This window comes from Lygodium microphyllum, chromosome 1 (genome assembly GCF_053477565.2).
Source record: "Lygodium microphyllum isolate KBCC chromosome 1, Lygodium_microphyllum_v1.1.10, whole genome shotgun sequence".
Classification (NCBI taxonomy): Eukaryota; Viridiplantae; Streptophyta; class Polypodiopsida; order Schizaeales; family Lygodiaceae; genus Lygodium; species Lygodium microphyllum.
The window spans coordinates 5,176,263-5,248,351 of NC_141135.1; the positions used below are offsets into that span (position 1 = coordinate 5,176,263).

Genomic DNA, 72,089 nt, shown 5'->3' on the forward strand with positions numbered 1-72,089 from the left:
CCATCACCCACATCAACATACCCCCCTTCCCTACACCCCCTTCCCACCCTACAAACACACCCCTACCTAAACCCACCTTCCCCCCCCACAAACACACACCTGCACACACCCTACCCTCTGCTAACCCACCTTCCCCCCACTAACACACCCTTCCACACAAGCCCCCTTTCCCACCCCAAACAACCCATCCCTCTGTAAGCCCCCAGTCACACCACTAAAACACACACAACAACCTAACCCCCACCTAAGCCTCCCTTCACACTAAACCCACCCTACCCCGCTGTCAGCCCCCTGTTCCCCCGCAGCAGCTCACCCCACCCCCTCCATAAGCCCCCGTCCCACCCGCAGACACCCTCGCGGCATTGACACACGCGTAGGTGTGTACGCGCGCGTGGGAGCTTGAGATTGTTCGCGATTGATCGTGCGCGGGTGCCGAAGTCTGTTCGTCCGTTGCTGCGAAGCAGCTTATTTCTGGGTATTTTCCCAGATTTTTTAATTCACACACCCGCAACCTTTAAAAAAAACAAACAACAAAACCATTGAATTTTTTTTTAAACAACACAAAACACATTAAACAACCCTTAAAATTCTGACACAATTCCAAAAAACATCTAGCCAAATTCCTACTATTTCTGCAACACATTGCCTATTTTTTTTAACCTGTAAATTTCAAAAAAAAAATTCAAACCATTTTTAAATTCAAAATTCTTTTAAACATACTCAAAAAAATGCAAAAAATTCATTAAAAATACTAAAAAATTCCAAATTAATTTCCCAAAAAATCCTAAAAATTCTACTAACATTTTTATTTATTGTGGATTATTTTCTATTATGAGGTTTTGATGACCTTCTGTAACCTTCTATAGGTCTTCTGTAGAGCTTCTGTCTCTGTACTGTAACTGTACTGTGACTATTCTGTATGCTTCTGTATGTGTTCTGTTGGATGAGAGTGTAGCTTGGGAAAGTTTTCTAGCCTTGGAAAGATGTGAATACAAGTGCAAAAGAGCTGAAAGAAGTGAAAGAAGTAGCTGTTGAAGACTCAAGTGAAGACTGGAGTGAAGTGACAGTAGTGAGCTATGAAAAGACACTGTAGTGGCTCTGGTGACTCTTCATATCGGACATACCTCTTGGGAGGGGTATCCACGACCTAAGAAGGGTTATTGTGAGTGATTATGAGAGATTGTAGTGAGGAGATGATATATTATTGATGGAGAGAGAGAGAGAGAGAGTCAGAGATAGCCAATTCTACTAAAACAGAGTGATTGTATATGAGAGATTGAGAGAGAAAACTATGAAGATATTGAAGATGAATACTATGTGATGTATTTCCATTCAAAGATGGTGTATTCCTTTGCTTTCTTTGTTATATTGATGGATTTTATGAAGATATTGAAGATTATGGTTGATTCTATCAAAACCGTGGGAGATCTACATGATGCTGCATGAAGATTTGTTGTGCCTGGTGTTCTTTTCTTCATTGTGATCATATAAAACATAATAAACAAGCTTGTTGATGTTATAAGATAGATTTTCTTGCAAGAGAATTTCCTTTTCCTTGATGTTCCTCTTGGGGCTCCATGTTTTTTCTGACTCTCTCTCTCTCTCTCCATCAATAATACATCATATCCTCACTACAATCTCTCATAATCACTCTCAATAATCCCTCTTAGGTCGTGGATACCCCTCCCAAGAGGTATGTCTGATATGAAGAGTCACATAGAGCCACTACAGTGTCCTTTCATAGCTCACTACTACCACTTCACTCCAGTCTTTACTTGAGTCTTCAGCAGCTACTTCTTTCACTTCTTTCAGCTCTTTTGCACTTGTATTCACCTCTTCCCAAGGCTAGAAAACTTTCCCAAGCTACACTCTCATCCATCAGAACACATACAGAAGCATATAGAACAGTCACAGTACAGTACCAGAACAGCTACAAAGACAGAAGCTCTATAGAAGACCTACAGAAGGTTACAGAAGGTCATCAAAACCTCATAACTCATACTTAAACCATTCCAAACTCTCAAAAACTATTCAATAAGCTTTCAAACAATCTCAATATTCATCAATCATCAATTCATCCCTCCTTACAGAAAACATTCAGAACAAAACAGAACAAAATAGAAGCTATACAGAAGGTATACAGAACCAATCAGAACCTATCAGAACATCACAGAACCTCATATCTCAAAGAGGGCAATTCCAGTTCAACAGGAAAAACAGCTTCTGTACCATACACCAGCTGAAAGGGTGTCTGTCCTATTGCTGCTTTATGGGAGGTTATGTACACCTAGAGGGCCTCTGTAAGTTGATCATCCCAATCACGACGATGTGCGGCAATCGTTCTTGTCAGAATTGAGCAGAGGATGCGATTCGTGACTTCGACTTGGCCGTTGGCTCTGGGGTAATAAGGAGTGGACTTGCGGTGGCGGATCTTATACAACTCTGTCAACTTTTTCATGACTTTATTAATGAAATGAGTGCCTCTGTCACTTACCAGCGCTAAGGGACTGCCAAAACGGGTGATGATATTCTCGTACATGAACAGGGCCATGTTGTTACCATCATCCCGCTTTAGGGCTTTAGCTTCACACCACTTTGTGACATAATCCGTGCATACGAGGATGTATCGGTTCTGCTTCCTTCGGGTAGGAGGATCGATTGGACCTACAAAGTCGATGCCTCACTTCTCGAAAGGCTTCAAAGGAAGGATAGGTTGCAGTGGCATGGCACTTGTCTTGGTAGGTTTCCCCATTCGCTGACAAGCATCACATCTTTTACAGTAATCATAGGTATCCTTATGAAGGGTAGGCCACCAGTATCCTGCTAGCAGAGCCTTCCTGGCTGTAGCTTCTCCTGCAAAGTGGCCTCCACATGGCTCGTCATGGCAAGCCTTCAAAACAATCCCAATGTCATCTCGTGCAACACACCTTCTAAGCACTTCATCTTTGCCTTTCTTGTACAGTGCGCCACCTAGTAGGGTGTAGGGGGATGATTCTAACATAAGCTTCTTCCTCTCTCGACTAGAAATGCCAAGAGGATACTGTTGGGTTGCCATCAGATTGGCAATGTCTACATACCAGGGGGTTACAGTTTCTACCAGGAAGAGGGAAGCATCAGGGAGGTCTGGATCATCCTGCTCCTCGTTTGCAGTCTGTGGGATACGCGACAGATGATCAGCGAGAACATGGGAGCGACCAAGTTTGGTAGTTACCTCAAAGTTGAACTCCTGGAATAGAAGGAGCCATCTCATCATTCGTTCTTTCACATCTTCTTTGTTCATTAGGAAGGACAGGGCCTCGTGATCCACATAAAATTTGAAGTGGGTGGATAGCAGGTAGTGGCAGAACTTCTCTAGGGCAAACTCCATTGCCAAGCACTCCAGCTTTGTCACTGTATAGTTCCGTTCTCTATCCGTGACTTTTCGGCTTGCATAATAGATGGGTTGATCCAGCTTCGAGGAGCCCTTCTGGCAGAGAACTGCGCCTAAGCCTTCAATGGATGCATCAGTGTGTACATGGAACTCCTTCGTCCAATCAGGAGGCTGCAGAATGGGTGCCTCAATCAGACACTGCTTTAGAGTATTGAAGGCTTTGTCACATTCTTCCGTCCAAACAAACTCTGTATCTTTCCTTAAAAGCTTGTGCAAGGAGGTTGCCTGTGTTGCAAAATGGGCTATGAACCTTCTGTAGTAACCTACATGGCCTAGGAATCCCCTCAGCTGTTTGAGGTTGGTGGGTGCTATCAGAGCTGCGATCTTTTCGATTTTTGCAGGGTCTGTTGATATCCCTTGTGCAGAGACAATGTGGCCCAACAGAACTCCAGAAGAGACCCCAAAGATGCATTTGTCGGGGTTGAGGGAAATCCCATACTCCCGGCATCGGTCAAAGCATTGTTCCAAATGTCCCCAGTGTTCACGGATCAAACTATAGACACAGAAGTCATCCAAATATACCTCAATAAACTCGTGCATATGATTTTGGAATGCGGCCATCATGACTCGTTGGAAAGTAGCAGGGGCATTACAGAGCCCAAACAGCATCACTCGGTAAGCGTAGGTCCCCCATTCTGTGGTGAAGGTAGTTTTGGACTGGTCTTCTTCTGCGATTTGGACATGGTTGTAGCCCGCTGAATCCATCCAGAAGGGAATAAAGCTCATGTCTTGCCACTGTGTCCAACAGTTTGTCTGTGAAAGGGATAGGGAAGTGATCCTTCTTCGTCTTGGAATTGAGCTTTCGGAAATCCACACATATACGAAGCTTGCCATTCTTCTTGGGTACAACCACGATGGGTGAAACCCATTCACTATTTGCCACTGGATAGATGAACTCGGCTTCCAGAAGCTTCAGCAGCTCTGCTTTCACCAATGTGGAATAATTCGGGTTCATTCGCCTCTGTCGTTGCCGTATTGGCTTGGCATCAAGCTCCAAATCAATATGATGTTGACATATTGTGGGATCAATCCCCTTTAGGTCTTTGTAGGACCATGCAAACACGTCCAAATTCTCTTTCAACAAGCTGTACAAGGTTGACAACTCCTCTTTTGGGAGGCTGCTACCCACCTTCAAGTGGCGTTCAGTGCCATCTGCATCCACAAAATTTAACTGCCTTTCACCTTCTACTTCACGGATAAAGGTCCCGCGGACTGCTTTTGGATATAGATCCGACTCCTTCAAGGGGGTGGTGTCCTCTTCTGATGTTCCACTAGAACCAACTTCTTCCTTTGGTGGAAACTTAGGTTGCTCCTTGAGATGTTGAAATGGGATTAGAGCCATTTCAGGTTTGGTTTCACGATTAGTTACCTCTTGGCGTGAAGACTCATCTTCTGATGACACATTCAGGATCGTCACATAACAGGGACCCTCTGACGCCTGTTGGAATCGTGGGACCGGTGCTTGTTGGCACGGTGCATCATCATCATCTTTCTTTGGCAAGAATAGTTGAAGACAACAAGAGCCACTACTGAAAGACGGCTTGTTCTTCTTAACTCATTTCTTATAAAGATTTTGCATATGAGAAGATCCATTTACCAGACCAAATGGTACCATTGCCATTCTGTCCCACAGCATGAGCTCGTCTGCTTCTGATGCTTCTGAAACTTCTTCTTCATATGTATCCTCTTTAGGTGGGATAGATTCTTCCATCTTGCTTTCATAACCTTCTTCTTCCAAATCATGTCCCTCCTCTTCTTTCTATGTCTCTGTCTCTGTCTCTGTCTCTATAGGAGCTCTGTAAGAGAAGAATAGGTTCTCTGTTTCATCTTCTGCCTCTGTTTCTCGCTCTGCTCTAGCCATGTAACAAGGAGAGCAGTACATCCATGCTTCTATCTCACTGTCAGAAGTGATTTCAGATATCGTTCCTGGTTCAGGCAAGAAGTATTCTGCCTTTGATAATGGCTTTGCATCTTCTGGGAGTTGGCTTACAATATCCACTGTTTAGGAACGTGCCACTGTTTTCTTGGGAAGGATCTGTTTCACAGCATCTTCATCCGCTGATGTTCCATCTGTAGCCTCATTAGGGGAGTCAGAAGATAATTCCAAGGAGGTGGATCCATGCCGTTTTTGAGAACCATATAGTTTCAGCACCACTTTGTTAGGTCCTCTACCCAAGGTCAAGGTTCCTTGGAACCAATCCATCCTTGCTCTGGCTTCAAAAAGCCATGGTCTGCCTAGTAATAGAGGGTAGGATGTACCATAAGAGTTTGGCTTCACCACCAGATAGGTTAGCCAATAATCTTTTCCAGCCACTGTAGTCTTCACATATGGGAGAATGCCCAAAGGCTTCATTCTGCTCTGATCCGCCAGTCTGATGAGCCATTGGGTTGGTTGCACACCTTGTAGGCCTAGATCCTTCATTATCACATCCGTCATAATGTTCACTGATGACCCACCATCAATTAGTGCATTTGCAATGAAGCAGCCTTCAATCCACATGCCAGTCTCTGGGGTACCCGGATCTAGGAAGGTGTTAGCTACGTCCACTTCTTTGACAGGCTCTGGAGCTTTGTTGGACTTTGTTGCTGTTAAGGGAGCAATCCTTAATCCACATCTTCTTGTCAGTATACTTTTGAACCTTTTTCGGCAAGTGGGAGACAATACCAATAATTGTCGAAACGTGAGATTTGGTTTAAAGGTATCTAGATCTCTGACCAGATCATATTCCTTAATAGGATCCACTGGCTTCTCTAACCGGTTAGGGAATGGGGCAACAACCATTTTCATTTTCCTTTATTCTTCCAACAGAGGCATCATGGGAACTTCTTCTGCCACTTGTGGCACCTCCTCCTCTTCTAACTCCTGGACCTCTCGTCCTGTCTCTAGAACTGTCTCTGTGACTCTCTGTGGCACTGTAGTACTCTGTACGGCACTGTCAGGCTCTGTTCTGTTCTGTTCTTCTGGTGGAAGATGCAACTTCACTGTTCTGGCAAGAGGATTATTTTCTTTCTGGATAGGTGGTTCCTTCTTCTTTGCACGCGTAATGGCAGCAACTTCCAATTCTACTAAATTGGAGGTAGGCTCTTGGGCCTTGGCTGTCAGTAGCACTGTTTTTCACTGGGGCTGGGCTTGGGCAGTCTTTTGCAGTGTGGCCTTCTCCTTTGCATCGACTACATAAGGGCTTGTAATCCACTGACCTTCTAGGATTTGGACAATTTGGTGAGATGTGTCCCTTTTCTCCACATCTGTAACACTCCACTTCTGATCTCTGACCACCACCAGAGTGTCTTCCTTTGTAACTTTGGGATGGAAATCTTCCGGGTCCGAAATTAGGACCAAACTCTCTAGGCTTGGGTCCAATATCCTGTGTTGTCATTTTGGATTCCAGCAAGTTGAATCTTGCGTCCTCCTCCTATCATGCATCTCCTTCAGAGAGCAAATATCCTCTGTATGGTTCTTCCACAAACAGTAGGAACAGAAGGCTCCAGGAATGTTTGGTTTTTGTGTACATTCAGTGGCTAAATGACCTGCTTGATGACACTTACCACACCAAGTATTTGACCGCATCACATCTCTTCCTGCTCCTGCAACATTGGATATGCTAGCGGTATTCACTTTCAGCGTCTGTAGCTGCTCTGTAATCACATCCATCAACTCCTTTTTGATATTTGCAATTGAGTTGGATAAATAATCCTTCAAGCTTTCTCCTCCTGAGGTACTGGCAGTAGAGTTTTGAGGAGTCTTTGTAATCACTGCATAAACAGGTTGGGCTGGTGCAGAAGGGTCTCTGTTCTGATTCTGATTCTGAGCTCCTGTTTGAACTGTTGGCTATTGGCTCCACTTAGTAGGATTCCACTATTTGCTGATTTGGCATTGGGGAAATTGGTTGGGACCATTGGTGTTGTGGTTGAACCATCATTTGAGGCATTGATTGTGGCCACTGTGGATTTGGTGCACTGTACTGTGATACTGGGGGCATCTGTTGGTAGGGGTAGGGGACTGTCCCTGGAACTGCATTTGGTGAGTACATCATTCCTGGCATCAGAGGAGGTAGGACTCCTCTTCCTGGATTCATTGCCAATCTAGCTTCCACTTCATCGTACAATCTTGCTCCTTCTGTTGCTTGTAGTGGCTGGTCTTTGCAGCTCCACAAACTTACGGACTTTTAGTTGTAATCCTCTGAGAAACACCCCCTTCTCAATGCCATCATCTAGATTATGGTTAGTCCATCTCTTCAAGATGGATTCCATTCGTGAGACATACGCTTCTACTCTTTCTCCAGAGGACTGACTTAGGTTCATAAATTCCTCTCGCATCCGCTCTACAAAACCTTCACGCCTGAATTTAGTAAGGAAGGCCAATTTCAGGTCATCCCATCTGCCAAAAGATCCTGCTGCTTGTCTCTCATACCACTGAAATGCCGGGCCCTTGAAAGTGGCGGGGAATATTGCTAGCCAATGCTCGAGGGTTCTGGCATTGTTAGCCACACATGCTACCATAAACTCTACTACATGAAGATCAGGGTCTTCATTGTACTCTCCCTTAAAAACTGGCAATGGAACTACATTCGCTGGCCTGTCATCAATATTTCCAGAATGGATCTGGCTTGGAAGTGGACCTCCAGCAGGAGGAGGAAGGGCATGATGTGCCATTGGGACTTCTGTAAAGAGTTCCGCAAGGGCGTCAAAGGTGGCTTCTGCTGTGAGCTTGTTCTCGGGTCTGATTTTTGCTTTCTCTCTTCTCACGTACCTCTGGACTCATTCTAACGCTTGCTTCTTTATTGTGTCATTCATTAGGGGGTTGGCTCCACTATGTTGTTAGTGCTCCACAGAGGGTTAACAGAAGGCTTCAATCTCTGGAGGACTCTCTTGCCAACATTTCTTCTACTTCTTCCTTTTGAACGTCTCTGAATTCTACTTTCATGCCACTGCATACAGGAAGGTCCCGCGGACTGCTTCTGGATATAGATTCGACTTCTTCAAGGGGGTGGTGTCCTCTTCTGATGTTCCACTAGAACCAACTTCTTCCTTTGGTGGAGACTTAGGTTGCTCCTTGAGATGTTGAAATGGGATTAGAGCCGTTTCGAGTTTGGTTTCACGATTAGTTACCTCTTGGCATGAAGACTCATCTTCTGATGACACATCCAGGAATGTCACATAACACGGACCCTCTGATGCCTGTTGGAATCGTGGGACTGGTGCTTGTTGGCACGGTGCATCATCATCATCTTTCTTTGGCAAGAATAGTTGAAGACAACAAGAGCCACTGCTGAAAGACGGCTTGTTCTTCTTAACTCATTTCTTATAAAGATTTTACATATGAGAAGATCCATTTACCAGACCAAATGGTACCATTGCCATTCTGTCCCACAGCATGAGCTTGTCTGCTTCTGATGCTTCTGAAACTTCTTCTTCATATGTATCCTCTTTAGGTGGGATAGATTCTTCCATCTCGCTTTCATAACCTTCTTCTTCCATATCATCTCCCTCCTCTTCTTTCTCTGTCTCTGTCTCTGTCTCTGTCTCTGTCTCTATAGGAGCTCTGTAAGAGAAGAATAGGTTCTCTGTTTCATCTTCTGCCTCTGTTTCTCGCTCTGCTCTAGCCATGTAACAAGGAGAGCAGTACATCCATGCTTCTATCTCACTGTTAGAAGTGATTTCGGAAATCGTTCGTGGTTCAGGCAGGAAGTATTCTCCCTTTGATAATGGCTTTGCATCTTCTGGGAGTTGACTTACAATATCCACTGTTAAGGAACGTGCCACTGTTTTCTTGGGAATGATCTGTTTCACAGCATCTTCGTCCGCTGATGTTCCATCTGTAGCCTCATTAGGGGAGTCAGAAGATAATTCCAAGGAGGTGGATCCATGCCGTTTTTGAGAACCATATAGTTTCAGCACCACTTTGTTAGGTCCTCTACCCAAGGTCAAGGTTCCTTGGAACCAATCCGTCCTTGCTCTAGCTTCAAAAAGCCATGGTCTGCCCATTAACAAAGGGTAGGATGTACCATAAGAGTTTGGCTTCACCACCAGATAGGTTAGCCAATAATCTTTTCCAGCCACTGTAGTCTTCACATATGGGAGAATGCCCAAAGGCTTCATTCTGCTCTGATCCGCCAGTCTGATGAGCCATTGGGTTGGTTGCACACCTTGTAGGCCTAGATCCTTCTATATCACATCCGTCATAATGTTCACTGATGACCCACCATCAATCAGTGCATTTGCAATGAAACAGCCTTCAATCCACATGCTAGTCTCTGGGGTACCCGGATCTAGAAAGGCGTTAGCTACGTCCACTTCTTTGACAGGCTCTGGAGCTTTGTTGGACTTTGTTGCTGTTGAGGGAGCAATCCTTAATCCACGTCTTCTTGTCAGTATACTTTTGAACCTTTTTCGGCAAATTGGGAGACAATACCAATAATTGTCGAAACGTGAGATTTGGTTTAAAGGTATCTAGATCTCTGACCACATCGTATTCCTTAATAGGATCCACTGGCTTCTCTAACGAGTTAGGGAATGGGACAACACCCATTTTCATTTTCCTTTATTCTTCCAACAGAGGCATCGTGGGAATTTCTTCTGCCACTTGTGTCTGGTCCTGTCTCTGGAACTGTCTCTGTGACTCTCTGTGGCACTGTAGTGCTCTGTACGGCACTGTCAAGCTCTGTTCTGTTCTGTTCTTCTGGTGGAAGATTGAACTTCACTGTTATGGCAAGAGGATTATTTTCTTTTTGGATAGGTGGTTCCTTCTTCTTTGCACATGTGATGGCAGCAACTTCCAATTCTACTAAATTGGAGGTAGGCTCTTGGGCCTTGGCCGGACTGTCAGTAGCACTGTTTTTCACTGGGGCTGGGCTTGGGCAGTCTTTTGCAGTGTGGCCTTCTCCTTTGCATCGACTACATAAGGGCTTGTAATCCACTAACCTTCTGGGATTTGGACAATTTGGTGAGATATGTCCCTTTTCTCCACATCTGTAACACTCCACTTTTGATCTCTGACCACCACCAGACTGTCTTCCTCTGTAACTTTGGGATGGAAATCTTCTGGGTCCGAAATTAGGACCAAACTCTCTAGGCTTGGGTCCAATATCCTGTGTTGTCATTTTGGATTCCAACAACAAGTTGAATCTTGCGTCTTCTTCCTTCCTTCTCCTATCATGCATCTCCTTTTTCAGAGAGCAAATATCCTCTGTATGGTTCTTCCGCAAACAGTAGGAACATAAGGCTCCAGGAATGTTTGGTTTTCGTGTATATTCAGTGGCTAAATGGCCTGCTTGATGACACTTACCACACCAAGTATTTGACCGCATCACATCTCTTCCTGCTCCACAACGTTGGATATGCTAATGGTATTCACTTTCAGCGTCTGTAGCTGCTCTGTAATCACATCCATCAACTCCTTTTTGATATTTGCAACTGAGTTGGATAACTAATCCTTCAAGCTTTCTCCTCCTGAGGTATTGGCAGTAGAGTTTTGAGGAGTCTCTATAATAACTGCATAAACAAGTTGGGCTGGTGCAGAAGGGTCTCTGTTCTGATTCTGATTTAGAGCTCCTGTTTGTACTGTTGGCTGTTGGCTCCAGTTAGTAAGGTTCCACTATTTGCTGATTTGGCATTGGGAAAATTGGTTGGGACCATTGGTGTTGTGGTTGAACCATCATTTGAGGCATTGATTGTGGCCACTGTGGATTTGGTGCACTGTACTGTGATACTGGGGGCATCTGTTGGTAGGGGTAGGGGACTGTCCTTGGAATTGCATTTGGTGAGTATATCATTCCTGGCATCAGAGGAGGTAGGACTCCTCTTCCTGGATTCATCGCCAATCTAGCTTCCACTTCATCGTACAGACTTGCACCTTCTGTTGCATCTTGCAACGTGGCTGGTCTTTGCAGCTTCACAAACTTACAAACTTCTGGTTGTAATCCTCTGAGAAACACCCCCTTCTGAATGCCATCATCTAGATTATGGTTAGTCCATCTCTTCAAGATGGATTCCATTCGTGAGACATAAGCTTCTACTCTTTCTCCAGAGGACTGACTTAGGTTCATAAATTTCTCTCGCATCCGCTCTTCAAAACCTTCACGCCTGAATTTAGTGAGGAAGGCCAACTTCAAGTCATCCCATGTGCCAAAAGTTCCTACTGCTTGTCTCTCATACCACTGAAATGCCGCGCCCTTGAAAGTAGCGGGGAATATTGCTAGCCAATGCTTGGGGGTTCTGGCATTGTTAGCCACACATGCTACCATAAACTCTACTACATGAAGATCAGGGTCTTCATTGTACTCTCCCTTAAAAACTGGCAATGGAACTACACTCGCTGGCTTATCATCAATATTTCCAGGACGAATCTGGCTTGAAAGTGGACCTCCAAGAGGAGGAGGAAGGGCATGATGTGCCATTGGAACTTCTGTAAAGAGTTCCGCAAGGGTGTCAAAGGCGGCTTCTGCTGCGAGCTCGTTCTCGGCTCTGATTTTTGCTTTCTCTCTTCTCACGTATCTTTGGACTCGTTCTAACGCTTGCCTCTTTATTGCGTCATTCATCAGGGGGTTGGCTCCACTATGTTGTTAGTGCTCCACAGAGAGTTAACAGAAGGCTTCAATCTCTGGAGGACTCTCTTGCCAACATTTCTTCTACTTCTTCCTTTTCAACGTCTCTGAATTCTGCTTTCATGCCACTGCACAGAGGAAGGTATTTGGTTCTAAAGGTGTCAAAATGCATATGTCTGAGCATTCTGGTGGTGCCATCATCATAGTAATGCCAGATTGTGATGGTTTCAACAGTGTATGTTGTGAAAAACACTCTGTCTACAAACTTCCAGTGGGTTGCTAATTGAACAAACAGAAGATTATCAGTGCACCAAGCATCCCATGTATCTTGTTGTTGAGCATCCACGAACAAATTCCAACTCTTTTCCTTCTTGTCTTTGTGAACCTCTACAGACCAAGACTCCTTAAGCTTCTTCACAATCTCCCACTTGATGATGTCTGGAAACTTCTCAATGAATGCCAAATCTTCCATGTATGGTCATTCTCTCTGTTTCTGCTCTTCAGTTAGTCCCCAAACAGTTTGCCACCAAGATGCAAGTTTTTGTTGCTTCAACAGGAAGAGGAAACTGTCCACCACATAGAGCATGCATCATGATGGTGATGTGTTTCCGCCATTGTGGGATGAACTTCTTCTGGAAAGTGGCTTTGATTATGAGAAATTCCAACTCTTCAATGGAAGAAGGAACTTTACAAACATCCATTGAATTCTTCTCTTCTTGGCAATGCCATTTCCTTCATTTTCAACCTCTTCTGGTGCTTGTTGATGGCAAGTTTCCCCGGCTGCGCACCAAAAACATGGAGCCCCAAGAGGAACACCAAGGAAAAGGGAATTCTCTTGCAAGAAAATCTATCTTGTAACATCAACAAGCTTGTTTATTATGTTTTATATGATCACAATGAAGAAAAGAACACCAGGCACAAATAATCTTCATGCAGCATCATGTAGATCTCCCATGGTTTTGATAGAATCCACCATATTCTTCAATATCTTCATAAAATCCATCAATATAACAAAGAAAGCAAAGGAATACACCATATTTGAATGGAAATACATCACATAGTATTCATCTTCAATATCTTCATAGTTTTCTCTCTCAATCTCTCATATACAATCACTCTGTTTTAGTAGAATTGGCTATCTCTGACTCTGTCTCTCTCTCTCCATCAATAATACATCATCTCCTCACTACAATCTCTCATAATCACTCTCAATAATCCCTCTTAGGTCGTGGATACCCCTCCCAAGAGGTATGTTTGATATGAAGAGTCACCAGAGCCACTACAGTGTCATTTCATAGCTCACTACTATCACTTCACTCCAGTCTTTACTTGAGTCTTCCGCAGCTACTTCTTTCACTTCTTTTAGCTCTTTTGAACTTGTATTCACCTCTTCCCAAGGCTAGAAAACTTTTCCAACCTACACTCTCATCCATCAGAACACATACAGAAGCATACAGAACAGTCACAGTACAATACCAGAACAGCTACAGAGATAGAAGCTCTACAGAAGACCTACAGAAGGTTACAGAAGGTCATCAAAACCTCATAACTCATACTTAAACCATTCTAAACCCTCAAAAACTATTCAATGAGCTTTCAAACAATCTCAATATTCATCAATCATCAATCAATCCCTCCTTACAGAAAACATTCAGAACAAAATAGAAGCTATACAGAACCAATTAGAACATCACAGAACCTCATATCTCTACTGAAAATCATCATGAACTTCCAAAACTATTCCAACCTATCCGAAACACTCTCAAACCACTTCCAAACCAATCAATCATCTCATACAATCAACCATTCAGCTCTTAAAAACAATAAAAATCAGCCAAAAAACAAGTCATTTCAACTCTCAACACACCGCCACCGCCGCCGCCGTTCGCGAAGAAGAGGAGGAGGTGTATGGAGGGCGAAGAGGAGCCACAAGCCCTTCTTCGGGTCTTTACGGTGAGTGCATTCTCTCTCTCTTTTACTTGTTTTTTGTATAATTTGTGTATATTGAGAGAGGGAGAGGAAATGAGAGAGAGAGGGAGAGGGAGGAAATGGGTGAGGGAGGGGGAGGAAATGAGAGAGGGAGAGGCAGGGAGAGAGAGAGAAAGAGAGGGAGAGGGAGAGGAAATGGGAGAGGGAGAGGGAGGGAGAGGGAGGGAGAAGAAATGAGAGAGGGAGAGGAAGAGAGCGAAAGGAAATGATAGAGGGAGAGGAGAGAGTAAAAAATGAGAGTATGAGAGGAGAGAGAAAAAGAGAGAAAAGATGTTAAACATAACAGGGAAAGAGAGAAAGAGAGGGTGAGGGTGAGGGAGGGAGAGGAAATGAGAGAGGGAGAGAGAGAGAGAAAAGGAAATGAGAGAGGGAGAGGAGAGGGAAAAAGAGAGAAAAATCATTAAACCTAATAGGGAAAGAGAGAAAGAGAGGGTGAGGGTGAGGGAGGGAGAGGAAATGAGAGAGGGAGAGAAAGAGAGAAAAGGAAATAAGACCTTACAATAAGCTCATCCTAGGCTCATAGGGGTTAGGCTGATCCTCAACAAACCTAAGGGATATATAGCTAGAGAACCCTAGTACACTTGCACCTCCTAGCATAATGTTCTTCCTACAAAGAGACCTCTCATACATGGGGCTTGTCCTAGCCTCCACCACGCAAGTATACAACGAAGGCAATCAACCTATCAGTTAGAAAAACATTCATTTTTCATAATGTAAATCCAAAAATAATTTTGGATATTCCATAAAAATCAATCTCTTCTTAAAAAGACAAATACAAAAAACTAAAACAACATCATTCATATCCTTCGCAAAACTAAAACAACATCACAACAAGATCTCTTAGGAAACTCATCTTCAACTATCAATTTTAATTAAAAAATATAATATAAAATCACTTACAAGGAAGGATACTCTTTTATCGTTAACCCTCTTTCTTCCTTAGAATAGTGTTAGGAACAAATTTTTGCTCTAATAAGCATATATTTGAGCATAATAACTATTTTAAGGGTTATTCCATGACTAGTAGTAGTATATATGCAACCATCAAGCTAGAGATCATGCTTGGTATCTGTGGAGATCCCAATCTCATGCCCTCATAGAGATTTTAGTGTGCAATAGTGTGGAGAGAAGGTGGGTGAGTTGTAAATGGTAAAGGAGAATTCTATTGATGACGGAGAGAAGATGAGGTGAATCACCAATTCTTAGTGAGCAACCTACCCATAGTATGGCATCCATGACCGATTGAAATCAGTAAGACTTTGAAATCCTACCTCAAGTATTATAACTATTGTTTTGCGGTGGATTTTCTTGCCATAATTCAATGTCAATTTGTGCTTGTGTTTTCCACTATGTGTTGACTATGGGTGTCAAATGCTCTAGTCAGATCTCTCTCTCTTTCTCCTCTCTCTTCTCTCAACCCTTCTCTCTCCCTCAATCTTCCCTCTTTCTCTCTTCCTATACTCTCCCTAAATCCTTCTCTCTCCCCCTATCTCTTTTCTCTCTCTATCTCTTTCTATTTCTACCTCTCTCACTTCTCTCCTCTTCTTCTCTAACTTTACTCTCTCCCTAACTCTTGTCTCTCTCTTCATCTCTATATAAGTAGTCGTAGTCATAGTCGTGGTTGTGGTCATGGTCATAGTCATAGTCGTGGTTGTAGTCGTAGTCGTTCTCGTGGTCATGGTCATGGTCGTGGTTGTGGTCGTGGTCGTGGTCATGGTAGTCATAGTCGTGGTCGTGATCGTGGTCATGGTGGTCATCATAGTCGTAGTCGTGGTCGTGGTCGTGGTTGTGGTCATAGTCGTGGTCGTGGTTGTGGTCTCATCGTAGTCATAGCCATGATCGTTAAAGAAAATGAGAGAGGGGGAGGAAGAGAAAAAAGAAGGAACGAGAGAGAGGAAGAGGAAATACATACAACATAATAAAGAAAGAGAAAAAGAGAGAGAGATGGAAGGAGAGAAGAACAATTTAAGAAATAAAAAAAGAATGATAACAAAAACAGATTGTTTGTCGTAACGTAGACAAAATGGAAAATGATGAAGGTCTTGTTGTTCAAGATCGCGAGGCATATCTTAATCAGCGTGTCCCATGTCCTTACTCTCAATGCAAGCTGGCAATTAGATGAAAATGTCGATTGTCTATAGAACACATACGACGATTCAGCAAGTTTCAATCTGAGATCATTTATCAGACGATTGCGGATTTTCAGCAAACGGTAAGAAAAGTTAATATCAATCATGCATTGTACTCGCAAGCTAATTGAATACCATATACAAGAAGACTGGGTGTGGTTGGAAAATTTTGTATCTAGGGAGGTGATGTCTCGTCCCAAGGAGAAGTGCACCCTTTGCAGCCAATTAGAAGAGTTCGTGGGCGTGCGATGGATGGAGTGCATGAGCCAATCCACCACTTGCAAGGCACTACCCAATCTATACCATCAATGCTAGAGGAGACAGGTAGCCTTCCAAACCTACCTACAATCTTGGAGCCTGAGATCGAGGCAATGATCAATGCATTGATTCCCATGGATGTCGAGACTTCTGATCCACTTAGAGAGGAAGTATCCATACCATTATATGATGGGCGTTGAGTATCTCGCCTGAAGACACTACTTGCACTCTTAAGTGTGCAAGCAAAATACGGGTGGAGTGATGCGAGTGTGACCGAGTTGTCCAAGTACCTTGTACATATACTTCGTTGATTATTTTTCGGTAATATTATTAAAAACATTTGTGCTTTTTCAAGGTGTTTTATGATTTTTTTCAGGTTATTGAAATATCATATATTACCACCTGCAAATACCATGCTTGAGTCTCGTGATGATGCACGACATGTTTTATGAAAGCTTGGCATGGACTACAATAGCATCCATGCATGTATCAATGATTGCATACTGTTTCCACGAGAATATGAGACTATGGAGACATGTCCAAAGTGTGGTGCTCACAGGTATCGACAGGACTTGCAAGGGCAAACCATCCCTCAACAATTTCTCAGACACTTTTCGCTTATCCCCCACATAAAGCACATGTTTCATACGTCTGGCATAGCGAGCTTGACAACGTGGTATGCACAGAATAGGTCCAAAAATGGAGTTTAACGAATATCAGCGGATTCACGCGCATGGAGCCACATTGACTCTACCTTCTCAGGCTTTGCCCGAGAGCCAAGGAATCTTCAGCTCAGTCTTGCAATGGATGGCGTGAACCCATTCGGTCTGCGCTCAACTTCTCACAGTGTGTGGCCTATAGTCCTTGTCAACTACAATATCCCTCCATGGCTTTCTACGAAGAAATGACATCTCATCCTTAGCTTACTCATCCTCGGCTGCTACAAAGTCAAAAATATGGACGTATATCTTCGTCCATTAGTCGATGAGCTTAAGATTTTGTGGGAGGAGGGGGTCACTGTGCAAGATATGAGCAAGCGCAATGGTCGACGGTTCGCCAATATTCGAGCCATTCTCATGTGGACGATGCATGACTTTCTGGGATTCGGAGAGTGCTCACATAAATAGGCTTCCGTTCGCGTTGGTAATATCTATATTTTATCTCGTTCAAGCTTGTATTCACTAGGTCGTGGTGTTGAAACAGGTCTGGTTACCTCAGGCTATTATGCATGTCCATTGTGCGGGCCACAGGTAGACTCTCGAAGGTCACAAACCATGAATAAGATGGTATATCAAGGACACACCACTTTCTTGCCAGAGGGTCATAAACTCAAGGAAGGTTTTCTTGGAGGACCTCCAATACGTATGAATGCTGCAAGCTGGCATGAGCTGAAAATGGTCCACGTGGAGTCACATCCAAACGGAATGTGACGGTTCTCAGTTTTCTACGAGTTGCCATATTGGACCCACTTACAGGTCAACCACTTGTTGGATCCCATGTATATTTTCAACAATGTGGGAAACTTGCTATGGGACCACATCACAGGAAAGAGAGACACTACAGGGGCACGAATGGATTTGAAGGAGGTAGGCAAGATGGAGGTGCTTTGGCTGCAGTCGAGTGCTGATGGTTGCATGCAGCTACCTCGCGCTCCTTGGTTTTTGTCCACTAAAGAAGAGCGCATTGTAAAGCAATTAGTCAAGCCTATCCACACTCCGACGAGTATAATGCGTTCTCTCAGGTCTATATTTTCTAAAGACAACCAATTATTAGGGCTAAAATCCCATGACTGGCATAAGATATGTCAGGTTTGTACTACAAATGGATTGTAATTGGCATGCGCATTTTGCTATTTGGAGTATAGCCATTGTTCATAATGCTTTCTCATTTGTGGAAATTTGTACTACCAATCACGATTGCATGATGCCTTACTCCAGAAATACGCGGGGCCATTTACAAGTTGTCAACTTTGGTGCAATGGATCTCACAGAAGGAGTCTTGAAATAATTTCCATATGGTGCGGGAGACTCAATTGATCTAGACTCAGAAGCTGGGATTTGACCCTTTCCATCGATCGGTTGGGCCAAAGCATTTACTAGCTTAAAGGCCTAAGAAAGAATTACTAACTGGTATTTGCGTAAATTTTCCCATTGCTTTTACGAAACCCCCTTCCTGTATGGTCGAACCATTAAGACGTCCTCTATTGAAACCATGAGGCGGGGAGCAGTGGAGACGGTCTATCTCTTTGAGAAATACATGCGTATCAGCATGCTCACGATACAAATCCACCTTCTTGTGCATCTTGTAGATGAAGTGGAGATTACTGGACCTGTCCATAAGCAATGGATATTCTTCTTGGAGTGCTTCATGAAAACCCTAAAACACTTTGTGCGACAACGAGCTCGGCCAGAAGGTAGCATGGCTGAAGGTTGGTTGGTATCTGAGGCGCTAGTACATATTTCACAATGGCTATTAACGGTGGATCCAGACAACAAAATGCTATGGTCACTGAAGGACGATGATAGACTGACCAGAGATGTGGTGGTTGGAAATGGGGTAGAAAAAAGAATGGATGCTGCAATGGAGGAGAAGGTGAATCGCTTTTGTATGTTGCACCATGCCTCTATGGAGACGTGGCTCGCCAAGTACTAGATCGCTAGGTAAGATCGAGAGAAAGTACAATCTGAATTTCGACGTAGTACATGCCATCGACCGATTTGATATCCCGAGGGCATGGAGGAGATGCCGCGGTTCATGTCAATGCGATGGTTTCATGGAGCTTTGACCGCACCGTCTCGCGAAGAGGCAGAGGTCTCAATGGAGGAGTGGGAATTCTCGAGGGGATGTAGTCCAAAGGTGATGAGGTGTTTAGGATTTGTTGTATATATATTTTATATGCGACAACTAATTTGAGTGTTTCAATGTACAGTACAAAATATATAGTGCAGCGGTGGTCGTGTGGACGGCATTTTCGCGTGGAGCGTATTGACAAAATGCGCTCTACAATGGATTGTGGTATCATGGCAAGGTTTGAGCAGGAGAGTCGGCGATGAGAAATGGATCCAAACACGGTTATAGATGAGATGAAGTATTTTGGGAACTTGCAAAGTATTGTTACAGTGGATTACCGTAGCTTCTCCATGATACTATTCGATGTGCAGTGGTTCAAAGTGGTACTTGAAGGAGCTGGAGCAACAGTTCGACGAGATTCATCTGGATTTCTCGAAATAGATTCCAAAAAAAAATGGATGGATTTGCGTGACACCTTTGTGTTGCCGGCCCATTGTGAATAGTTGCATGAACTCATTTGTTTGCTAATTGTATTACGACATGGTACATGTCACAATAGTTTAATCTCTCTTGTATGTGGTATTGGAACATGTAATCTTCTATCCAATCCCCCGACAACCTCGATGGTGGTATGTTATACCTTCAGCTCCCTGAAGTGTGAGAGTATATGATCAAAGCGATGTTCCGAGCATAGATGAGGACAATATGTAAAAAGAGGGGTCGATATTGCAAGGGGGGGAGGCCACCAAAATCTTGGAGCATGTAGAGGAGCCAACATCGGCTAACAATAATGGAAATACAGGAGTCTAAGAATTCTTTGAGAATAAGATGGACTCATTCTTTTGTGGTGACATGTCTATTGACCTTTCAGTGTATCTGGAGTTGTGTTAGGAGATTGACATGGGACCATAGGATACTTCATACTTGGAGCATTCAGTTACTCAATTCGTTGACTAATCGCTTATAAGGGTACATAAGATATGCATTTTAAGTGAGATCATTTTTTTAGGATTTATATTACCGTACTTTGTATGATTTAAATTGATTATGCTAACATCATTTTTTGTCTGTGCAGGTGACATTTTCAGGATGAGTCAAGGGATGAGCGATGAGGAGTTGTAGGATATCTTCACACGCATGTCTCCAGATCAGATCACGAGATTCAGAGACATGGCAAACCAGGAGTTGTCTCAGACATCGTCAAGCCACTCTACTAGATCTACTTCGGCTCGATCAGATGCTTCAGCTTTGAGTAGACGAGGTCGACGCTCTAGACTTGGGCCAGAGGGAGGGAGTGCTTCAGGGTTAGGGGGATGCTGTAGAGATACAGAGGCAGTGAGCCCGCGGTTGGCACGGGATACAGGTGCGACTCCTCCCTCTCGTCGCAGCTCTAGGGAGCGTGGCTTAGATGGATGCTGTGGAGGTACAGACACGGTGTCTCCATCTTGTCGTTCTGCTGGAGTTGCGTCAAATCTAGGATTTGTCACACCTGTGGGGATGTCTACTTCAGTTACTCCGGCTTTTGCTCAGTCGTCTGCAGGTGGCACCCCTATGGGTGCCACTCCGATAGATATTACCCTAGTTGGTACACCGGATGTATAGGGGTCTCCTGGATATGCCTAGGAGAGTGGACGTAGGTGGGAGATGACCCATCTTAGGCATACCCCAGGGGGATATGCCTATCTTATCGATGATAGGTCAGGAGCCATCATCATGAATGATGAGGGGAGGAGGGTGATGGCTCACATGAGAGAGTTGTGACAACAAGTTTTTCGGCACAATATCTTAGATCATTGGAAAAACATACCGGAGGGGAGCAAGGACTATATAGTAGCATCCTTGTATGAGGAGTTTCTGGTTCCAGCCTCAGCAGATAGATTTTCTACAGGCTCGATGATGGACTGCATATGTGCATATATGTCACATAGATGATCGGACGCACGCAAGGCACTCAAGAGTGGGGCTGGAAAGCCCGAGTGGCTAGACGCAGACGACTGGCACGTTAACTGAGGGAGGAGGCTACAGATTCTCCAAGACGTTGGAGTCACCACCGCAAGGCGATGAGAGCACGACTAGAGGCCAGAGTGGTCCATCATCTTGGGAGTAGCGGCCACAGGACATATCTGGAGGACTTTGTAAGTTTTTTTTAAATTTTGCTTGCTTATTTTTTTGCAATATCATTTGTACTGACAATCATGTTTCTAACAGCTAGTATTTTGTTTTCTTTGCAGCACTCCATTGCAAATCGGGATCCGACCGGCCTTGAGACTCGATATGCAGAGAGGCACGGTCTCACTGCATTGATCGACCGATTGTATAGATGCGGCGGCCTTGTAAGTCACTCATCTTTCTTGTCCGTAGTTACCATGTTTAATTAGAATACATTATTGTATGTTGGATTGATGTGTTGTTGTTTCTTTTTTTGTAGAGTCCGTTCGATGCTCTTTTGCAGCGAGACGAGCTTTCGGATGGCGAGAATAGGTAGCTCGCCCTTGGATCCCTGGAGCTCACACACCTTTCTTTTTTGGTCGCTTGATCTATGTAGACATTTTCTATGTAGTAGTGATATCTTGTCATGATTGTACCAGTCACTTTCTTTATGCAATCATGTAATTATTTCATATATCAGTGTTATGATTTCATTATACTTTGTTTTTGTTTACACGAGCATTGTACACAGTGAAGAAACTATATTGTATGGCCCAAATAAAGCACACAGTGCTACTGCCCTACCACAAAATTTTTTCCCCTGTTACCGTCGCTATTGGCGTCGCAAATTTACTGCACATGTCGTTGTTGGCATCGTTATTAGCGTCGCAAAGTGTCAGTATTAGCGTCATTATTTGCATCGACGCTGATACCGACTGTTCTATGGTGTCGCCAATAACGATGCTTTTTACGACGACGGGGGTAATTTTTTTTTAATACATTTTCGTCGCTTTTAACGTCAGTATAAGGCCTATATCTTGTAGTGAATAGGAGAAGGAATGAGTAATGATGAGAGAGAAATACCAGAAAGATAGGAAATAAGAGAGAGAATCCATAAAAGTTGAGTACAAGCAGGTGAGATGCGAGACAATAACCATATTATGGTAATAAAAGATATAAAAAATTACATGTCTCACATCTTTTATACCTATGTTAGTGTGACAAGGTATTATTAGTAATTCTCTCACTACATTATCCATCAAATAAAGAGAGCTCGATTCTAACTCAATCTCTTATTTGGAGACAAAAATGTAGATGAATGTAAATTAGATGTGTTAAATCCTCCAAAATAAGAAGTTTTGATCCATATCGACTTTGTGCTTCCTAAACAATGAAGTAAAATCATAGACATTTTTTTAAAAAATAACATAATAATAATATCACAACATCAAGTAAATTTAAGAGTCCCCACTTCAACTAGTTAGATTTACACATCAATCTTGAGACCATGCTAGAATGTTTATCCTTTTAAGCATCTTACTCTCTATAACTTAGATATATGTGTCACCTTTAAAACTACTTTATTTTAGAAGCTATCAGCTACTGTCACTTTTTCTCATCCACTCTCTCTTATCCACAAGCAACAAATAGAAGAAGAACAATAACAAGTAATAAGCTTAAGGTCCTTCTTTGTGATGAGCATACCACTCTTGCTTTCTCTCAACTCTCAATGGGTCCACATTCTCCCATTTTCTCCCCTTGCTCTCCTTACTGTTATCATATCTCCTCAACCATGGCCCCATGACCAATGAGTCAAAGTGAGAATAGGTAAAATAGATCAATGAGATTAGGAAAAAATGGAAGATTCTCTTTCTTGCGCACACGCGTGCACACACACACACACACACACACACACAACTTCTGATATAAGCCATGGAGTTGGGAGAAGAAGAAGAAGATAATAATAAGATCTATGAAGTTTGCACACACAAGAATGAGATCTTCTTTGTTTTTATATACTACATTTGGATTGGCACCCTTACCCCTCTCGTCCCTCTTGCGTGTCCACTTTCAATGTTCAATGCTTACCAAATGGATTTGTAGTTTGCCCTTGGACTAGAATGTGATATATTTTAGTGCACAGAAACTTGCAAGACATTAGATTTGACATGTATACTTTTGCCATTTGCATGTGACTTATTCAAATAGTTGAATTTTACACTATTCATTGTTTGGGTAACATAAGTATTTTAATTTGCAAAACATTGGGCGATAGTCATGAAGCTTTTACAAATGGAAAGATATATTATTTATAATAATGCTAGACCTTTAGATATCTTCAAAAATTATTTAATAAACTTTTGGATCTTGCTTTAGTGTCTTGTTGCTATTTCCAACTTCTCAACTTTAGTTAAACTTTTTGCGGCCATCTTCTACGCAACAAACTGCTATTAAATCTTTTAATCTTTGTTTTAGTTTTTCCTTTTTTGGATTGCCCTACTTAATATGTTATGCTTCATTTTACTCCAAGTGTAGAAATATGTTAACAATAATTTAACAACACTTGAGAAATCCAACAATCTCTATCTAAAGGTATAGTCCATATCCTACAAGGAGAAATTTTCTCTTATTTATTACAAGGTACCTACAACATTGACCATGCACTTATCCAATATAATTTACTTAGTTTGACATTAGTGCACATGAAGTAAGATTATGGTACACAACTGGAAAATTCAAGAAATTTCATTTATGGTTATCATAGTAAGACATTTATTTCAAATGCCTATAAGATCCAATTATTTGGTAGTGAATATCTTTCGGCCTCTTAACATAATATTTTCTTTAAAGTTTTCAAAATGAAGCATCACTTTTTCCTTTGTTTGATAATATTTCTGCTAATTTTACTACCTTTTTTCTCTTTTAGAATCTCTCTTTCTTTATGAGCACCTCAAGAGTATCATTGTTTCATTGGATCAAGAACTTGCCTTTTGGCTTATGTTAAAGCCAAACAAGTATTTCTACCTTAGAAGCATAAATAGTTGATCCATTTTTAACCTTGGAAGATATTGTTACAATATGTCTAACAATTATAATTTCCAGGACCTGGGTTATCTGAGTAATAGTCTTTGAATCGAGGAGCAGAAGAAAATCGAAGAGCATTGCAAGAAGTCTTCCTTGAGTCTATTTGGGGCTCACCCTGAAATTTCTCATGTTGCATCATTAGAAGCCATTCATTCATTACTATGAAGATGCATCATTTTTTACCTGTAAATAAAGAAAAAGCTTTAAGTAGATCAAAGAAGCTATAGTTTGGATACCATAGAAGGAAAGCTTTTATGTTGAGCGCCAGGACCAGGAGATGCTTCTCCATAGTGGGATTTATCATGTTGGTGTGATATAAAAACCTAGTTTATATAATACAATTGAGATGGATTAGCAAGAACTACTTGATTGATGTAATCTTTACTTGTCAATATTGTTTACTACTTATTACCATGGTGTAGAAAATAGCTTTCAATCTAATTTGTCGCCATTAGGAATTCTAAGATTTCTTAGCAAGTTATCTAGACTTGAATTTTAGTAAAATGTTTGACCATGAGAAAAGTTATTGTTTTCTTACTAGAAAAAGTGTATTATTCTTATAGCTCATAAATGTGAATTAAAAACCTTTAAACACAATTTCTTTCTTTTTTTTGTTTGAATAGGGGTTAGGCACAAATAATCAAACAATTATTAATTGGTTTCTTTTTGTGCTTATATATGCACCTTACCTTTATGTATGTTATGGAGGCATGGCCAAAATGATTGTTACTTACTTTAAATAGTACATTGCTCTTAGAGATCATAAATGTGAGTTAAAAATTTGATGATTCTTTGTTGAGTGCCTTTGAACATGCCTCTAAAGATATGGAAAAAAATGTATTATTTGGCACCACTCTCTTTCTTTCACTATTCAAAAAAATTTATTAGTATTTGGCCATGAAGTACCCTCTTTCTCTCATTACATATTTCTTGAAGTTAATCCAAATTCTAGCCTCTTAATCATCCACTTGTCATCCAACTATCTAGGTGCCCTATTTTACCAAGCTCCAAATGGGAGAAGGGATGTTGTTCATTGGATATAATAGGATTAATAACTTTGATATCTAGAGGGTTCATCAAGTAAACCAAATAGTTGGTAGAAGGCCTATGTGGGTTTCTCCCTTTGATGTTTCAAAAGGCACTTGGGTAAATTTGATGGTACTATTTATGTGTAGTCATTTCTTTCTAGGTTCTAACAAAATGAGTGGATTTCATGTGCATGGCACAAAAAGGAGAATTACTTTTGCATTTGGCATCCATGGAATACCTAAATGGATCTTTGTGTCAAGTATAAATAGTAAATGAAGGGGAGTAAAGACTTGATGCACACAAAAAAGGACTTATGTAGTGAAAGTGTATCAATGGAATATTGGACTTATGTAGTGAAAGTGTATCAATAGAATATTGTATTACTATTATGGTCCCTTTTATCACCTTCCAATTCCATGTTCTACCCTATCCCTAGAGTTACTTGAGCAACAACACTTCCTAATATGCTTTTTCTTTAAAAAATCTAGGAATAAAATAGATTTTTCTCCTCATCTCTTGGAAGGATTTCTAAGTCCCTAATCAAAATGTAGTTTTCCCAGTAAGTTTAAGATTGCACATGTTGGACACAAAGTGCAATACTTTTAAGGATATACTTGAGTATAACAAGTAATCATGATAAGCATGATAAGGATATATATATTTGGATGAGGAATTCGAGAAACAGTTAGGGAAATCTCTATGCTAAGAGGAAATAGTAAGTGGAGGGGAGTAAAGACTTGATGCACGAAAAAAAGAAGTTATATCAAGGTGTATCAATGGATCATAGAGTATAGTACTAGAGTTATGGTCCCATCCTATCATCTTCTAATTTCATGTTCTCCCCTATCTGTAAGATTACTTGAACAACATACCATCCTCATATGTTTTTTCTTGATGCAATGTATAAATAGAATTGAAATTTCTCCTCATCTCTTAGATAAATTTTTGTACTCCCAAATAAAAGGGATTTTTGGTCCAATGAGGTTAAAATTGCATGTATTTTTGGTTACAAAGTGGAATAGTTTAAAAAATATACTCTAACAAAACAAGGGGTCATGATAGGCATGATCATAGATGATAAATTTACATAAGAAACTTATCATTTGAAGCTATGGTCTAGTTCCCTAGTTTTTATTCTCCTATTTATTATAGTTTGTTGAAAATTATTATAAAAAATACCCATAGATAAACACTCGATTATAAGTGAAAATAGTATGCACTCTAGCGTAAAAAACTTAATTTCATGACATTCTTGGATTGACAAGGGATTGAATGGCTCTCTTATAAAGCTTTGTGGCATGGGCTTCAAAAAAATGTGAGGAGCAATTGTTTTCCAGGAAAGTATATGGGTTTTGCTATAGTGGATTTTATTATAGCCCAAGTTTCAAATATGGAGACATTCCTTATTTTTTTGAAGGAGAAATTGTTTTTCAAGTAGGTACACGGGTTTGGTATAGTGGATTTTATTATATCCCAAGTTTCAAATATGGAGACATTGCTTATTGTGTTCTTTCTATATAGTTCTTTGCAAACATCACATGCAAAAATTGCAAGTGAAGTTATCTTTCATTCTTTTGGAGTTCTTCTTACTTTAGGAAAGTTTGATCAAGCCTTTCATTTCTTTTGGATTTGTTACTTTAGGGAAGTTTGACCAAACCTCCATGGCTCTCTTAGGAATCGAGCATACACCTAAAAAACTAGGAACATATGACTACATACTTTGAACATGTGCCATTGGGGATTTGATCATGCTTATGAGCCATTAAATTTCTATTGCATTGTGAATGGGAGCATATAAGTGATTGAATTCATTTTGTTGCAAATGGAAGCATATGTAGGATATCAAGAACTTCTTTTAATGGTCATGAGGGTTTGTTTAGAGCTACAAAAATTGATGGGTATGCCTTTTTGGGTGGTGGAGATATTGATCGATACTCGACCTAAGCATCTGATGTCCAAGCTTTCAGATCAATGTTGTGTAGGATGTTTGTTTGGAATCACAAAAATTGATGGGTATTATCTTTTGGGTATTGGACATGTTGAATGATACTAGATCTAAGTCTCTCATTTAAAAGTTTTGAGATTGATGATGTGTATGCTTATAAGCCATTAAATTTCTATTATGTTGTGAATGGAAGCATATAAGTGATTGAATTCATTTTGTTGCAAATGGAAGCATATGTAGGATATCCATAACTTCTTTTAATGGTCATGAGGATTTGTTTAAAGCCACAAAAATTGATGAGTATGGATTTTTTGGTGGTGGAGATATTGATTGATACTCAACTTAAGCATATGATGTCCAAGCTTTCAGATCAATGTTGTGTAGGATGTTTGTTTAGAACCACAAAAATTGATGGGTATTATCTTTTGGGTGGCAGACATGTTGAATGATACTAGATCTAAGTCTCTCATTTAAAGCTTTGAGATTGATGTTGTGTAGAAAGTTCAAAGGAGTGAGATATTATTGTTCCACACATTTTCTATGTATTGGTGAATACATACCTCATATATAGACTTGAAAGGAATTGTTTTGACTAATTTATCCTAAGGTCATGCCCATATTGCAATAGTTCCATCTTATGGAGCGTGCATTCTTCTTATGGTAAAATACAAAAATAGGATGATGTTTCTACTTTAACATATTAGAGGATCTGATGTTTTGTAGCCTACCTTTGCTCTCTGATCACGATTGCAATTGGGAAAAGAGAATGCTGGCAAATTCTTTTTCTTGGATTCAAGCTGCTTGCCAAGAGACCCCAAAATCTCATATTTCCCTACTCCAGGAGAAATGGTGTTGTTGCTCATGAAGGGATACTGTAAGAGTAAATACATAAAATCATATCAAATTATTTAAGGCAAAAAAGGAAAAGCCAATTATTCTATCTCAAAGTAATGATATACAATGCACACTATCAAATAATTACAAGAATAGCCCATCATAATTGCTTTCATGCATTGACAATCGGGGAACAATCCCTCAAAACTACATGATTGTACATTTATTAATTTCATTATCATTTTTACGATGCAGTAATAAATAAAGGGTACACTAGATTCAAGGTACACTAGACTAGACTTGCAAGCATCACTTCATACTTCTCTAACAATCGAAGAATTGCTTGTAAGAACTTCATACATTTTGACAACTTGCCTTAAATCTCTTTTCATTACCAAAGTGTGTCCTAGGAGCTGACTTGAAAGGTGCAACAACTTGGGTTCCTACTGAGGATGTCTCATCACACACTGTAGGACCTGGTGATTCGACACCATATTTATTCTGCATGCGTATATGTTCTTTAAGCTTGAAAGTTGTACATTGAAACTAAAACTAATCTCAAACTTAGTTATATGTTTTGTTAACTCTTAAGTAATCAAGTGATTAGCTCTCATGTAAAAAATTAAGATTACAATTAATCTCATAATCATAATAGAAAGTTTGAGTGCATTAAAAAATAAAGCTAATGTTGCCTACCTTATCAAATTCTGCACTCATGTAAATTTTATTTTGTTGATCTCTGGTGGATCGACCAAAGTCTGTGATCCAAGGTGATTTTTGATAGGACAATACCTAAATCAAAGACAACATCACTAATCTAAGTTCATAGGGCACTAGTTGTGACCTTAGTCTCTAATAACCTAGCTTATTATTGTGTTTTGATGCTATAGACACAAGAATACATTTTGTCTAAGTACAGACGTGTTGTGCACATGGGACACAAGTTTCATGCAACAACTTCTTTTTAGATGTGGAATGCCCACATAAGCTTTTTTCACTTAATGAATGCAAAAATAATCTCCCTTGTATACTTATAGATAGAAGCAGACTAATCATAATATCAACTAATTAATATCACACACACACATGGAGAGAGAGAGATCACCTGGGGACCAAATGTAGAGGCCGTACCATAGGATCCTGGACCAGGATTTCCACCCCCATACCTAAGCTACATAGGTTATAACATTCACGGTTACATGATCTCTTTCTCTCTTTAAGTCTATGTATGAAATGTTACATTGCAATCTTTCACAACGACACGATGAATGGTTTTGAATGGTGCTACAATTTTGATGTTTATGGCTAGTTTTGTGTCCTTAGAAGTTAGAGGCTGAATGAATCTTGCTACTAAATACGAGTAATGAGAAGATTACCATTGAAAACCTACGGGAAACGCCAAAAGCAAATTCGGCTGGAGATTGATTGATTGATGCTACTTGTTTGCCAATGGATGAATCCTTCGTATTGTAGATTGGGCCTGAAAGGGCATTGAAACTTATGACAATGTTATGTTCTTTTCATTTCATGTGACGGGCATAACAATGGGTGGGGTTTTACACACACTCCATAGCCACTAGCGGTTAAGGAGGAGAAGGAACGTCAGGGCCAAACGGATGAACCAAACCAAATTTCGATGAAGGATCGTATAAGGGGGATCACTAGTAGCAGAGTCACGTTAAACTGATCAGTTACACACCAGGGCCTTCCATTCCGCTTCTGCATTTGTTGAGCTCTTGGTTGAAGTATTGCTGCGCGAAAAGCAGAAGCGAATGCATGGAATTTCACATAGGTTAATAGGATATAAAACCTGATAACAGTACATCGTTTTGGCTTCCACGTATAACGAAGCCGCACAATCTTCTGTACCAGAGGCTGGCGTGCCTCCGATAATCGTCGTCATAGCCTAATTAAACAATCGTATGAAAGGATCAATGGAGTTTGGATGATCGACGAGACCTTCTCGACTGCTGCTCGATCTGCAGTCCCGAATCGCAGGCGCGGCCCGGAGGTTCTTTGAGAGAGGATCTGTTGTGGATACACACACGGTTAAATCAATTCGCATGAAGATTTGTTTGGCCACAGAATTGAATTGTTGGAATCTCGGCCTGTCATGCATGGTCTCGATCGAATCGCCGTCTTGCGTATATATTCTCTCTCTCTCTCTCTCTCTCTCTCTCTCTCTCTCTCTCTCTCTCTCTCTCTCTCAATCGAATTGCCTCACCTGCTTTCCGAACATAGAAGGGAGCTGCGTTCTGGTGTTTGAAGGAGGCGGCCTCAGAGGAAGGAGAGCCCTCGTGCTGGTTTTCTGCAGGTAGCTAGGCACGGAGCGAGGCTTGGGGCTGACAATTTCCCGACGTGGCTGCTTCGCCTTCTCATCGTCGAGGTCGCCATCACTCGTGAGCATTCCCATTTTGTTACTATTGTTGTGAATCAGTATTAGCGCAGTGGAGCCCGCCTGCCTTTGACGTGTCGTGCTGAACCTCAGCACCAACCGCAACAGCTAATTCCTGCTGCTGCTGCCTCTCGCCCACCTCCTTCCCCTGCAGGAATAAACGAATAAATAAATATAAACCCTAGCACAGTATTTAATTGTAGAATAACACAAGAAATGATGATAGACCCGCAGTAACTTACTGATCAAGCAACCGCCCATGCGGAGGAGCCGCCTGCATGATCTGCACGCCGACCGCCGCCGCCACCCCCATTACGCGATGCGCCCTATTCTTCCTTCCCGATGTCGAATCGAATGCGTTAATAATCGAAAGCCGTGTTTGCCATTTTTATCTGTTGCTTCCCCTTAATTATTTTGTTTTGGCAAAATGGCCCTCCTCTCAAAGGATGTGTCTCCTTGCGGACCCACGTCAGCATGCCTTGACCACGTGTCTAGACTTGCCCAGCGGAGCCCGTCGTTGTCAACCCCTTAGAAAATGATCCACGTTACGGTTACTAGAGACTAGTCTTTAAATGCATGCGTCGAAATATTTAGCTGGTCGACAGACAATACGCAAATTTTCCAACCAATGTCCTCGACCTATGACACCTCTAGTGAGGGGGGTACCGGCTTACTAAGTGAAAATACGCAAAGTGCAAATGAACAAACAAGAGCTACTCGGTAAAGTGGCCCAATCATAACCCATGGAGAATGAGTGGGTCCTTAAGACCAAATCCAAGAATTTAGAATCTCACCCGTCGATTAAAAATATCCAACTAAGTCTGCTTATCATAGACCAAGGCTTGGAAGTTGAAAGTACAATAGACAAAGGAGTACAAGGCCACAATAGGTTCTTGAGACTAACCAAAAAATTGGATTCTATTACCTATGCTCAAGGGTACTAGGTAGGTAATAGATGGATTTGGTTACCAAAAAATTCAAGAGTGTCCATTGTAGGCACAACCAAAATAATGATGCCAAAAATGGTTGCGATGTCCCCACTATGACCACTGTGGCCTACCCTCTAGCTAATGCACATTGACAAACTCAAGCAAAAAATGAATCTTTTGATATTCTCAATTTTGTGCTTCCCCTTGGTAGGACCAAGGTCAACATGTTCCTAGCCTTGCACTAAGTTCAAATGACGCGAAGTTAAACAACTCAAGGATGCCTTCACCACGATCAGCTAGGCCAAAGAAGCAAAAGCCCCAACCACCACCAACTATTACCACTCAAGATCAAACTCAAGATCAAAGGAATATGAAATGAAAACTCAAATCACCAAGGACTACAACTTCCTCAATGAACCCAACCAAGTCCAACAAGAAGAATGTTACATAGCCAATTCAGTGTGCTAGCATAGCTATCTTCTAATCATTCTCATCTACGACTGGCTCTCAAATGCAACCTCCTTCCTCGAGTAAGTTACTCATGAGTATATGTGTGCATCACGTGGGTTCAAAAAAAGGTATTTTGCAATACCATTTTTATATATGTTTTACATACACAAATGTGTAATATAAAAAGGTTATTTACAGATTGAATAGAAAAGAGTTTTGTTTTATTTAGGAAAAAATCATAGATAAGGATATTTATAAATAAGCCATGAACATACATGATGTAGAGGATATATATATAGTAACTTCCCCAAGACTCCTTCTAAGGAGTGGCCATCAACTAGCACCAATGATGAGGCCCCCATGACCATGACCAATCCTAAGCAACAAGAATGACCATCTCGAGCAAATTCTCCCCTAAGGTCAACTAGTACTATCCACCATGTATGCCATACTAAACATGCACCACCACTCGGATTGTTCCCATCTTATAATAGACCATCAACAATAGACTTGCTATGCAAATACAAATGAAAGGATTGCTAATAGCATTGAATGCCTCGACAACACTTTCACCCTATATGCTCGCAGCTAGGCCTCCTAAATGAGAAGACTTCTACAACCATAAAACTATTCCTTGTTCATGGGAGGAATATGATTTAAAAAAAAACCTTATTGTCTTCCCACTTGGTTCATATACAAAAGCTATTTGCAATTCCTTCTATTCGTGGTGCCACATGTGGTGTTGGAAGAAAATGTGGACGTAGGCCACAAAGGTGTGGGGTCTCTAAAAGGCAAGTAAGGAAAGATGAGGGAGAGAAGAAGTTCTAATGAAACACAAGAAGGAAATCTAAGAAAACTCCAAAATACAATCTCTATTAGTTCCTATGAACTCAAAACACAAATCTCATATGAAACACTTGTAGTTGTTAGCCCTCAACTTAGCTCTAATCAAACACACATCAAAACATCAAGCATATTTTTTGATAATGAAATAAAATCCAGATAGATGTAAAGCTTTGTTCCCATAAATCTTTGATCCACTCTAGCAATAAGATCATGTTAGGGATCCTTATCCCCTTAGCTACTCATTTTCATGAAGCTATAGCTTTTGAGCATAGATTGACAATCATAGAAGTGCATAGACCATATATATATCATGGCAAGAGAAAAATAAGATGAGAAAAGAGTGGATGTTTCTAAGTAGTAGTAGGGTGAAATGAGGGTGAAATCTTCTTGATATATCGCCTCACTAATCGGATGATAATCCTCCCTTAGGTAGTATTAGTCTCTCTTTCCTCTAAATAAACCACCTAAGCTTGAAATAGGATTCAGGCTTCTCAATTCATGGCACTTTTTCTCTTAGCTTCCAATGCATCTACTACTAGAAAATAGTTCATAACTTATGTTCTTTTCCAACATCATCCACTATCATCTACAGTTGACTATCTACCGCTAGCATAATCTAAGATATATGTAGTTGCCAGCCACTTCCTTGTTCAAACTGCAACTTTGATGCATATCATTCATGAATAAGCTATCCTACAAGTGCAATCATTGATGTTAGCATATGATATTAAACTCTCTTTTTCTGCATGTCAGATTCATATTAGCAATTGATGATGGCCCACTCAAACCATTAGTAAAAAACATCCAATCTTCCATTATTGCGTCCAATCACTCAATGATCATTCTCATCAATTGGCATTGGCCAACTCACAATAGGAAAAAAAAAAACACTTTTATTAATCAGTAGATTAAAGAAAGGGCCAACTAGAGTTTGCCACATATGCAAGAATATGATATTCTTGTCTCCTTTGCTTTGGAGATAGTAGAGACAATTTCTTGGATTTTTCCTCCTTTTTAGCCAAAGTCTCTAAAATTTGACATATTTTAATAGTTCCAAAGCTCATAAAGCTAATAATAGTTGACAGAATTTGACGTAAAAATGAAATGCAGTTAATGTTGTTGTTTTCGTAACTTTTGAGACACATTTGAATATTCTTCTTGGTGCCCAGTGTATTTTCATTGTCCTTATTGACATTCATTTTGAGTTCATTGACCTTTCATCTCTGAGTCACCTTCTTTACATATTAGCTACGCTTTCTTTTTTTCATGGCTTTCACAAGGTGTCCTTCTCATTTGATAAAAACTTGCACCATTTTTAACAAAAATGTTGATGGAAAATGGGACCCGAAAATATCTAGTATGAACAATTGGGTTAGCATGTTGCTATCTTGTAAGGGCTCTCAAAAGGTGAAGAAAATGAAATGAGAGGATATCAAGTATCATTGGAAGGGATATATCACTACTACAATGACCCCCTATAGCGAGGCATAAAGCGGTGGATTGTTGTCACATGAGTGATGTAAAAAGCCGTCGCTTTTCTCGTCACTGCCGTACATTGTTTATGCGATGCATATAGTGATATTAGCTCCGGTAAGTTACTCATGAATATATGTGTGCATCATGTGAGTTCAAAATAAGGTATTTTTAAAATACCATTTTCGTACATTTTTTACATATAGAAAGGTGTAATATAAAAGGGCCATCTATAGATTGAATAGAAAAGGGTTATGTTTTATTCGAAAAAAATTCACAAATAAGGATATTTATAAATAGGCATTGAACGCAGGTGATGTAGAGGATATACATATAGTAACTTCCCTGAGGATATTAGTGATGAAAAAGCATCGCATAAGCAGCTTAAAAATTTTAACATGGCTTTAGTCGCTTAAGCGAGGTAAAATTTGTTTGCCGTCGCTTAAGCGACGAATGAATACTTAAAAGAAAAATTGTCACTTAAATGATGATACCGCGCAGACAAAACCGAGCTATCCGTTTTCATATGATCTATTTCTCCCCAACCATTTTCTACTATACCCCCCTCTCTCCCTCTCTTTCTTTGTCTTGCATATCTCTCTCAATCCCTCTTGTGCTTACACACACACACACACACTCTGTGTGTGTGTGTGTGTGTGTGTGTGTGTGTGTGTGTGTGTGTGTTTTGGCAATTCCTTGCACTCACTTTGGACATTGTGTACTTCGGTCTGGTCTATGCATATGTGATTCTTTTCAAGATTTTCGGGCTGATCACAATTGATCATGAATATGGATTATGGTAAAAAACTCTCTCTATTTTCTTGATAATTTATAAAATAAAAGTATTAAATCGAATGAAAAATGAGTTTTTGTGTTTGTTTTATTGATAATTTAAAAAATACCATAATTGAATAAGATAAAAAGTAGATTTTTATGATCACAAGTCTTAATACGTGTATATGTATATAAAGAGAGAGAGGGGGATGTTGTTGCATCTAGTATTTCTTCAAGCATTTTTATGAAGGAGAGTGTGGTGCTTAGTGAAGAAGAAGTAATAACATGTTAAGAATAGTGCAGAACCATGAGGTTTTTTCCAAAGTATTGGGTATTTGTGTAATCCTTCTTGGGTGCATATGAGATTAGAACTAGTTGTTTGGTATGGAGTGGGTTCCTTGTAGCTTGATGTTTATATGATTTAGTATACTATCTAGTTTTCTTTCCCCATTGGTTGCATAAGTGGCTCTCTTTTGGAATCTTAAAAGAAAAGAAGTAAATTCATGTGAAGCATCTAGGGTCTTCTTAACTCTTTGCAAGTGGTGAAGGAAAACATAAGAGGGGAGTCAAAGTGCTTGAAAGTTCTTGGAACTCTTAATTGGGTGGATCATTTCCTATGTTGATATTTGGGAGGGTCTTAAGTCAGGATATTGATAAGCTTAGGTTAGGACATCATCCCTAAGTTGACTAAAGGTACCCTTTGATTGTGAGTTCGCATGGTTGGGTGTTGAGGTAAAATGGCCATGCATGATGAGACATATTGAGACCCTAACTTATAGTCGATTTTGACCTACACAACCCTCTCTCACCCATCCATCTTGCCTCTAACCTAGAGATTTCTAACATGTAATGGTTTCCCCAATGTAATGGTGTGCGTGCTCGTTGAGGGTGCTTGCTCATTAGTACATGTGCAATTAAAGGTTATAAAAAACATTAATCTTTTGAATAGTATTCTATGTTCTAATCATGAGGCATAACCTTTTTATCTCCTAGATACCCATCTTTTTGGTAGCCCATAATATCTCCTAGACACCCATCTTCTCAACGGGCTATACAACAATCAAAATTATAATAAGCAGACTCAATTACTGACTTAATGCTCTACCTTGATACTTGGGTATGAGGTACTTTCGAACGAGTTGACGCATAGCATTGAATCTAGTATGTTGGTGGAAAACATGGAAGCCACGTACTTGTTGATGTTACAACCTAACACGGAAAACCACAAAGTTGTTAATGTAGGAAATATACTTGTTAACTTACCAACAAATAAATAACTATTGGATATATACTAGTCTCAACAATAAACAAATTCAAATATATACTTATTAACTTACCAACAAACTAAATAACTATTTCATAATTATAAACAAATTCAAATACAGAACCAACAAAGGTCAATGTATACCATCAAGAAGTATCTACAAATGTGTATATACAAAGCTTGCATGTCTAAGTATAGTAATATCATTCCTCCCTTATACAAAATAGACAAACAGATGTCAATGCATATCATTAATAAATATGTACAAATGTGTGCATACAATATAGGTCATGTCAAATGTAAGCTATTTATTGCACATACCCTCTACTGAGGAAAGCTGATCCGTAGGCGTCTCTCCCTGCAAAAGTGCTGCCATGTCTCCATGCACATATCGGCCTTCCTTTTTTTGTCTCTACCATACAGTAATTGATCCTTCAATAAATGTCTCATATTTTTGTGATTCGTGATAAGCAAATTCAGACAGGTGAGAGGGTATACCACCACCTCCTACTATCGATGATGACTGGGGTGGATAGAGTTCCAATGCTGCACATGAGCCTACATATGATGCTTTTTACTATGAGGAGCATGTGATATGTTGGTGTGATTGTTGTTGAGGCATGTATCAAAGGCCACAACGAGAGTGCCATTCACATCAGATGTAGTACGGTATTTATGATCGAGCGCCAACACTTGAGGAGCGACATGAACCTATGGTACGTGTTTGATCTTTCTTAGTTTCATTATTAGTTTTTGTAATGAGCATTGAATTATATATGTGATGTAAACTATGTTATATATGTAGGGACCCTTGCTTGACGAGGGGGACGACTACAATATTGGTGGGGCACATGTTCCTCGCACACGACATGAACCGTCCATTGGGGTCATTTGTAGTTTGAGGTTTCTCCACGACCTCTTGCCCTTGGTCTAGATGTTGAGATGGCTAGAGATAATCCATTGCCTACTTGTTTGCGTACTCTAGTACAGATGTATGATTGTAGAGATTACGAAGGATTGCAAAGGGGATCACTTCCATCAGATAGAGAGGTTTTTAGCTTCTGGGCAATTGGTACATGATTGTTCCATCCACTATCAATGGAGCAAGACGAGGCCCATTTATTGCACATGATTTACGTGTGCCCCCTCAATGAGAGGTCACTCTTATGTCTTTTGGTGGACCTATATATGGGTGGGGACCATGGCATAAACTTGCTCGCTACATTCAAAGCATGAGTACTTATGGGTTGTGTCTCAATGTAGCCTCTTTTTCTGAGAGAGACATCCACATGCAGAGGGGCAAAGACTCTATATTGATGGGATACCTTACTCTCAAGGAAACATAGCAGGTTTGATTAATAGTAGCCGAGACACATTTGTAGAGATTGAAAATAGTCATGAACCAGGACATATGGGTAGAGATGTACCAAGATATATAGTTGTGAATGCTATTACATCATTGCATGCTTGCGATGAATTGTTAGTTAACTATGGTTGGCATAGGCCTCCATGAGCACCCTTTATAGATGAGGATTAGGAACTCTAGTGTATACAGATTATATACTTTTCTAGAACCTTGTACTACAATTTTGGACTTCTGTACTAAAATCTCGTAATGTTATAATATTTTTGGGTGATCTTTGAAAGCTTTTATATATGTACAATAAAGAATGGTTATAATTATTCTTAAATTTGCAACCATTGAATTGTGTGTGCTTGCATGTGTGTCTCTCTCTCCTTTTATGGTCAAAGCATATCATTGATGCATGTCTTCTTTGCCTTCAAATATGTAGCATCCAGATCACGACATTGATGATGTCATAAATCAACCTTCACATGGCACATCATGTATGTTAGTAGAGTGCATGAGGATCCTACGTAGGAGTGATCCTAACATGTATGCAAGACTAGAACAATATTCCAAGGAGTTTGATCCATGTGATGGCATCTTTGACGATGACAATGACATGACTAATTTTGTTGATGATTGGTATCAAAATGAGGGTGTGAGTGATATTCTTGACAACGATAAATATATTCGAGAAGAAGCTCTAAAGCATATCTATACAGGAAGCCAAATGACACATCTAAGTGCAAGATTACTTATTCTCAATCTTCAAAATCGATTTGGATGGAGTAATGTATCTGTTACAGTGCTATTGAAGTATGTGACATACTTTTTTAAGCAAATTCCAGTTCATCGTTGTGTGATTATGCTTTTTATTATTTTCTATGCTTGATAGCTTATGTAATTGACTTACATGCTACTCTATGAGAAGTTCCTACCTTCAAGCAACGCCCTTCTTGCATCACATGATGTAGTTAAATAGTCTTGGACTTTACTATAAATCTATGCATGCATGCCCCAACGACTTCATGTATAGAGGTCAATACAAGGATGATGTGACATGCCCACAATGTTGAATGTCTCATTAAAAAGAAGGTGAAGGTAAGGTTCCTAGAAAGGTATTAAGGCATTTTCGCTTGGCTCCACATATAGAACATATGTTTCAGATTCCGAAATTAGCTAAGCTTATGTCTTGGGGAGCGGAGCGTAAGAGCAAGTATCACGTGCAAGTTCAAGAGACACAAATCTTGTCGACATTGAACTTGGCTACATGGGAACCATAGTAGGAATTTATGAAGTATCATATCATATCTTCAAGTAGGTAAATAAAAACACTCTCTTGAATTGCGTAATCATGACATATAGAATTCTTGAATTTATACACAATTCTAAAGGTTCAATTCATGCTTTTTAATAGCTAGTTTTGAAGGTGGATTGGTTTCAAGCAAAGTACAAAGTTAGTAATGCCACAATGAGACAAGAGCCCTCCGGATTTCGGTCCATCGATTCCTCCAAGTTGATACGGGCTTCAAAGGATCCATATATTTTTCCATCTCATGTTGAACATGCGTTCTTCTATAAGAATGCAGATGCTCATCCATGGTGGCAAGTTGTGCATGTCTAGCCTAGAGGTCGATGGTTATTTGTGATAGTGCTGACATAGTGGTTGATGGTTGATGGTTATTTGATAGTGCTGACATAGAGGTTGATGGTTATTTGATAGTGCTGACATAGAGGTCGATGGTTATTTGATAGTGTTGACATAGTGGTTGATGGTCGATGGTTATTTGATAGTGCTGACATAGTGGTTGATGATCGAGATGAATCGATTTCTCCTTTCGATCAAAATGCATCAACATAGGACAATCATAGAGCTCTTCTTTCTGATCATGATGAACTTGTTGACATTGAGAATGACAACGATGCGCACTCTGACACTACAGGCACCAAAGAGGAGGAAATAATGGATGTCAAGATTGCAGCGGGAATGAGCATCAATATAGGTTTAACAATAGAGGAGATTGAAGAAGTTAACAAGGATAATGAAGATGAGATTCTATTGAGGATCAATCTCAGAGATAACGACGAGGATTACTAGCATTAGCCAAAAAACCTACGAATCAACCAGTTTCGAGGGATACTTATTATTTCTAACACTTGGTAATGTATCCAACTCTTAATATTTCATTATGTGGTGTTTTTTTTTTCATTGTATTCTTACGAACAAGGGAGGGCGGGCAGGGAGTCTCGTAGTGATAGCTGCATATGGCTAGTGTCGGGGTTCAATTCCCCCTAGACTCTCTCATATGGGATAAGCCTAATTCCCGTATCCGTTCCTTTCTCTTTTTGTCATGTACTATAGACATGATTGCCCACATAGAGCACTTGATGGTGGCTAGGGAGATATGGCTGGAGTTGGACCAAATGTACAATTGGATGATCCTCATGAAGAGGGTTTTGTTGGAGGTTTAGATGCGGACTTTAAGTTTGAACAAGTCATCTTCAATACGAGAGCACCTCAACAAGTTGAGGTAGCTCTAGATGTAAGTGCAGAATGTGGGGCAGGTGATCACTTCTGAAGACATGGTGGTAACATTGTTATCCCAGTTACCGCCATAGTTCGATGCATTCTATTCCGCCTTGATTGCTTCAGGATGGACATCACATGATTCCTTCAACGAATGGTGTTGCCCATTTGCAACCTACGTGTGGGTAGGTTCTCATTGGAGATAGCTCTTTGGTGCCTATTGAGGGATGGGGTGACATGGCACCGGGAGGCCATACCTCACTGCTTCAGCCTCTCCATGCTAGATAGGTCCATGCGGGACATCTTAGGATGACCACACTCCATGAGTAGTTCCACACTGCACTTGAAGTGCATCTAGATTGTATCTAGTATGTATACCATTTTGTACCTACCTACTCACTTAGTTTACCATAGCACTAGATAGTCACTTTACTAGACTTGGAAAACTTTCCAGACATTCTATATGTAACTATTTGGTCTCATAGGAAAACTTTGCCTTTTGTAGACATTAAAATAACTTTATTTCTCTTACACACATACACACATTCACATCAAAGCTTCTCACCGTGCACGGTTGTGTCAATGGCCCATAAGATTAGACATCGCCCCACAAAGCCACTTATGGCTCCATCTCGTCCCATACTCAGTCTCTAGTATGCTGATGACATATTTATTGTCATCCTCGTGTTGATCACTGCATTTAAAAACAAGGACCATTAGTAGTTTTAAATAAACACAATTTATCATTTTTATGTTAAATAATACTCACCCCCATGGAATGTGGATGCGTGGCATATAGGGGTAGCATAGCTCTCCTAGTCAACATCGAAAGGGAATGCTTGCTCCTAAAAAGTCAATGGAACCATTAAGTGCAATGTAGTAGGTAACACCTAGGGTGCTAGTACAAGGGCCTAGCGGGACTCTAGCTAGGGATAGTGGTGGCTGAGATTACTGGGCTCCATCGTCGCCTGTCAAGTGATCATGCGGTGTGCTACTCTATTGATGCTTGCATGCAATAGAGAAATAAGTTAGTGAATTCCTAATTATTGAAAAACACACTTGATGTGTTTTCATCGTAAAGGATATACCTATGTGTCTCTTGAGTAATAGGAGGTGCATCAAGAGGTACGGGTTGGTTTGATGGTTACTCGGGGAACTTACTATATGTATATCATCTTCATTACGTGCGTTCAGTGTCTATTTATAAATATTCTTATCTGTGAATTTTTCCCAAATAAAACATAACCCTTTTCTATCCAATCTGTAAATAACCCCTTTATATTACACCCTTCTGTATGTAGAAAATGTATAAAAATGGTATTTTAAAAATACCTTATTTTGAACTCATGTGATGCACACATATATTCATGAGTAACTTACCCGAGGATGGTTATGGCAAAGGTATAGGAAACCTAATGTATACATAGACATCAAGGAGTCATTAAGATTTTTAGATTACTATTTTTATTGTTTGAGATGTTTTCTATTTTATCATTTGAGATGCTTACCGATATGCTCTGGCGATACCTCTAGCTGAAGAGGTGCCTCCTCCCATAGGTGGCTGAGACGACATGCCCTCCCTAGGCCACACGGGCTGCAATGTCCTCCTTGCTAACTCAATCATAGTATACAATTCTCCATTAGATAACTCCTCGTAGTCTACCATGGCTGTGTATAGATTATCACTGACAGTCCACCAGCTCGTAGCATGGTCTTTATGGTCACCGACCTCACTCTACGACCATGATCACTCATAGTGCCTGCATATTAAAACAACCATTAATAAAAAATAAAATATATTGCTCTCTTCCATTAAAATTAATAAAATACTATGCGATAGCATGCTGGATACTATAAGGCAACACTTATATTGAGTGCTTATTGCTCATTTGATATGTTTATGTGATACTGATTTGAGGCTAACATATTGATAAGTGTTTGGTCCTTGCTTGGAGTTTCTTTCTAAGCTATACTGCTCACTTATTTATCCACACAAGTATATCCCTATGGCTACTTGATACTTCTTCGGCACTTGGATGCTACATTGGTATTTAACGTTTAAAACACTTAATTGTATTTTTATTGTATACAGTTCAAAGAGCAAAGGCTGCTATTTGTATGATCCTCATACTTGAAATATTTATGTCAATGGAGATGCCATTTTTGCTAAAAATGCATCTTGTTCTTAGGAACAGTTTGAGATGCCAGCCACCTATAAGTGTAGTGATATCTTTGAGGGTCTTTTACCACTTTTATTGGGATTCGAGCCTATTGTAAATGCAAAAATAGATGTATTAGAGCAAGTTGTTGCTGCTCCACCTGCCCCAAATTAGCCCTTGGTAGATCATGTTTTTCCTCTGGTAGTGGACTAAGTCATTGAGCAAGAAAGGGATGTTATAAATGCAGCAAAACAGTCCTAAGATGGTTGTTATTGACTAGCAAGTAGGCTATTGGCACTAAATGAGATTTTAAACTCAAGCGCAAGGCTGGTGGTTCAATTGATAGGCACTATCCACTTGATCTTGAAAACTCTACTTCCTGATCTTGAAAATTCTACCTTTCTCATCACTATGCACTTGATCTTGAAAACTCTATCTTTCTCATCATTATGCTTGCAAAAGAAACTGAATTGATATATTGAGAAACCTTCCCTTTTTGCATTAAAATAGCTCCAATAGCATTTATCCCCATTGCAAGATTCACATAAAATCATTTCTTCCAATTTGGAGTTTGAAAATTATCCAAGTTTCCCAATGCCTCTTTTACCCAGGGAAACACCTCACACTCCATCCACATAAATGCCGAGGTTTGAAATCAATTTCAGATGTTGATGCCTCTTCCTCATCCATTTAATCTAAAACAAAAATTTAGCTTTTATTTTCTTCCTTCCTCTTCCCTTTCATCACTACAAGGGTACACACATATAGCGACGCTAAGTGGCGACATTTTTTTTTCGAGGTCGCTATTTACGTCGCTAATCCTCAAAATATTTTAAGTCAAAAAATGCATCGGTATTAGTGTCGTTATTAATAGCGACGCTAATAGCAATGACTTACTTTGGTAACATTTCGCGGAAACCCGAATGTTTCTTTCAAACATGCGTGCGAACTGCAGAAGCAAGGCGAAGGCGGAGAGAAAGAGAAAGGGAGGTGAGCAGGGGAGGTGAGCAAGGAAGCAAGCCGTGAGCCGCACGCGAGGAGAGGAACGTCGCCCGCATGAAGAGGTCGTGGAAGAAGAAGAGAGCACGACGGTATGCCCTGTTTTGGTTTCTTTACAATCTTTGTTTTGCTTTGCAATGTAGGTTAGAAAGTGTTGGTTTCTCTTCAATCTTTGTGTTGCTTTGTGTTGCTTTGCAATGTAGGTTAGGAAGTGTTGAAAGAGAGAGAAATGGAAGCGAGTGTTTTCAATTTTTTTCTTGTGTTGGTTTTTATTCTTTGCAATGTAGGTTAGAAAGTGTTGGTTTTTCTTCAATCTTTTGTTGCTTTAATTTGCAATGTAGGTTAGGAAGTGTTCAAAGAGAGAAATGGAAGAGAGTGTTTTTATATTTTTTCTTGTGTTGGTTCTCTTCAATCTTTGCAATGTATATAGGGTAGGAAGTGTTGAAGGAAAGAGAAATGGAAAGAGCCGACCTCAAAGATAGATAAGTTTAGAGCCGAACTCAAAGAGATAGGTACGAAAATTTCAAAAAAAAAGACATGAAATATATATAGTGGAGTGGTCCCAATATACAATATAAAATCGTTATTAAATTATCATTCCATTACATCGCAGTCAAGATGTCTAGCACTCACGACCAACATGGTGGGGATCGTGAGGCTTGGCTCAATCAACGTGTCCCCTGTCCATGCACGCAATGCAAATTAGCCATTCGTCGAAAACGTCGTTTGTCCATAGAGCATGTGCAACGGTATGGAAAGTTTTGAGTTGAGATAATCAACCAAGCAGTCTTGAATTACGAGATTGCGGTAAGTTCTCTCTCATTACTATATGACATGTAATTGATTTAAGTATAACAGTTTGGGGTTATCTTAGAAGTTAGCTCCTTAATGTCCTTTACAAGGTCAGGGCCATGACGATACATTGTAGTCCGCAGATCTCTTACGTCCAGTAAGACAGGTTTGTCCACGCTCTATACAAATGCCGTCCGAGATAACTAACTGTCTCATAGAAGGTGATAACTCTCAACCCCCTTCTATGGGTGAGAATGCTGGAGACATGGACGATCCTCCTGCTTTTTTGGAGCCCGAGTTAGAGGACGTGATCGAATCATTGCTTCCAACGGACTCGGAATCCAAAGATCCTTTAATTGCGGAGGCTGCCATTCCATTGTATGATGGGAGTTGGGTATCCTGTTTGAAGACACTTCTTGCATTGTTGAGCATATAAACAAAGTATGGATGGAGCGACGCGAGTGTGACAGAGCTATTTAGGTATATTATGATGTGTATGATTCTTTATTGAAAGCCATTAAAATATGCTATGTGGTACTCTAATAACGTGCTTCATTGCAATTTGTAGAACATTGAAATCTTACATTTTTCCTACCCAAAACATGATGCGTGAGTCTCGTGATGATGCAAGACAAGTGCTGCGAAAGCTAGGCATGGATTATAATTGCATTCATTCTTGCCCCAATGATTGTGTTCTCTTCCGGGGAGAGTTTGAATTTTTGGCCACATGTCCCAAGTGCGGTGCAGACAGGTATCGAAATGACTTGCAAGGACAGACTGTTCCGCAGAAGGTTTTGAGGCACTTTCCGCTGATACTGCGTGTTCATCACATTTTTTGGACCAAGAGTTTTGCAAAGCTGACTACATGGCATGTGGAAAATCGATCCATTGATGGTGTACAACGTACACCAGCTGACTCAGAAGCATGGCATCACATTGACGAGACTTTCCCTGACTTTGCAAAGGAGGCAAGGAATCTACGATTCGGTCTTGCCATGGATGGGGTAAATCCTTTTGGTTTACGTTCCACCTCCTATAGTGTATGGCCTGTGGTCCTTCTTAACTACAATATACCGCCATGTCTTTCCACCAAGAAAGGACACCTTTTGCTTAGCTTGCTTGTGCCTAGACGATACAAAGTCAAGAATATGGATGTTTACCTCTCTCCACTGATTGATGAGCTAAAGGAGTTGTGGGAGAGAATTGTAGTGGAGGACATGAGCAAACATATTGGTAGGCGATCTGCAACTATAAGGGCAATTCTTATGTGGACCATGCATGACTTTCCTGGTTATGGAGAATGCTATGGTAAAGTGTGTTTTCTTATTTTCCTAGTTTTCTTTGAGCGATGTTGGTGTTATGACATGCCTCATTATACATGTGTGTTCTAGAGGGCTAGTCATATCAGATTACCATGCATGTCCTCTGTGTGGACCAAGGTTGGATTCTCGTATGTCAAAATCTATGAAAAAGATGGTATTTAAGGGACATCGGGATTTTTTGCCAGAGGGTCATGTCATGAGAGAAGGATTTCTTGGTCGCCCTCCTGCGAGAATGAATGCACTGAGCTGGTTTGATCGCAAGATGGTGGACCAAGACTCGCTTCCCAGTGGAATGCGACGCTTCTCAATTTTCTATGAGCTGACTTATTGGAAAAAACTAAAAATTAACCACCTTTTAGATCCCATGCACATTTTTAAGAATGTTGATAGCTTGCTATGGGACCACCTCACTGGGCAGTGAGACACACTAGGAGCGAGGATGGATTTGAAAGCAGTGGGAAAGATGGAACCATATTGGCCTGTAAGTGGTGTCGACGGTTGAGTGCAATTGCCGCGCGCTCCTTGGGTTTTGTCTGGCAATGAAGTGCGACGAATAAAGAAAAACCTCAATCCTTTCGCACGTCGACTGGCCTAATGCGTTCTCTCAAGACAACATTCACAAAGGATGACCCACTAACAGGACTCAAATCCCATGATTGGCATAAGATGTGTCAGGTATGTACGGTATGAGACTGCGTATGGCATGATTCTGCATATTAGATTTCAGAATCTCCTTTTGTATTATCTATTTTTTAATTATTTTAAAATTAAGTCTTAGTTTTATTGTCTTGCAATTCATTATCTAATATTATTATTTTTCCTTATATGTGCAGGTTTAGGATTTGGGCATGGATGGCAGGATGAGTCGCGATTTTACAGATGACGACATTGATGCGATGCTAGCACGTTTCTCACCAGAGCAGCTAGCACGGGCCAGAGATAGAGCCAATGCACAGCTTTCCCGTTCCACCTCAGCATGATCGGCAGACTCTAGACAGTCCGATGCTTCAGTCTCTAGTAGACGCAGTCGCAGGTCTCGCTTTGCTTCAGAGTCACGTAGTCGAGGAGGAGGTAGCTCCTGTTGTGGGGATATAGATGCAGTCTCTCCCACTCGCACTATCACCACGGAGTCGACACCGTCTTTCACTGGCAGTGGCGGGCAGACGTCTACTGCTTCCACTCCTTCACGCACCCCACCGATCACTCCTAGGGCCGACAAGAAGTACACGAAACCCACTCCTCTAGGTATGTATTTTCGCATTCTTTTTTGCAGTAGCACTTATCAATTCAAGTTGTGTTTGACACATTTGTATTAATGTCATGAAATTACCCGTTTGCAAAATCTTGCAAGTCACTCGTATCTCATAGATAAGGCCACTGGCCACTTATACATGAATGATGAGGGAAAAGCTATCATATCTAGGATGCATGAGTTGTGCCAACAAGTATTTCAGCACAACATTACAGACAAGTGGAAGGGGATCCCAGATCCCAGCAAGGAGTACATAATCGATACATTGTATTGAGAGTTCCCTCAGCAAAAATAATTAATTCACGAAGATGTTAATACTCGTGTGGAGAAAATGGTATCACTTACGTTCACACTTGCATCGACGCCCGGAAAGGATAGGCGTCCCCATCGACCTTCCACCTAAGACAATTCTTAGGAACATGCCCCACATCGACGGAGAATCATTTAAGGTGCTCATCCCACCAATGTACACACAAAGGAGAACCATTTAAGCCATCCCTTTGCGTAGGTGCCACCTGGCAACATACCCTCGGGGTGGGATAGCAATTGTCCTCAATTGCTATTGGCTGGATGTGGAGACAATAAATTGGAAAAAGGTCACAAATCACAAGCCTGCATCCATTGAGCTTCCTCAATAGGGTGATTGTGGAATTTGACAAGATAACGAGGATAAGTATTTCCAGTTCTAGTGGTCATATAGTCAACATCAACAATTGTTTCAGGGATTAGGATTTCATGGTCATCTACAATCGAGGGTGGTGAGTCATAAACAGGGTGAACAGGAAGAGAACCTTTGAAGGGACGTAAAAGACTAATGTGAAAAGTGTTGTGGATTTTCCAATGATGAGCTAACTCTAATTTATAAGCATTACGATTAATACAATAGAGAATTTTAAAAGGTCCATAAAAATGAGGAGCTAATTTTACATTTGGGTTCTTTTCTACACTATGGAGTCTACGTTTTGCAACACGTAACCAAACATAATCTCCTTCTTTATAAATCATGGCTTGCCTCTTTTTATTCGCTTGTTTCACATATGATTGTTGGGCCTTTGCTATCATTTGTTTAACTTGCTCATAAATACTTGAATGATTTTGAATCCAATCGTCAATAGAAGGTATTTTCTGTGTTAGACAAAATGTGGGAGTTGGCAATTTGTGACCATTAAAATTTTCAAAAGGTGCATTTTGTGTAGCAGTGTGAGTGGTATTATTGTAAGTAAACTGCAGAAGATGCAAATGATTATTCCATGTGGTTGGAGAAGAAATTGTGTAAGCACAGATTAAATCCAAAATTGTGCTATTTGTGGCCTCTGTTTCACTGCTAGTCTCTTGATGAAATGCAGAGCTAAAATCAATCTTAGTTCCTAAGTTAGAAAACAATGTAATCAAAAAATTATTACAGAATCGAGGATCTCGATCGGACACAATAATTTTCGAAAATCCATGGTGCAGAAAAATATGCTTGAGAAATAAGTTAGCGGCTTGTGTAGCACTTAAGGTCTTTTTTACAAGCAATGAAGTAAGCATGTTTACTAAATCTATCAACTATGGTCCATATCATATTATTATGTGAAGAAGTTTGTGGTAAACCTGTAATGAAGTCCATAGAAATCTGCTCCCAAGGTGAATTAGGGATAGGTAATGGAAGTAATAAACCATATGACTTACCATGATGTCTTTTTAATGCGTTGACATACAATGCATTCAGAAACAAAATTAGAGACATCACGTTGCATATTTGGCCAAAAAAAATCTTTGTGTAAATTTCTAAGTGTGGAGATAATACCATGATGTCCCATATAAGGAGGCTCATGTACTTCTTGCATAATTAAATGACAAAAAGGATTAGTAATACATAACCTTTTTTCATAAAATGGAATACCATCGGAAATAGAAAAGTTATTAGTAGGGATCCATTGATTGTTAGATAAATTTACCCAAACATCATGAAAATCGAGATGTTTGGGTAAATTGATTGTTAGATAAATTTACCCAAACAGAAAAGTTATTAGTAGGGATCCATTGATTGTTAGATAAATTTACCCAAACATCATGAAAATTGAGATCTTGAAGATGTTTGGGTAAATTGATTGTTAGATAAATTTACCCAAACGAAGAAGTAGAAATGACAAAAATGTTGTTTAATGATGGCCTACGGCTACATGCATCAGCTACTACATTTTTCTTACTTGGTTGATATTGAATGAATGGATGAAAGGATTGAATAAAGAATGCCCACTGTATGTGTCTATCAGATATTTGTGGTTGTGACAATAAATGTTTAATACTCTGCTGGTCGGTTTTAATCCTAAACACGAACCCATTAAATAGTGCTTCCATATGCGCAATGCATGAACTACAGCTAATGATTCTTTGTCATATGTAATATATTTAACTTCAGAAGGTTTTAGTTTACAACTAGAGTATGCTATAGGGTGATTGTCTTGCATCAATACTGCACTGATGCCAGAACCACTTGCATCTAACCACAAGAAAGAATGGTCGATTGAAATCAGGTAACTGCAAAACTGGTGCGTGTGTGAGTGCATGCTTAAGTATTTCAAGCGATCGTTGTTGACTGTCGCCCCAATGATAAACAAGACCTTTCTTTAACAAAAGAGTTAACGGTAAAGCAATCAATGAAAAGTTTCTAACAAATTTTTGATAAAAGCTAGCTAGTCCTAAAAATGAACAAACTTCATGTACATTTTTAGGTTCACCATATCTAGGCAAATTTGAAGGTAGATTGGGAGGTTTAGAATTGGAAATTGATTGACCATGATTATTAAGAACATTTCACATCCATGGCCATTGGTTAAAACGATTCTTTCCATATTGAGAATTGAAGTTACAGAAAGAATTAAAACGAAAGTTGTTACCCATGTTGTTACCATTGGATGTTGGAAATTGCATTTGGTCTTTAGACTGCTTCTTTTATGCGTCGTGAGCTAGGGATATGGCTTTGTCTAGATTATTGGGCTTGAACATGTTGACTTTGGCTTGGATGGATGGAATTAAGCCAGACATATACTTTCTCTTGAAGGTAGACTCGATCACTAGCTCCACCATTTGGAGCTGCAAGAGAGTACTCCAAAATCTTTATGTGTATTGAGGGATAGACTCCGTTCTCGTTGCATGAATAGGTCCCATTGTTGTTGCATGCAGAGCTCGAATTGTGCAAGGAGAAAATTTTCAAGAACCTTCTTCCGAAAGTCATTCCATGTGAGAGGATGATCAATGCTTTTACGCGTGACATCCCACCATAATGCAGCTTTCTCAATAAAATAATGAGATGCACATTTAATTTTATAACTTTCTGAGTATTTCTCATTGTCAAAATAAGCTTTGAACTGACTTAACCATGACAAAATTTTGCGACCATCTTTAAGACCATCAAAAGAATTAAATTTGAATGTATGCTTGCTTATCTTGGACTCCTTTCAACTAGCGTGGACATCCAAAGTAGCGTTGATGGCGCGAACTAGGTTGTCATCATTGGTAGAAATTTGAGTGGCACGATGCTTGAGGGACTTCAGTTCTTGTTCTTGTTGTACGTGGTGGTGACGCTCTTCTTCAAGTTTCATGGATATTAAATCCTTATGCAGCTCCAAGGTTAGCTCAGAAAGTGGTGATGCATAGTCAAAATCGGTAGTGTCGGATGGCCCTTCATGTGACATGATTGCTTGATGGAGAAATCCAGAGATTTAGGATGCCTTGCAAATGAAAAGACACCTTGCTTGTCGTTGAAGAATTTTGGCATGTGAGACCAAAATTTTAAGCGACCTTTGGACAAGAAATTATGGATCGAAGTAGGCAAGAAAGGCAGGAATTTTTAATGGGAATTTTGTGAAATTTATGAAGCTGGAAAGAACTGCGCGAGAACTACCTCTATAGAAGAGATAGTCAGCTATGACTTGTGAAGATTTGCAGAGTCTATGTATGACACGGAGTAAGAGAAGATGAAGTTGATTATGTAAGTGATAAAAGAGATAATGTAACTTGCTTAATAAGACTTTAAGCCTTTAAAAAAAACTTGACAATAAAAGGACAAAAGGATGTCATGAATGTTGCCGTGACGGCAAAAAATTCGCGATGAGACAGACCGTAGAGCCCGTTTGCAGCAGAGGGCTCGCCTTCACGCCAGAGGGTAGGCGAGTGGAAGCCCAAGAGGTAGGATGGGCTTTGATACCACTATTGCGAGCAACAGATGCGTGGTTTGCGCATAGTGAATGGAAGAAGCTCTCTCTTTCTCTCTTTTACTCATAAAATTGCATATGACTCATGAGAAAATAAAATAGACTAAAAGAGAGGGTAAAGTAAAATGAATTACCAACACAAGATTGGGTACAATCTCCCCTCGACAAGAAGTGGGCAGCTCCCTTCATGCCGTATTGATAATAATATTATAAAATCTTATTTGCCCAAGATTTAGGCCCTTTACAATCACTCTTTGTATAAAGAGTTTGAGTGTGCTGGAAAAGAGATAGAGTATTCTGAATTAATGGATGCTAGCAGTTGTGCATCCCACAACTCTCTAGAACCATTAAAATTTTATTGGACATATCTTCTAAAAATCTATTTTACTAATAAATATTTACATAGAGGCTATGTGCACGCTTTATAAGAAATAGCGGTGCGTCTAATACAATAATCCAATAATTGCCAAATAAATTCTTGAGGAAATAATCTTTAAAATGCTTGCGTGTGGCGCACCTTTCCAATTCACCTTGCTCTACACATCATCTGCCAAAAATTCAAAAAATCATGTTAGAATAATAACCAACTGAATAATTGCAGCTAGCCACATAAATCAATTAATTTGAAATTCCATACAATAATTAATTCACGAAGACGTTAATACTCATGTGGATAAAATGGTATCACCCACGTTCACACATGCATCGATGCTCGGAAAGGATATGCGTCCCCATCGACCTTCCGCCTAAGACAATTCTTAGGAACGTGCCCCGCATTGACGGAGAACCATTTAAGGCGCTCATCCCACCAACGTAGGTACGCACAAAGGAGAACCATTTAAGGTTCTCATCCCTTTGCATAGGTGCCACCTGGCAACATGCCAAGTCTTGTATCCTTGAATTGGGAGATTCTTGTAGAAGTAACGGTAAAGAGCTTTAAACTTGGAATTTTTGAAGATATTCAAAAGGCCATGACTCTTGGAAGGATATCTAGAAGAATGTCATGGTTTCAATACAAAGGTTTGAATATAAGGCTAGTCAACTTTCTGATCTTCATTGTCTCCTTCCTTTGAACTTTTCTCCTTCTTTGGCAAGGTTCATCTTCATCAATTTTATTCATCATCACTAGTTTCCTTATTGCAAGTTGTTTTTTTTGTTGTTGAAATAATTTGAATTCAGAGGTATTTTGTTCTCTTAAGGCTTCAAAGTAGATGGATCAAATTTCAAAGGAGAAAGCTTTGGCATATCTTTCTTTTTGGAGGCAACAAAAGTCCTTTTGATGGTTGAGTTAGATGTGCCCTTATCTTTGTTTGTAGATGCAACAAAAGTTTTTTTGGTAGTTGCCTTGGCACTAGTGCCCTTACAACTTGTACCTTTCACTAGTCTCTTGGCTTTGCCCTTGGAAGATTTAGGAGCAAGAGGAGAGTCAAGGTCCACCAGTGTGATTGCCATGTCCAAAATTACCTCAATATATCTCTCGCTTATCCAACACATATATGACTTAAGGTAATATTTGCAACAAAAGAGAGTACGCAACAAATCAATTAAGAATACAACTGAATTTTAACTTGAAAGAAAAAGAAAAAAGACTTACATTCACCCCATCTATATTCAACAACTTTGAATCTATAGACTTGCAAACATTTGAGATAACTCTTTATCCACAATTTTGTACATCACTTTGTGTAGTGGGACCTCTTGAAGGAAAAACTTGAAAGGTTTCTCAGATTTAGCAATATCTTCAAAACATGCATCCAAGTGGATACTAACAAGTCTAACAGTATTAAAAATAAAACATTTTTAGGAAATAGTAAAGACCACTTGCAACAAATCTAGAAAACAAGAGAAGAATATTGATACGACATTTTTGAAAGAGAATTGATAATGATGACCACTTGAGCAAGAATATCAAAGTAGATTAGAATCCAATGACTCTTGTTAATAAAAAATTAGTCAGCAACAAGTATCACAAAAATCACCAAAAGTAACTATGTATAAGTGATCTACCTTTCAACATACAAAAAAAAGATACATCTATATGTGATACTATTAAAATGTTTTAAAAATCATGCAATATTTGAACTAGACTTTGAAAAAATATCCATAGAGAGAAGTGGATCAACAGTAAATATGTTCTTAGTAATTTCATTACTTGGAGAAGCAATATATGCCTTGTATAGGAACAAAGCCCAAAATAAGAGAATGAAGGTACAAGGAACTTTGAAAAAGTTGATAAAATGAACAACTAAACTCACCTCAAATAACAATAAACCAAAGAATCTAATAGTTGAATACGTTTCTTCTCTAACATACTCTTGTCTTCTAGAGATATGCTAAGGTAATCCTTATTATCTACATCCTAGAAAACATTCACAACCATTTGGCTAAATACTTTGCCTATCCTCTCAAAGTTAACTGGGCCAAGAGATTTACCTCATGTGCTTTGCCACGTGCTACTCAATTTCTTGTCTTAAAAAAGTTTGCTTAGAGAAAAGGAATACTCACTTGAAAGGAGTTTTAACTCAATGTGATTTGGTAAAAACACTTTGCACATGATTACTGGATTACAAGAATATGCTAATGCTCTTACATACAGATAATGCAAAAACCTACACGAGAAATGTAGATTGAGCATGTGAATTATTTGATTACTAAGTTTGTATTTTGTTTAAGAGCACTTTGTAAACACTAGGATACTCACTCCATGGGAAATTTACATGACAAATGAAGGAAATCCATGTGAATTAATTTGATTATTAACCAGCAAGGTAGCTTATAAGCACACTAGTCCATGAAGTTCCTAATTCTTAGCCACCTTTGCCTAGTTATCTACCATATCCTTCAACTATGTATTATCTTTTGGGAGTTGGCACCTATTATTTTGGACAAGTGTAAAATAAAGAAAATGAAGTACTAAATAAACCCTATGAAGGTTCAATGGCGTGATATGAAGCAATACACCTACCATGGCACTGATGAAACCCATCATCACTCAAGTGAAAGGCACTATAAGAAAAGGAAAAGGAGAAGCATGCTAGTGAAAGAGGAAAATTGAATGCACGATAAATATGGTGTTGGATATTTTTTTGGGCGAGGGGTGGGGTTGTAAAAAATTACATGGTGCAAGGAAAAAAATATGAGAAAGAGATAAAGAGTACACAATATATAAGGGGAGAATTAAAAAAAAAATTAAGCCTCCAAACAACTGATACAAAGATGGCTCTATCCACCCATGCACTTCCAATGTGAAGCTTAGATGGTGATGTAGACAAAAGATAGGTGAAAAGCTTAAGGCTAGTTGGAACAACTCTGACTGGGTTAAGATAGATGATGGATGGCTGTGAAGGGGTTTATCTTTTATAGCCTGTGAAGGTGGTTAGGTCAGCTTGACCGATCTACCATATGAGCCACCATTAGTTGGCTAGGGAGTATTCCCTTTATCATTAGGCCGGGGGCGCTGCCCTCGGACCCCAAAATAGGGGCCCATGATAACTTCCTTACCCCACAACTCGATGCAATGTGCCTAGAGTTTCTACCAGCTTAACTACTCTATCTAACCATAAGATTAGACCCAAAATGGTCACTTTTTTGCCATCTGATCATCACATAGACCTCATCTGACATATAAGTCAAGACTCAACCAATATTGGAGCTCACATATGGCTTCTTCTCATAATGGAGGCCTTACAACTTTGAGTGCCATGGATCATTGGTGGCACCTTATGAGCATGGGGCATTGAGCATATTTAACACGGGTGGTGGGCGTTTAACCCCACTAATATTTAGATAGAACCCCCTCTTTTGGTGGGGGTTAGCAAAGGTTAGGGTTATGGTGAACCCACTAACCTCGTCTCCCCCCGCCAAAAAAAAGGGCTTTGTAGCTATACCATGGTATTACTATTAAAAACACCTATATAGGGAGTAGTAGTGACTTTGAGCCCTACTTGGTTTCCACTCTATGTGTGATACCCTATACCCAGTGGTGAACCCTCACATGTATGGAATCATAAGGGTGTAGTTCTAGGATGTACCTATGTTGTACTATTTCTTTCATTGAATAATACAAAGAGTATACCTAGCTCTCACATATCGTGTTACCTTTTTGTAAAGTGTCAAGTGAGTCATTGAGTGCACGTGCATTACCCTTGGTATCATAACAACTCTTGCTTGGCATCACAGAAGTAAACACCATATTGGGGAATATGGGAGTTTCCCATAAGTTTGGGACACGTGGTTAAATCTTTGGATTTGTCATAACTTGAATACTATAACTCCAAATTGAGTGCTCTATAGCTCAATAGATTCCATTTTTCAAGCGCTTTCCAATGATAGGTCACATCATATGATTTTGAGAAACTTATGGGCATGTTATCCGGGTGCCACCTTTTTAGTATTCAAAAAATGGAAATTGGGAGATTCCCAAACTCATTAATATTGTGTTAGTAGCAGAGAAGATCCATTTCCCCAAAATTGTGTCGTCCCATGTCGTATAACTCCACCTGGAATTGACCCATGTAGCAATGACCCCCTAGCGTGACGACACCCAGAGCGACATCCCCCCCAACATGACGACCCCCAACATGATTACCCTCACACAAGTCACCATCTGAAGATGTGACATGGCTTCCATATGGCACAACCACCATCTGAAGGTGAAATGCAACTTTTCCACATCGACAACACTAGAGTCAAGGCACAGATCCCCACAAGAATATGGGGGAAAATGGAGAGAATGCATCCATCCTAGTGGTTCAAAACAGAAAGGAGATTCAAGTCAAGAATGGAGAGAAATTCTGGAAGAAAAAGTAGTTGAACTAGAGAGAGAGTTTGAGGCATATCAAGCTTGTTAGACTTAGTTTGGAAGAAATATGAAAATGAAGGAAGACGAGGAGGATTAGATAAGAGTTTTTAAAGTAGATCAAGGTTAAAAGGAGTGGGTGATACAAAAATAGGAGGAAGAGAAGAGACACAAACTGCAAGAAGATAGATCTGCAAATAGGTCAGCTAGTGAGAAAATATCTAGGAGAGCTCAAGATACAAAGAAAGACAAGGAGAAGGAAGTCAAAGTAGGAAGCAAGAAGAAGGATAAGAGGAAAAATAATAAGATGATTATGGAAAGTTCAAGAAGCCTCAACCTACCCAATATGAGGGAGAGGCAGATGGGATAAACTTGAAGAAATGGATTGTAGAGCTAGATAGGTACTTGAAGTATAATAGAATCACTGAAGATAGGAAGGAAGAAGTGGTAGCCATCTATCTAGAGAAGGATGTTGCTAGTTTGTACCTACTAGAATAGGAGCAAGGACGCATTGTCTTCTCATGGGAGGAAGTTAAAGAGGAACTCAAAGATTAGTTTGTTGCAAAGATGAAAAATTTCAAAGTTAGAGATGAGTAGGGAAATCTCAAGCAAGCACAAGGGAAGATTAAGAAGTATGTTAGCATAGCATGGAGATTCATGAAGTCTTGTTAGTCCTAGCACTAGGAGACACAACAAGGAAAGGAATCGTAGACACGGGGACAGGATGAGTTAATGTGCTTAGGCACGTAGTGCTCCAGGCTTGGGGTGACCCGCCTATTGAGAATGCTAGGTCTAATGTCACACTAACTAGTGGGATGAATGTCAAACCATTCAGAGTGCTGAAAAATTAGCCATTGGAGATTGCAAGAGTCCAGTTCTTAGTAGATGTCATCGTCATGAAGGGAGTTGACTATGATATCTTGCTAGGGTGACCCTGGATGTGGAATGCATAAGTCATAGAAGACTAGGGAAATGGTTTGATCTTCTTAGGCAATCGAGCGGAAGAAGTGAGGGTAGAAACGGACACTTGCAAGAGTACACCAGTAAACCTCGACATCATCTTAGCTTTGCTAAAGGGTGATACCCTGGTTAGAAATTCTTATAGGCCGCTAACAAAGTATATCCCCTACCACCCTAAGGACGAGTGTGATTGGATGCATGTGCTAGCCCCATGATCGATCTGCCATTCTCGGACAATGAGGAATGTGAAAAAACTGCTAATGCAATCGGTGAGCCCAAGGACAAATCCGCAGTGCCACTATGCATGATGGAGAGAAGCCCTAATGAATGGCCCATCCCTATTGCATTCCATATCTCAAACAATAAGCGAGAGCTCCACAAGGTCTTAGAGCACTTGATAGATGAGCTAGCTGGCAACCTAGCTGCTAACCTCAATCCTCTCAAGGATCTCTTGGATGAACCCAAGTGGAGGTGGACCAAGGTGCAAAATTTGAACTTGATGTACAATTGGGCCTTAGTCACTGATGAGAAAGAAATGAAGCATCAAGGTTTAGGAGATGACAAGCAGTCAAATGAGGACAACTGAGATGATGAGTATGAAGTCTGCTATTCTATGAACAAAAATAGTAAAGAGGAGATAGACATAATAGAATATGACATGGATGGTCGGATAATTGAGAAAATCAGATAGAATTAAAGATGCAGAGCGCCAACATATTTAGAATTGAAGGAGGAGTTCTCAGAACTGAATGTTATCACACTTGGATAAACCAATTAGAGGTGATAGGCTATAAGCAAGCAAGGTTAGTTCAACCACTTGTCGTGCCTCTATTGAGAACGGAATCACTATCAGAGCCACAACCACCAAGAGAGACTCCCTCTTCTAGCAATAATGAAGATTTCAATTCTAAATCCGAGGTGAGCTCTGATAACGACCCCCGAGATACCTCAACCTCCTAATACAAAACACACCAAGGGAGACCTACTGGTCCACCTAAGGCACCAATGGTTGAAGGAGGAAAGGAAGAGATAGTCTAGGGAGTCAAAGGCTAGAGAATAGAAAAAACCAAAAGACCTAACAAAATGATTCATGAAGTTCAATAGAGGCAATAGGGTAGTGATCTTGCTAGGAGCCAAATGACAAGGGAAAGTGAGCGAGCTTATAGAAGGACCTACCAAAGTGAAAGAGGTTAATTTTGCTAAGGAAGGGGAGATGCCCCAACTTGTCCTTGTCGCACTGACGACTTGAGCGAGCAAGAAGAAGCAAGTCTCATTGATCTCCTATGAGAGTATATAGATGTCTTTCTCATGACAAGGAGATAGAAAAACTCTTAAACATCTATTCTGCATGACCTGTCATGTGGTTTGATGCACCTGAGTCAACATACCACACATTGTTGCTTTCTTCTGCACTTGTCACAGAATTGGTCATGTACTGTACCATAAACAAATGCTCATTTCTGTCATCACCCTGTATACTAGAAGATGCATAATTCCCTTGTTGCAATTTTCCATTCATGATGTCATTCTGCTTTTTATAGCAGTCTTTAGCCATATGACCCATTTTACCACAGTAGTAGTCTTTAACATTGCTGTTTGCATTTTGGCCTCTTTGCCATCCACCACGACCTCTTTGGCTCCCCCTGCCTCTAGAGTTACCACGTCCTCCTCCATAGGACTGGTTTTCTTGTGTTTGCTACATATTCTGGTTTCTACCACGGCCTCCAGATCGGCCTCCTCTACCTCTGCCTCTACCTCTTCCAGCATTTGAGTAGAAGACGGCTTCTTTTGAAGTTCCTCCTAAAGAAGATGCACCACCATTTCTCTGCTCCTCAGAAATTAGAAGAGCAATCAACTCCTCAAAATCAGGAAATCTTTCACGGATGGAAATGGATGTTCGGAACTGTGCATAATCCTTTCCTAGACCATTCAAGGTCACAGAAACTAAATCATCATCTTCCACTGGCGACCCAATGGAAGCAAGTGCATCTGCAATCTTCTTCACCTTCATGTGGTAGTCATTGATGCTCATACTTTCTCTTTACACATTGTGCAACCCTTGCTTGGGCTACATTTTCCTGGCTTGCGTATTTGTGCTATACAGTTTTGACAAAGTATCCCATGCCTCCTTTGCGTACTTGCATCCTGAATATGCACAATCATAGAGTCTGAAATACTGATAGACAGTAGTACATAACTTTTCTGGCTCTCTCATGCCATCCTTTAAATGCCTACATTTGTTGTTGATTGGGAACATCAGGAAGAACTGGTTCTTCTTCGTTTCTTGCAACGAATTCCCAATATCCTTTTCCCATAAGGAAATTCGTCATTCTAAACTTCCATGCTTGGAAGTTGTTCTTGTTAAGCTTTTCAATGAAAATCTGTGAAAGAGAATCAGACGCCATTACAGAACACTGCAAAAAATTATGTCACTGCAAAAAACACAGCTTCAGCCTCACAAGGGCAAATCTGCAAAACTGACGAAAGCGGTATTTGACCACACAGTCACTTCCTAGTGACGATTTTGCATCAACAGGCAACAAGGATGATTTTGTAACTCCCAATGTCTCTGCGCACAGGCATAGGATGCAATTTCTTTGGTAACTTTTCACCGACCTGTAGAACAGTGGTCGCACAGCAAAAAATAGGGCCTTTTCTTGAGTGAGTGCGAAAAACTTCCGCCTCTAAAACAGGCCCCGAAATGGCCTCGAATCAAAAAAACAAAGCAACTGAGGGCTATAGCCTACGCCTACAGCATATACTGCCCTCTTGCTACACCGTGAAGGGCGTCTCAATCTGAGACAATGCACTCTTGCACTTTTCGGCTGTGTTACCTACAGAGACTTGCTCCCAAAACAGAAAAATGAAAGCAATACTGGTCCTCTTACCAGAACGTTGCATACTTGATTTGCTTTCTTGAGCTCCTTACCACGAACCAGGCTCTGATACCATGTCAAGATTGTGGGAGAGAAGGAAGGAGTTTCACTTGTAGCTTTCTCGCCTGCACAATGGGGGAATACACACAAAGGTGAAGGCTGAAAATAGTTTTCCTCTTCTTACTTGTGTAAACCAAAAAGAACTCTAATACAAAGAAATAGAAGAACCCTATATATGGGTCTCAAACCAAACTCAACTAACTAAGGTGGCATACTAATTGAGCCATGAACTAGAGTAGATAAGGATAGCTATCATCTAGCTATTATTCATGGGCGGTGTACCAACCGCATATGCAGCTAACAAGTCGGTGACATAAATGCACAACGGTCACCCTAGCATATCACGAGTGGAGCTCGATATCTCAACAATTTGCACGGCCCTCTACCTTTCTTTTTGCTAATACCTTGTCACCTTCTACAAGGGCTAGTAGGCTTGCTAGGTCTCTGACTCTTCTTTAATTCCTACCCACCCATTCTTCTACTCTTCTTTTCACTCTTCCAAGCTTTCATTATACCTTTGAGATAAGGCCCTTATTCTTTACTCTTTTTTCTAGATTTCTCTTTCTAGTATCTTTTGCTATTCTAGTTCTAAAACCACCCTCTTCTCCAAATTTTCCATGGTCTGCGGATATCTTTGGGCCCTCTCTTCTTCTCCAACTATGTGAACTTCTCAATGGCATTCTGGACTCTTTACATTTGTCCTTATTACAACTCTTCTTATTGCAAGATCAGGAGCTTGTACTCCCTTTGAAGTCCCACCGGCTCTTGATTCTCATCTTCAAGCCTCTTTCACCAGCTTTCCTCTTACTCCTCCTTGGTCTTGAGCTCTATCTTTAGCTCACTTATTTCTCTTTGATAACCAACCACTTGGTGGGTTCTCTTGATTTTGAAGGCCACCAGTGTAACTTTCTCTGCTTCTAACTCGGAAACATCCATCTTCTTTTCCTCATTTGCTCTCTCCCGTTGTGAAACTAGTTCTTTGATATAATCATCATAATGGCAGTGTTGTAGGGGTAGTCATTGTGAATGCTTATATCTTCTGTCTCTTGGGATCTTGTCTTGACTCTGCATCCACTGTTGTGAACCTCTTTGTTCGCATCACTAGGGTTCCTCCACTTGCATCATGAGCTATCTCTTTATTGACCAAAAACTACACCGAGGCCATAAGGTTAGTGGCATCTACTATAGTTGAAGTGCCTTGGGTGGGTGTAGAGACTGGGGTGGTAGGCACTAGGACAGGTGGAATAGGATAAATCAAACCCTTGCCCTTGCCTTTTCTTACTGGGGGTGGCATTATTTCTAGCACTTGAGAACTTGTCCCTGACCCTCTTCTCTGTGCAGGCTCATGGCAGCCAACTCCTCCTCTCTAGAGGGCTTCTCACACTGACATGCAGATGGCCCTAGCTATGTCCTCTTCTTCTCTCCTTCTAAGCTCCTCTGCCTCTTCATGTGCCTTTCTCTTTCTCTCTTCTTCCACCTTCTTGGATTCCCTTTGAGCCTTGAGGTAGTCACCTTTTTCTTTCTTCCTTGTCTCTTCTTCTACCTTCCTTTGGGGTGTTTTCTTGTTGGACTTTTTGGCCCTTCCATGGCTAGATCGCGTTTCCTATTTTCCTTCTTCGCTACTTACGGTTCTTTCACTTGACTGTTCCTACTCTTGGTGGGGAGGTGACCTATCTAGTGTCTCATTAACTCCTTCATTGCCTTGCACTTCCCCCAATGCCTCCCTGATGATGGCAGTAAAGGCCCCACCAAACCAAATGGTTGAGGCCTTAGATGATGACTTCTTTCTTGCCTTGGAGGCCAGGGACTCTCCACCTTCAAGTCTTCCACCTATAGCTAGTGCATTTTTTGTTGAGGTCTTGATTATCTTTCACATGAAGCCATTCATGTTCACTTCATCTAAAGACTTGGCTGCAATGCTTTCCAGCATTGCACATTGATCCTACTCATCAACGCGTTGTATCTTTGGCTAGAAAACAAGGCATGCACCATCTTGGCTTGTAGCTAGACTTATAGGTTCGGGATATTAGCTAAGATGATGCCATTATTAGTGTGGACTAGCACTTTTTCCATTCCGAGCATGTTGTACACATTCCTTTTCAACCATCTTTCAACTTTGTTGGATAGTCCCAATGCTCTCTCCACTAGCTCTGGAGTCAGCTCAACTTCTACTTGGTGGGTGCCCACCTCTCCTTGATGCACAGTCAGGGTGGCATGGTTCCTCTTGAAAGTATGGAGGAACTCTGTGCACTTTTCATAATCCACAGCTTGAGGTACTTTTGTAAATTGCATGGATTCATAATTTCCTTTATGGCCTGCTCTTCCATGACTACATCTTCCAAATTCAGGATGTGCCTGAACTTGAATTGGTTGTAGGCCCTCGTCTCCATTGAAAGGCCATATTTTGCTTGCTCTTCCTTTGAGAATGGAAATTTGCTAGTTTTCTCCTGTTCTACCACCACTGTAGGTGCTTGTCATGATGCCACAGCTCACCATTAGTGTTCTTCAGATAATTTATGTAGAAAGACACATAGGAGATGAAAAAAATGCTTATCAAAAGCTAAGATTCTTTTTTTTAAAAGAAATTTTCCTTCAAATAGTCCATGCATTCCTAAAAACATTATGACACTTTTTTACAATCATAAGTTAATTTTTATCCATTATTTTCTGCTTTTGGACGTTGATTGAGGTTTGGGTTTTGTTTTTATGCTTCCCTTCTTTGTTCCACACCTTATCCCCTCCTCCCTTGGAAAGGAGAAGAATCCTTTCTAGGATTAGAGGTTGAAGGGTTAAGGCCATTTAGTGCATGCTCATAGTGTTTTACTTTTACATGAGACAAGGGTAGAAGTTTTGGTTGTGCTCCATGTGAGCATAGTGGTCTATGTTGACGGGTCGGATGCTTAAGTGGGTGGGTTAACTGAGGACATCCATTAGTAGGGAGTCATCAGAGCCTATTCGGCTAGCAATGTGTAACTCCTCCTCCGTCAACATGCAATCTAAATAGGGTACGTGGGTCATGATGTGTTCTTTGAGGGGTCCGTTTTGCGAATGGTGGTCAAGACCCTATAGGAGGTCAAAGATACATAATTTGGGTTGTACTTCTAGGTTCTATTGGCATATCTTTGCTCACTATTGGCTCATGATTTGGTATCTTTCAAGCTTTCATTGAAGTTAGAGAGCATACCATTTTCATAGGAAAGAGGAGTCATTGATAGCAAGTTGTTTCAACTCTTCAACTTCTTGTTCTGTGGTAGGGACCGTGCTCTTGTCATATGAGGTGATGAGTCATCATTTGTGCGCTTACTCACCGCACACAAAATCTCGCTGCCAATCATCTCCTCAGTTGCATGGGGAGCCTTAATGAATATGAATTCTAATTCTTCCCAAGAGCAAGGCAGCATAGGTACCTCCATGGTCAAAGGCTCTTCTAAAAGGCCTAGGTCTATCAATCATAGCTTTTAGAAAGTGTAGTAAATGTAGAGTCCAAGAGCCAAAGGCAAGTAACCAAGTCATCTCTCATATTTTCAAATAAGTCTGAGGCCAATGTAAGAATTCATCATCTCTCATGAGAGGGTTTTAGACCCACATGAGGTTGAGGTTTGACTAGGCTGGATAGGTGTACGATTGAGGTTTGCGGTTTTGGCTATGCTTGAGGGAGTGCTTCAACCACTTGTGCACAAGAAGGGATGGGGCTTGTGATGTAGATATTGTGCTATTGCTAGATACTTGTGAGGCCATAGGGGCAATAGCAATGCTAGGTTGAGACAGTTGATAGGCATCAAGGTTCATTTTTTGTTGATCCTCTACATGCTTAATGAGTTTTGGCTCTATGGGCTCCATAGCTTGAGTCATTCGGGATTTTAGTTTCTAATGTGTCATGTGGGATTGTGTGGGAAAGGTGAAGGGATGTTCTTGAATAGTATACTTGGCACTCTTGGCTTTGGAAACCCATATGCAGGTATTGCCCTCGTAATAGCCGTGCACTTGCAATAAGGTCTTGGGGACCAGCGTGGCTTGACTGCTCATCGATGCCTATAGTTTCTTCTTGCTTCCTAATTTTCGAGGGTGAATTCCTAGCCTTTCAAGGTCATGTTTGGTTGCTTTTTGGTGGTGGTTCTTGATGTTTAGGTACCCATTTGAACTTAGATTCATGGGCTTTGACTTTCATCTCTATGGTTTGCTAACATTGAGGCTTGGTAGGTTGTGGTAAGTCACAACCCCCCTCCTTAGACTTGGGGGTGGATTCCTCTATTGCTAGATTTGTGGGCTTTGATGGAGCCACGTTGCCCTTGCTAAAAGTTGTCACGATGTGTACATTGCCAATGGCAATGTGATTGCATGGTGACTCATAGTCGACATTGCAATGGACCTATTTTTTAAAGGCGCATCCTAACACTAATTCTTTACTAGCACCTTTTGTGTTCGATAACACATAGAAGATTATGGGTATGCTCTCAGACTCAATAGAGGCTACAACTTTGCAATTTCCCAAAAGTGAGTATGATTGGTCCCCAAAAGGGTTGAGTTTAGCACTCATGGGCTGTAGTTGTGGTCAGCCGATTTGAGCCAAATGATCATGAGTTGAGATATTAAAATCAACTCCTTCATTGATCAATGCATGGATGATAAGTGTTCATTGGGCGGTGATTGTTATGCGGAGGTATGCAAGTTCCACTACTTCTTCATCCTCATCTTCAATTTCCATAATTGTGGAAATTCAAACTTTGATAGGGGACTCTAGCATGGGAGGCTCATGTAGTGGGTGTGTGGGAGGATATTACTTCTTTATGCGGCTACCATTGAAGAAGCCTATTCCCTCTCCATAGATGGTCTTGAGCTCCACATTTTCCGTTTGTCTAATGGTGTGAATCCAAAAAGGTCCTAATCCCCTAAACTTCATCTTCTATTTGTGGCCTTTTACTGAGTATAACAGCACAAGGTCACCCCGATCGAAGTCTCGCTACTTGACATGCTTGTCAAACCAGCTCTTACATCATGCATTTTCACAAATCAGTGCATAGGTATCTAGAAGTTGTCGTTGATAGGCACTCTAACTCAATTAGGCATTTTGCTCATGCCTCCTTCTCATCCCATTGCTCTTGAATGGAAACTCTCAGGCTAGGGACAAATAATTCAGTGGTAAAATGGCTTCAGTTTGGGGTCAACCTAAAGGGATTCTATTTTTCTACGGTTGTTTTATAGGGTGTTTGATAGGCCCATAAAGCTACCATTAGATTGTTTTCCCAATCTCTATGCAAAGCAAAGACTACCTTGGTCAAGATGTTAACTAAGATCTTATTTTTAGATTCTTCCTGGCCATTCACTTGAGGGTAGTAAGGCGAGGATTTATGATGCATGATTAGATAGGTAGACAAGAGGTGAGCAATCACTTCATTGATGAAATGAGTGTCGTGATCACTAACTAGTTCTATAGGGTAGTCAAATCGCAAGATCATATGCTCCCAAAGGAACATAACTATAGTTATAACATCATTATTTTTAGTGCCTCGTGCTTCTACCAACTTTGTGAGGTAGTCTGTGACAACTATGATGTACTTGGTCTGTGAATATTGTGATGCGGGACTAATAGGTCCGATAAAGTCAATTCTTTATTTTTCAAAAGGCTACCTTACAATGACTAGGGTTAACTCCATATTGTCCTTGTGAACAGGTACCTTGGTCAGTTGGCATTTATCATAGTGCTTTACAAATAATGCTGTTTCTCGAAAAAGTGTCGACCACCATAGTTGAGACTGCATCACCTTGCAGATTGTCATGTCTCCACTCAAGTCCAACAATTCCATTGTTTACTTCTGCAAGTACGTCATGCATTCCATGCTTGCACACACACCTACATAGCAAGCCAACTTGCCCAAGCCTATAGAGCTGACCTACTATCAATTGATAGGGTTGTATCTTGAGGATGAGTCACCTAAGTCAGGCTTTGTCGATGGGTCTTTTAGGTAGTCTATATTCAAGCACTTGGACTATGTCATCTACCCAATATGGTGTCAAGTCACCTCTTAAAAAATCTTTATCGCTGGACAAGTTAAAGAGATGTGCATTTGAAAAATTGTTTCAATAATACCCTATCCACCAGCGGCTTCTACTATGGATATGCGAGACATGTGGTCAACCATATAGTGTTGTTTCCCTTTGTGCAAAACCTCACAAAGAAGTCAAATTCTAACAGTAGAAGTAACCATGGAGCAATGTGTCATGTAGCACAAGGTTTATTAATAAGATAGAGCAAGGATTGATGGTCAACAAAGAAAGTAAAAGATGTAGCCAACAAATAATGCTGAAATTTCTTTATAGCAAACACCATGGCTAAACCTTCTCTCTTTGTTGTGGAATAGTTCATTTCAGTGTCCATGAGTTTTTTGCTAGCAAAACACACTAGATAGTCTAGATTGTGTTCGCCAATTTGGCACAACACCACTCCCATGATAAACTTTGAGGTGACAATGTGGATGTGGAAGGCTATGGTCTAGTATAGGGCTCATAGTATTGGTAGGGTTGTCATAGCCTTTTTCAACTCTTCATATACACGTTGATATTCCTCGAACCATTCGAATATTATCAAGTGTTTATAGAGTGGTCTATCGATTAATGCATAGTTCAACACAAATCACTGATAGTATCATGTGCCCTAGGAAACACTGAACTCCCTTGTAATTGGTTGGTGGTGGGAGATTGACAATAACCCTAACTTTTGAGAAGTCTATGGCAATGCTGTTCTTGGACACCACGTGCCCTAGGTTGCATCCATGCTTCACCCAGAATAGGTACTTAAGGGAGTTTAACAAGAGACCGTATAATGTGAATCGTTCAAAGACTGAGCTGAGTTTGTCTAGGTGTTCTTTCCAACTTGAGTGAACACATAGATCATCAACAAATATTTCTAACTCCCACCAAATCATGTTCTTAAAGATAGTATACATGAGCCATTAAAATGTGGCTGGTGCGTTTGTTAGCCCAAAGGGCATGACTATGTAGGCAAAAACACCCCACTTAGTAGCCAGCATCGCCTTATGCGTGTCATCATGGTGCACTTGAACCTAATTGTAACCTGAGAAACTGTCCAAGAAATTATAGGCTTCCTTTCCAGCTACTCTCTTGAGCATATGCTCAGTGTGCAATAGTGGATAGTTGTCTCTCTTCATTGCAGCGTTGACTTTCTTATAATTAACGCACACTCTATTTCTTGCTGGTTTCTTTTTCTTCTTCCACACACTATACAATGTACACAAATTATAGATAAGATACAACATAAAGAAAAGTGGCCTTCTAAGTCAAATAGTGCATAATCGACTACACTAATCGATTGACGTTATATCTTTGCCAGCTGTAGATAGGTGTAACAAACAAAATATAATAATTGATAAGTCAGTGGCCATGTGAGTATCATAATGACCACCAACATGCTAAGTGTAGACATGCGGGCTCATCTAGCTAGGCGGTCCATCATCAATGTTCGCATGTGTTGAGCTTGCCATCTCAACAAAAACAAAGTACAAGGCAAGGTTAGTAGCCAAAGACATGGATCTTCTATAATTTAATATCAAGACAATATTTCTACATAATGGCCTTCATGATGAGATCTACATGTAGCAGCTAGAGGATTTTGTGAAAAATGGTAGGGAAAAGCTTGAATGTAAGCTTAAAAATAGTCTTTATGGGTTAAAGAAGAGCCCATAGGGATGATGAAATAATTTTATGCCTTTATGTAGTCTCATGGCTACAAGAGAAGTGACAAAGACCATTGCTTATACACAAGAAAGGTTAAAGATGATAGCTTGATAGTGTCAATCCTTAATGTGGATATTGGTTAGCTAGGAAAAACATGTACGAGATTGATGCCTTTAAGAAATGGTTAATAGAAACCTTTGAAATGAAGCATTTGGAATATGCAAACCATATTCTTAGCATGCACATACTAGGAAGAAAACAAAGAGATTGCTCTATCTATCCAAAAGAATTATATCATCATCAAAGCATTATATCGTTTCAATATGGAGAGGAAGATGGCAACTAGTATTCAAATTGGATGAGGGCCACCCATCTTACTCACTAACGCTAACTATATATGTACATACTCACTCTTTATTCTTTAAGTGATAAGACAACAAGGTGCTACTTACAAAAGAGTTAGTAGAGACACCATAAAAATAACATTCTCTCTCTCTCTCTCCATATTTATGTGTTACAAGTACATGGCAACATACCAAACAACCTCTTTCATTATAGTTGCTAAGTAGTAAGTGTAATTTGTAACTTGTTTGTAGATAAAACTTCTATTTTCCTCCTAGAAAATACCTTAGAACTTATAGATTTGAAATCTGTAACTTGTGCATTCATTTTCGATCGACATAGCCAAAATTGTAGTATATTTTGAAACTATTGTCTGCAACCTTATGGGTCTAAAATGGAGCTTGGAACATCCTTAGATGGCAAGAAAGTAGTGGAAAAGCCCTAAAGGCCCTATCTGTAGAATATACAATGATCTACTCATATACCAAATCTCACACTAATATCAGATTTTTGCTTTGTTCTACTTCCAGTGCCCCCACTGACTCTATCCAAGAGAAAAAATGAAAGAATGAGAGAGCTTCTTACAAGTTTCTTGCTTGCTCAAATCCTTACTTTCTTCTCCTTCACATTAGCCTTCAAAATCAGGCTCTCTTAGTGGCAATGTTATGATACCATGTCATGAATTTTGTGGTAGGAAGACTTACTTGAGCTGTTATGCCACACACACACCATACACAAAAGACAAAGCTCACTCAAGAACGCAAGAAGAGAGACGGAGGCCAAAACATTTTTTTTGTTTATTATTATTCTTTTACACAGACACTACAATGCGCACAAAAGATAGATAAGATATACATAAAGAAAAGTGACCTGCTAAGTCAAGCATTTCATAATTGACTATGCTAATTGACTTACACTATTACTATGCTAGCTATAGGTAGGTACAACAAACTAAATATAATAAGAGATAAGTCAATGGCCATGTGGGTATTGTAATGACCACTGATGTGCTAACTGTAGATGTACGGATCTATTTAACCAAATAGTCCATCATCAATGTCTGCACGTGTTGAGCTTGTTATCTCAACATGATCAAAGCTTTCACTCCTTCCTAACACTCTTCAAGTACTATTCATAAGGTAGGGACAAAGAACTCACATGGTAAGATTGCATTTGTTTTGTATCCTAGTTTGAAAGGTTTCTATCCCATTGTGATCATATAGGCCATGTGATATGCCTATACCATAACTATTTGCTTGTTTTCTCAATCATTACTACATGCAAATACTTTCTTGGTAAGGACATTGGTTAAAATATTATCGATCAATATAACTTGGCCATTTACTTGAGACTAATAAGGGATTGAATTTCAGTGAATGACAATGAACATGGACAATAGGTGACAAATCACCTCATTGATAAAGTAAGTGCCTTGGTGAGCAATCAACTCATTGATAAAGTGAGTGCCTTGGTGAGCAATCAACTCATTGATAAAGTGAGTGCATTGGCCACTTACTATGCTGATGGGTAGTCAAATCAGGAAATGACTTGTTCACATAAGAGCTTAGTGAGGGCTGAAATGATGAACGGGTTGCCTCTTACCCATCCAACCTCCAATCCTCACTAAGAGAACTAAAGAGGGGCACCACCTAGCCAAAGGGAGGATGGGCTAGGACATCCATTTTCTCAAAGAGAATCAAGAGAACCAAGACACAAATTTACAAGAGAGAATATATGTACTAGACACCATATTGAAATATAAGAGAGAGAGATGAGAGGAGAGGGAGACACGAGGAGAAGAGGTAGAGGAAGCTTGCCATTATGCTACATAATAAAAGAACTCACTTATAGCTTCCCTCAAAGAGATGAGGGTATTCTAGAATGCTCTCATGGACTTGTCATTCTCCCTCCTCCCCCTTCTTCATTCTCCATGGGCTCTTTATATAGCCTTCATGAGGGATTAGATTAAGCTAATCTTCTTGATTAACATAATCCTAGATGATGTATGGCATCTTTGAAAATATGGAGAGTAGTGGATGGGACAAGTCCCCACCTTGGTCATCATGCAAGAAGCCAAGGGTGGTGGTAGACAAAATAGAGAAATGGAGCTAGATTACAAGAGGTGGATGCCCAAAGCACATTATTATAATATATTTACAAGAAGGATAGAGTGGAAAGTTGGTGTGGTGAAAGAGAGAAGAAAATTGCATATAGCCAGCAGTCTGCGCCTTCGTAACTTCAAATCCGTGAGGAATTTGGAAAAAGTTTCTTCTGCAACTTTGTAGACCAGATTGAAACCGATCGGTCTACGCGGGAATTTTCTTGAAATTTTCTTTTTCTTGGGAGTTATTGAGATTATAAAAAAGGGCTTCCAAAAGCTGCTTTGACTTTAGTATCCCATATGTATATAAATACATATAAGCATGTGACAAAAGGGGTCCATGCTTGTAAGCTTTTGTGCAAGATCCAAATGACACCATGATGTGGATATTGACTTGTGTGCAAGGGTGAGGTGTCCTCTAATGATGGTGATAGATTCCAAATCTTAGTGATGCAAACGGAGCCCATATGTAGTTGGAGGCTAGTCCTTTGAAAAATCTATGCATTCACTCAACTCCTAGGTGTAATCCATTTTCATCTTCACTAAGATAACCATCCCATTTACCCTTTACATTGACATGCCTTCTAAGAACTTGTTCCCCCCATTTGCTAGAGTTATCATAATCGAGAAGCAATGTAGCATACCTAGTGCTTGAAGAGTAAACCTAAAGTGATATGGTAAGCTCTTGATAGGGGCCTTGGCCAAATTTTGTGGTAATAATCCGGGTTGTAAAAAACCCGGATCATTAGCCCTCCCCTTAGGCTAGAGGTATTCATGCCTCTAGCTTGATAATGATGGTCCAATAGAGCAAGGAGGACTGCACCTCCTCATTGGTGGCTCTTCATTGAATGACTGCTCCAAAGTGTTCATATTTCTTTGAAAATAAGGCTTCAGTCGCCATCCATTTACCCTTGTCTTGTGAACCTTCCCATCCATGTCACCTAGCTTATAGCTGCCATTTGGATATCTCCTTATGACCATGAATGGCCCTTCCCACTTGAACACAAGTTTAGCATCCTTTCTATTATCGAAGCGGTTATCATAGCGTAGCACAAGTGATCCTTCCCTTATGTGTTTGCTAGCCAGCTTCTTATTAAAGGTCTTCCTCCTCTCTTCAGCCTGCATGGAATAGTGTTGGATTGCTGCTTCTCTATCTAACTCCAGCCTCTCTAGATCCAAGATCCTTTCCTCTAACTTCTTATCTTGATTCTTCTCTTGACTGGCTACTAAAACACGTAAACTGGCCAGTTCCATCTCTATAGGAAGCAAAGCTTCTTGGCCATAGACGAGGTGAAATGGAGTATAGCCAAGTGAGGTTCTGAATGAAGTCCTGTAGGCCCAAAGAGCTGCACTCAATTTTTTATCCCAATGCTTGGGGTGCATGTGTACCTGCTTGGTAATTATCTTACAAATTAGCCCATTTACTTTTTCGACCAAACCATTACACTGTGGATAGTAGGGAGTAGAATGCCTGTGCTTGATTTTTAGCCTTTCCATTAGCTCCCCTACTAGGTTCGCCCTAAAACGAGGACCCCGATCAGAGATAATTTCCAAAGGTGTGCCAAACCTGCAACAAATATGATCCTACTAGTTGCTGAAGCCTCTGCCCACCTCGTCATGTAGTCCACTCCCATTATGATGTATTCCTTGCCAGATTGAGTTCGTGGGAGTGGTCCTATTGCATCAATCCCCCATTTCTCAAATGGGCCATATGTAGTTATGGGATTTTGTTCCTCATGCACTAGCTTCCTTGGTCCGGCCTTTTGGCAATCGTCACAAGTGCGGCACCAATGTTGCACATCTCGATGTAGACTAGGCCACACAAAACCGGCTTGGAGAATCTTTCTGCTGGTTATTTCTTGAGCAAAATGTCCGCCACAAACCCCTTCATGGCAGCTCTTAATCAAATCTATAATCTCCTTTGCTGTTGGCACCCTTCTAAGCACTGCATCCTCTCCTTTGCAATACAACACATCATTTATCAAGCGGTATTTAGTGGCCTTAGTAGCCAGCCACCTTTTCTCACTTTTACTCATATGTGTAGGTGCCTCACCTTGCTCGAGAAAATAAAGCACATCTTGTAGTTGAAACTTGCCTTGAAACAAGGGAAGCTTTACTGTAATAATGCCCACCATTACCTCTTTCAATTTTTCAGCTGCTAGAGCATCTGCCTCGCCATTTGCGCGCCTTGGCACAAAATAGATTTGGGCTTTCTATAGCTTTCTCATGAGAGTTTTAGCTTCCCTCATTTTCACTGCTAAGTTATCATTTTTACAAGCCCAGATTCCTTTCATTTGCTTAACAACGAGCATAGAATCCCCAAAAACATTAAGCCGAGTGATACCATGTGAGAGACACCACCTCAAACCTAAAAGCAAGGCTTGATATTCTGCTTCATTGTTAGAATGGACATCCTCCAAGCTGATACCTTCTCCATAAAGTTTGTCACCTTCGGGACTGAACACCACTATTCCTGCTGCCGCTCTGTCTTTAATACGCTTGTAGGCCCCATCAAAGTAGAGGGCATGGGCATTCTCTACCCGCGGCGGCTCCTCAAGAGGAGGTGTCTCC

The 72,089-nt window shown here is 40.3% G+C and overlaps 1 protein-coding gene and 1 pseudogene across 3 annotated transcripts; one reads left to right on the forward strand and one right to left on the reverse strand.

Moving 5' to 3' along the window:
• Window positions 1-23,832: 23,832 nt before the first annotated feature.
• Window positions 23,833-30,726, reverse strand: LOC148040804 (uncharacterized). Of its 3 annotated transcripts, none has more exons than XM_087686909.1 (11): window positions 30,598-30,726; window positions 30,185-30,503; window positions 29,920-29,988; window positions 29,660-29,711; window positions 29,337-29,440; window positions 29,066-29,131; window positions 28,657-28,752; window positions 28,321-28,461; window positions 27,855-27,998; window positions 24,389-24,475; window positions 23,833-24,267 (listed from the first exon to the last, which is right to left on the reverse strand). In XM_087686909.1, exons 2-11 carry the CDS (start codon window positions 30,371-30,373, stop codon window positions 24,151-24,153), a joined length of 1,065 nt encoding a protein of 354 aa, XP_087543035.1. In that variant the 5' UTR covers window positions 30,374-30,503; window positions 30,598-30,726; the 3' UTR covers window positions 23,833-24,150. The 3 variants fall into 3 exon arrangements, with proteins under 3 accessions (XP_087543035.1, XP_087543046.1, XP_087543038.1); XM_087686912.1 differs by having other exon boundaries at window positions 23,835-24,267; window positions 28,336-28,461; XM_087686920.1 differs by lacking the exon at window positions 28,321-28,461.
• A 13,455-nt stretch (window positions 30,727-44,181) lies between these two features.
• LOC148040805 (uncharacterized) lies at window positions 44,182-46,218 on the forward strand (annotated as a pseudogene).
• The last annotated feature ends 25,871 nt before the right edge of the window (window positions 46,219-72,089 follow it).

Bases quoted from the DNA above. Each gene is read 5' to 3' on its own strand.
- LOC148040804 (XM_087686909.1), bottom strand. From the start codon at position 30,373: ATGGGAATGCTCACGAGTGATGGCGACCTCGACGATGAGAAGGCGAAG. The intron at 29,132-29,336 runs GTAATCTTCTCA...TAACCTATGTAG, and splicing joins TTTCCCGTAGGTTTTCAATG to CTTAGGTATGGGGGTGGAAA. The intron at 28,462-28,656 runs GTAGGCAACATT...ATACGCATGCAG, and splicing joins TGAGTGCAGAATTTGATAAG to AATAAATATGGTGTCGAATC.